We start from the raw sequence: 72,089 nt of genomic DNA, 5'->3' as shown, positions 1-72,089 counted from the left end.
ATTTTTAAAAAAGCCTCTGATGATCGCGCGGCTCAGCTGGGATCGTCAGAGGTTTTTAAAAGCATTTTTTTCTACAACCTCTTCAGCCGAAAAAATGCTTTTAAAAATGATTAAAAAAAAGCCTCTGATGATCGTGCGGCTCACTTGGGATCGTCAGAGGTTTTTAAAAGTATTTTTTTCTACAACCTCTTCAGCCGAAAAAAATGCTTTTAAAAATAATTAAAAAAAAGCCTCTGATGATTGCACGGCTCAGCTGGGATCGTCAGAGGTTTTTAAAAGCATTTTTTTCTACAACCTCTTCGGCCGAAGAGGTTGTAGGAAAAAAAAATGCTTTTAAAAGCCTCTGGCGATTCCAGCTGAGTTGCCTGATCCTCAGAGGCTTCTAAAAGCATTTTTTTTCCTGCAACCTCTTTGGCCGAAGAGGTTGTAAAAAAAATGCTTTTAAAAGTAAAAAAAAAAAAAAAAGTTGGCCACGCCCACCCAGTCAAATTACGCCCCCCCCACCAAGCCACGCCCGCAGAACCGGTAGTAACAAATTATAGATTTCACCCCTGAACCTAACCAATAAAAGCAAACACCTCAGAGCTTATTAAGTTTCCTCCTCCGATTAAACAGCTTTCCTAATTCTAATTCACGCTTGCCAACTTTTTAGAAGAAATGGGAGTGTGGAATCTCGGACAGCGCTGACACTGAGGCTGCGCCGTTTTTTGAAAATGTAGGTCAGGCCAGCAGCGGGAAATATTTTACCAGAGTTTTGAGCAGGCAGGAAAAAAAAAAAGAAAGAAAGAAAGGGAGAAACCATGAACCTACCACCCTGGGGGTTGTGTTTTTGATGGGATTGTCCTCGGCTGAACCGGCCTGTCCTAATGGAACATCCAGAACCCTGAAGCCAAAAATAACTAGAGGATCTCAGAATGGGAGGGAGGAAGTAAGGGAGAATGCACTGTGGCTCCCCTGTTTGCAACCTTCATTCTCTTGCAGAGCCCAAAATCTGTGGCTTTCTCTCCTCTGTTTTACACACACACACACATACTCCATATTCAGCCAAGAGGAGGGTTTTTTTGGGATAGTGTGAGTCACTGGTGAGAGCTGCAGCTGGAAAGGGGAAAAAAAGAAAAAGGGAGGAAGACGCATTGCACAGCGTGAGCCATTGAAGAGAGCCATAGAAATAGGCTGGAGCAGAAGATCAGCAGGCTGTGTCGCTGAGTGAAACGAATACGTAGTCATTGCTATGGAACAAGGGTGACCCCCCGCTCCCTCCCCCAAAGCATTAGATTAAATTGACCCCATGCTGAGAATCGTGAAGGTTTTGCTTCCCCAATAATTCCACTGGGGCAATGGAACAAGTGGTGAAACTCGATTTACACCTTTATGATTCCACCTGAGGTTCTGGAGAAGGTTTTGCTGAACCACCGGGTGATTTCAGACCTGACTGACTGGAGGGAATGTTTGGCTCAATGGATACTAATCACAAGTAGTTCTCGACTTACGACCAGAGGTGGGTTTCAGCACATTCTGACCAGTTCTGGAGAACCAGTAGCGGAAATTTTGAGTAGTTCAGAGAACGGTAGTAAAAAATTATGACTGGCCTCACCCCCATCTATTCTCTGCCTTCCAAGTCCCAGCTGATCGGGAGGAAAAGGGGATTTTGCAGTAACCTTCCCCTGGATTGGGGAGGGAATGGAGATTTTACAGTATCCTTCCCCTGGAGTGGGGTGGGAATGGAGATTTTGCAGTAACCTTCCCCTGGATTGGGGAGGGAATGGAGATTTTACAGTATCCTTCCCCTGGAGTGGGGTGGGAATGGAGATTTCACAGTATCCTTCCCCTGGAGTGGGGTGGGAATGGAGATTTCACAGTATCCTTCCCCTGGATTGGGGAGGGAATGGAGATTTTACAGCCGTGATGGCGAACCTATGGCACACGTGCCACAGGTGGTATGCGGAGCCATATCTGTGAGCACACGAGCGTTGCCCTAGCTCAGCACGGTGGCCAGCTGATTTTCAGGCCTTTCGGGCCCACCGGAAGTCAGGAAACAGGCCATTTACGGCCTCCGGAGAGCCTCCGGGGAGGTGGGGAAGGCCGTTTTTGCCCTCTCCAGGCTCCAAGAAAGCCTCTTGAGTCTGGGGAGGGTGAAAAACAGGCCTACCCAGCCCACCGGTAACCTTTTTGCCATTATGTGCCAAAAGCGGGGGGAGTGCGGAGGGATTGTGTGTGCATGCACGGGGGGGTGGGGCGGCATTGAATTATGGGTGTGGGCACGCTCACACGCAAACTCCCCGTGCTCCCCGTGCCCGCTTTTGGCATGCGACGGCAAAAAGGTTAGCCATCACTGTTTTACAGTATCCTTCCCCTGGAGTAGGTTGGGAATGGAGATTTTACGGTATCCTTCCCATGCCACGCCCACCAAGCCACACCCATCAAGCCATGCCACACCCACCAAGCCACATCCACAGAACCGTTAGTAAAAAATTTTTGAAACCCACCACTGTTTACGACCATAAATTGAGCCTGACAATTGGCCATAAGTCGTGATGGCTATCATGTGGGTCATCACGATAGCCAATTTCAAGGTAGTGAAATTGACTGGACTCAATTTCACTGTCTTGTTTTGTGGTGGTTATTAAGGAAATGTGACAGTCCTAAAGAAAAGACCTCAGTTGTTAAGTAAATATTGCAATTGTTAAGTGAATAACCCAGTCGTTAAGCAAACACAATGCATTTATTTTTTGTACCAGAACTGAAAGTAAATACAGGTTTGCAGAGGGAAAAAATATGTCACAAATTGTGACTCCTACAACAACCACTCCCCTTTCCTTCTATTTATTCCCCAGCCACGTGTGCTTTGCTTCCCGAGTTGACTCCTTGTCCTCCATTGTTCACCTCTCCTAACTGCTTTGTGCATACGTGCATCTGGAACAGGCCCCAGCTGTTCTTCCTCCTCACTCATATCAGCCTCCAAAGGCAGCTGCCTCTCCGATAGCTGGAAAATGTCACACGGCCCTGGCTCTATCTCTGCGTCCGACGCAGAGCATCCATCAGAGCCTTCCCCAGACTCCAGAACTGGCCCAAGTTCCTCCCCAACCTCCCCATCACCCAATTCTGCTTCTGAAGTGCCTGGTGGGCCACAACAGGCACTTCAGAAAGCCATAAATGTGGGCCAGTTGTCAAGGGTCCAAAATATAATCGAGTGATTGCAAGGTGGAGGACCATGGACATTGGAACATGGGAGCCGAATTATAAGTAGCTTTCGAAGGGTCCATTGTCACTTCAGACAGTAACTAAGCAGCCGGATATAAATCAAGGATTAGATGTACAATTTAGAACGTCAATGTATGTACAGCACAAAATTATTTGACTTTTTCATCCAGCGTTGTGTATAAAAAAAAACCCTTTTTTATTTTTTATAAAGATATCAAATCAATGCATGAACAGTGTGGCCCCTGAGTGTCATACATTCTAATTCAAATAAAACTAATTAGGTTAATCATAATCGTTACATTCAATCTGCTTATATATTTCTAATAATAATATACACTTGTATTAAGTTATAATCTATCGTTATTCAATTATTCCACATTTTCTCTTGTTATTACTTTCATTTTATGATATAAAAGTGTATACACTAATATTCCCCCTTCTCTTATTTCTATCACTTATTTTAGCTTTTAATCATATCGTCCTTTATTAAGAAACTTTTTCTTTCTTTCCTATCTAATCATGTCACCTACCTAAAAAAAGAAAAAAAAAAGAAGGAAAGAGAGAGAGAGAGAGAGAGAGAGAGAGAGAAGGAAAAGCAATTCAGAATAACATCAAAAAGGAGAAATCATCTATCCATCATCTCTTGCCCGCTTCAATACTTTAATTGCTATGCTTTAAAAAAAAAGATAGGAAAAAGGAAAAGCAAATCAAAACAACAACAACAACAAAATCATCTATCCATCATCTCTTGCCCGCTTCAATACTTTGATTGCTATGGTTTCTTTCTTGATGCAGTCTTTCATAAGAACATTCCACCCAAGCTTTAAGTTACTCCTCTATTGGTTTGTAACACAGTCTGAACACTGCCATAAAATATTATGGCACATAAAACACTACGCCTGAGTGGCGTAGGAGGCTAATGCCTCCTAAAGCAGCATTTAACATCCAGCTGCCTGCAATTACTGCGAGTTCAATTCTCACCAGGCTCAAGGTCGACTCAGCCTTCCATCCTTTCTAAGGTGGGTAAATGGAGGACCCAGTTTGTGGGGGCAATAAGCTGACTTTGTATAAAATATACAAAAGTATGATGGCTATTGCTTAACGCACTGTAAGCCGCCCTGAGTCTCCGGAGAAGGGCGGCATATAAATCAAATAAAAAAAAAATATATCATTTTAAAAAAGAAATTTCAAGAACGTTTCTGAACTGCTTGTCAGGAAGTTCCACTGAAGGCATCAGGATGTTCTGGCAGGCAACAGCCAACCAACAAAAACATCGGTCAACCAATAGAAACATTGCACCCTTCTGTCCCCCAAAATACATACATGCAGTACTTCAAAAAAAAAAAAAAAAAAAAAAAGGAAGTGGATTTCTGCTGTGTAGATGTAGTTGATTTGCGTCATGGCTGTCTGGAGTCTTTCATGTGACCTGCAGGGCTGATCCCAGGAGAGCCTTCAATCCTGCCAGATGGTCTGTGGTATGTGTTACAACACAACCTTGGGATTAACCAGAAAAATGAAGGGCAGTGGCTAAAGCTATTTGTGATAGGGAACATTTTGATCCATCCTCGTTTATAGAAAAACGTCTTGGAGCTTGTATGACACCCAAGAAGGCTGCTTCAGGCCAAAAAGAAATCTGATTTGGAGCAAATGCCCTTATCTGGTATCAAATGTAGAACATAGAACATTGTTGGGGGCAATATGCTGTCTCTGTAAACCGGTCTTGTGAACCGGTCCGAACCGGGGGCAAACCACCACTGGTGCAGACTCGGGAGGGGAACTTTTGATACTCCACTGCCCTTGGACAATGAACCATTGGTGGCAAATGACTTTCAAGTTGGTTTCAGATCCACTTCGTTGTCATGTCACAACAAGTTAGCTTGCTCATCAGAACTTGTGGGGTGTTTTGTTGAAAAGAAGGTAGAATCTATCTACCTAGGCAGGGATGGGTTATACTTACCTTTACTACCGGTTTGCAGTGGGGCCGCGCGCAAGCGCAGAAGCTTCTGCACATGCGCAGAAGCGTTTTGATGACATTGGGGTCAGTGGGTGGAGCCTCCCGCCAGTTTTACTACCAGTTCTATAGAACCGGTGCGAACCAGGGGCAACCTACCACTGTACCTAGAGATTATTGGATTCAGATCCTGTCCTAGCTGTGGATTATGAGACTTGAATTTGGAAGAGCACCAGCATGGAGAAGACTGAAGCTGAATATTTTCCTGCTTCAGATACATTTCAGAAATGAATCTTTGCAACAGAAGCGATACAGCAAGCAACCTATATCTCTTTTGAACTTAATTTCACTTTCTTTCTCTTTATTCTCTGAAGTTTAGAGTGACATCTAGTGTTTGTAGCACAAAATAATTATCTTTGACCTGTATGCTGAAATGTTAGCTGAAGTCTACTGTAGTGGCCAAAATTGTGGAAGCCTTTTGGGAAAAGTATATTTTCTAAAACTAGGTAATAACACCACTTTTTTTTCCCGGAGTAGTACCATAAAATTATATATCAATGGAAAGATAATTTAATCAAGAATGTAATGCAATAACTTTTATGAAGGATTTGCTATTAGAATAGCAGTTACACTATAAAGAAGAAAAGTGAAACACAGAAAAAACGATATATACAAAAATTATCACCATGTCAGTTAATACTTAGTTGGGTAACCTTTAGCATGAATGACGGCCTTATAACGTCTTCCTATGGAGTGAATCAAGTTTTTTCTTCTGCTGCTGTTCTAATGTGAAACCAAGATTGAATGATGGCTTCTATTAACTGGGTTTTATTGCTGGGTCGCTTCTGACTAACAAGTTTCTTTAGTCGGCTCCATAGATTTTCAATTGGGTGAAGGTCTGGGCTATTCCCAGGCCATTCCAGCAGTGGAATAGGATTATCTTGAAACTAAAAAAAAGAAAAAGAAAAAAAAAGTGGTGTTATTAGTTATCAAACCTCAAAAATACACTTTCCCCAAAAGGTTTCCACAGTTTTGGCCACTACTGTATCATACTGGGAATTTTTAAATGGAATTTTTGGATAGTCTCCCTTGTTCTCTTTGTTTTAAAAACAACACAGCGCAACTAGACAATTTTGATGAGAGCGACTACCTTGGGCCAGTCGCTTTCTCTCTTAGCCCAGCCTACCCCACAGTGTTGTTGCGAAGAAAATAGGAGGAGAAAGAGATGTTGGATATGTTTGCCACCTTGGTTTATTTGTAAAGGTGAGATACCAATAAATAAATAAGGTAAATAACGAAATAAATTTATGCCAAATTACTTGGAAATAGCAGGGAATGGAGCTGAAAACAAGGATAAAAGAATAAAAGAATTTTAAAAACGCACCTTAAAAAGAAAATATGGAAAGTCACATAAATTGCAATCTGCTGGATATCAAAAAGGTGCTAGAAGATCCCAAAATACCTGACAAAATATTCCGGGCAGTTTCCAAATAGCAAATTTTAGAGCTACAAAATTCAGAGTCCCATAAAATCCTTTGAGGCAATCTTGATTCTATCAAGTTAGATTTGGCCATTCTAGAACTATTTATGCAGTCTTTCAGACAGAAAGCTTTAATGAAATCACATCCTACATCTCATATAAAAATTAATATTTAGATTCCAAAACGGGCCCAGTAAAAAAAAGTAATTTCTAATCGAGTTATGAGATTTTTTTGCATATACTACGTTTGATGACATAACAAAGTTGGAATAATGCAAAAACCCTTTTGATGTGATTTGATCCCACAATACATTGTTAACTGAAGTAACAATGCCTTTCTTTCAATGGGCCCCAACTGAAGTTGGGTTTTTCATGTTGATTAGAAGTTAACACTTAGTGAATTCTTTTTATTGGAGTCTTATTACTGAAATGTATTGGCTGTGAAATTCTGGGAGTTGAAGTTCAAACATATGAGTCAACAGTGTGCAGCAACAGCCAAAAAAGCCAATGCAATCCTAAGTGGGGGATTCAACAGAGGGATTCAATCAAGATCAAGGGAGGCAGGGGTGAAATCCAGCAGGTTCTGACAGGTTCTGGAGAACCGGTAGCAGAAATTTTGAGCAGTTCATAGAACCGGCAAACGCCACCTCTGGCTGGCCCCAGAGTGGGGTGAGAATGGAGATTTTGCAATATCCTTCCCCCAGGAGTGGGGTGGGAATGGAGATTTTGCAGTATCCTTCTCCTGGAGTAGGGTGGGAATGGAGATTTTGCAGTATCCTTCCCCTGGAGTGGGGTGGGAATGGAGATTTTGAAGTATCCTTCCCCTGGAGCGGGGTGGGAATGGAGATTTTGCAGTATCCTTTCCCTGGAGTGGGGTGGGAATGGAGATTTTGCAGTATCCTTCCCCTCCCACTCTATAAAGCCTTAGTAAGACCACACCTAGAATCCTGCATCCAGTTTTGGTCACCACACTATAAAAACTATGTTGAGACTCTAGAAAGAGTGCAGAGAAGAGCAACCAAGATGATTAAGGGACTGGAGGCTAAAACATATGAAGAACCATTGCTGGAATTGGGTCTGTCTAGTGAAGAGAAGGACCAGGGGAGACATGATAGCATGTCCCCAATATTTGAGGGGCTGCCAAAGAGAGGGGGGGATCAAGTTATTTTCCAAAGCACCTGAAGGCCAGACAAGGAATGATGGTTGGAAACTGATCAAGGAGAGATTCAACCTGGAAATAAGGAGAAATTTCCTGACAATCAACCAGTGGAACAGAAGTTGCTTCAGAAGTTGTGGGAGCTTCATCATTGGAAGCTTTCAAGAAGAGACTGGACTGCCATCTGTCAAAAATGGTATAGGATCTCCTGCTTGGGCGGGGTTGGACTAGATGACCTACAAGGTCCCTCCCAACTCTGTTAATCTGTAATACATCTTAGAGTTGCCAAGGTTGAGAAACACTGCATTAGGGTACTTTATGCCAAAAGGGTGAGATAAATATAACAAATAACCTAGTCCAGTCCATAATCCTCATGCTAAGCACATACAAAATATGTTTCAATCACACTACTGTGGTATTTCTGATTATTTATTTATTTATTTTATTTATTTTATCAGATTTCTATACCGCCCTTCTCCTTTCGGACTCAGGGCGGTGAACAGCCAAAGTAAAACATTTGAACACAAAAGTTAAAATAGATTTAAAATAATTAAATAAGTTTGGCCCATAATTTAAAACATTTCAATTTAAAAACAATTTCAAATTTTAAAAACCCACCATAAAATCAGGACAGCCCGGCTAACTGAAAGAAATAGGTTTTAAGGGCCCGACGAAAAGTCCGGAGGTCTGGGATCACTCGTATCTCTGGGGGTAGATTGTTCCAGAGGGTAGGTGCCACCACAGAGAAGGCTCTCCCCCTGGGGGTCACCAGTCGACATTGTGTGGCCGACGGCACCCTGAGGAGGCCCTCTCTGTGGGAGCGAACTGGCCGGTGGGAGGCAATTGGTGGCAGAAGATGGTCCCGTAAATTCCCCGGCCCTAAGCCATGGAGCGCTTTAAAGGTGATCACCAACACCTTGAAGCGCACCCAGAAGTCCACCGGAAGCCAATGCAGCTCGCGCAGGAGAGGAGTCACATGGGAGCGCCCAGTCGCTCCCATAATCCCCCCAGATTATAATCTGCAGACATCCCTAGATATGAGTTCTTGCACTGCTTACCGGTATAACTCTGTTCCCTGTCAATTACCTTCCTTGCCATTCTTTCGGAAAGCTCTAAAAATCAAAAAGGGAAGAAAATGACCAGACTGGCAAATACAGGTAGTCCTTGACTTACAACAGTTCATTTAGTGACCACTCAAAGTTACAACACGATTAAAAAAAGTGACTTACGACTGTTTTTCATACTTATGACCGTCGCAGCATCATGTGATCAAAATTCAGATGCTGACTGAATGCAACTGACTCATATTTATGACAGTTGCAATGTCCCAGGGTCATGCGATCCTTTTTTTTTTTTGTGAATTTCTGACAAGCAAACTCCATGGGGAAGCCAGATTCGCTGAACTGTGTAACCCACTTAACAATTTCAGTGATTCACTTAACAACGATGGCAAGAAAGATAGAAAAAATGGGGCAAAACTCACTGAACAAACATTTCACTTAACAACAGAAATGTTGGGCTTAATTTGCGGTTGTAAGTCGAGGACTACCTGTAGCCATATGGTTATCTGGGGGAATTTTTTTGGAAGGAGGGGAGCTTGTCAATTTCCGAGAGAAGAAACACTCCTGACATGATGGGACTCGAACAGTGGTGGGATGCTGCCGGATTAACAACCGGTTCGATGAGCACGTGCTTTGTGCGCACATGCGCCTAAGGCGCTTACAACGCAGCGCTGAAAATGGAGTATTTAGAAGCTCAGCTGCTTACCTTCCAAGTCAGCAACGGTAAGTAGAACAGCGAGGGGGCAGGGAAATCAGCTGTGCCACGCGATTGAGATGAGCTACAAAGCAGGAAATAAAGGACAGGATAGAATGGAGGTGGGTAGGCGGGGCCAACTGATCGTCAGCGCTACCAGTTCGCCCGAATCGGTCCGAACCGGCTGAATACCACCTCTGGGCTCGAGTGAAATTGGACAGTGAACACAATTGTCATAGTGTCATTTGATCACTAGGGGGCTCTTCTGTTCCGAGAACACCACTGAGGAAAATTGAAATCCTCAGTGAGGTTTCCACAAGGAGGACATTAGGAATCCATAAACTATAGGGTGGACTGCCCTCCCTTCCTCAACCTTTAGAAGTCTGTAGAATCATGGAAGGGAAGGGACCTCGGAGTCTTCTAGTCCAACTCCCTGCCCAAGGTAGGAAACCTTATTCCATCCAGGATGAATGGATCTCAATGAGATCTCACAACATTGGGAAGTAAGGCATTCGACTGCTTAATAGTTCTCACTATCAGGTAATTTCTCTTTATTTTCAGATTAGATCTCTCTTGAATGAGCCCATTGATTTTTCTCCTGCCCTCAGTGCTTTGGAGAATAAGTCGACCCCCTCTTCTCGGTCGCAGCCCCTCAAGCAGGGATGAAATCCAGCAGGTTCGGACAGGTTCTGGAAAACCAGTAGCGGAAATTTTGAATAGTTCAGAGAACTGGCAAATACCATCTCTGGCTGGCCCCAGAGTGGGGTGGGAATGGAGATTTTGCAATATCCTTCCCCCAGGAGTGGGGAGGGAATGGAGATTTTACAGTATCCTTCCCCCAGGAGTGAGGTGGGAATGGAGATTTTGCAATATCTTTTCCCCAGGAGTGGGGTGGGAATGGGGATTTTGCAATATCCTTCCCACAGGAGTGGGGAGGGAATGGGGATTTTGCAATATCCTTCCTCCAGGAGTGGGGATTTTGCAATATCCTTCCCCCAGGAGTGAGGTGGGAATGGAGATTTTGCAATATCTTTTCCCCAGGAGTGGGGAGGGAATGGGGATTTTGCAATATCCTTCCCCCAGGAGTGGGGAGGGAATGGGGATTTTGCAATATCCTTCCCCCAGGAGTGAGGTGGGAATGGAGATTTTGCAATATCTTTTCCCCAGGAGTGGGGTGGGAATGGGGATTTTGCAATATCCTTCCCCCAGGAGTGGGGTGGGAATGGAGATTTTACAGTATCCTTCCCCCAGGAGTGAGGTGGGAATGGAGATTTTGCAATATCTTTTCCCCAGGAGTGGGGAGGGAATGGGGATTTTGCAATATCCTTCCCCCAGGAGTGGGGAGGGAATGGGGATTTTGCAATATCCTTCCCCCAGGAGTGAGGTGGGAATGGAGATTTTGCAATATCTTTTCCCCAGGAGTGGGGTGGGAATGGGGATTTTGCAATATCCTTCCCCCAGGAGTGGGGAGGGAATGGAGATTTTACAGTATCCTTCCCCCAGGAGTGAGGTGGGAATGGAGATTTTGCAATATCTTTTCCCCAGGAGTGGGGCGGGAATGGGGATTTTGCAATATCCTTCCCCCAGGAGTGGGGTGGGAATGGAGATTTTGCAATATCCTTCCCCCAGGAGTGGGGAGGGAATGGAGATTTTACAGTATCCTTCCCTCAGGAGTGAGGTGGGAATGGAGATTTTGGAATATCCTTCCCCCAGGAGTGGGGAGGGAATGGGGATTTTACAATATCCTTCCTCCAGGAGTGGGGAGAGAATGGAGATTTTACAGTATCCTTCCCCCAGGAGTGGGGAGGGAATGGGGATTTTGCAATATCCTTCCCCTGCCACACCCATCAAGCTACACCACGCCCACCAAGCCACGCCCACAGAACCGGTAGTAAAAAAATTTGGATTTCACCACTGCCCTCAAGTACTGGAAGACAGTTACAGTTACAGGTAGTCCTTGACTTACAACACTTCCTTTGGTGACCGTTCTAAGTTACAAAGGCACTGAAAAAAAATGTAACTTATGACCATTTTTTCACACTGATGACCGTTACAGCCTCCCCATGGTCACGAGATTTACATTCGGATGCTTTACAACTGGTTCACATTATGACGATTGGGAGGCGCGATCGCCTTTTGTGACCTTCTGACAAGCCAAGTCAATGGGGAAGCCAGATTCACTTAACAACCGTGTTACTCATTTAACAACTGTGATTCACTTAACAAACATGGCAAGAAAAGTTGTAAAATGGGGCAAACTCACTTAACCAATTTGGAAACAGAAATAGAATAGAATAACAGAGTTGGAAGGGACCTTGGAGGTCTTCTAGTCCAACCCCCTGCTTAGGCAGGAAACCCTACACCACTTCAGACAAATGGTTATCCAACATCTTCTTAAAAACTTCCAGTATTGGAGCATTCACAACTTCTGGAGGAAAGTTGTTCCACTGATTAATTGTTCTAACTGTCAGGAAATTTCTCCTTAGTTCTAAGTTGCTTCTCTCCTTGATTAGTTTCCACCCATTGCTTCTTGCCCTGCCCTCAGGTGCTTTGGAGAATAGCTTGACTCCTCTTCTTTGTGGCAGCCCCTGAGATATTGGAACACTGCTATCATGTCTCCCCTAGTCCTTCTTTTCATTAAACTAGACATACCCAGTTCCTGCAACCGTTCTTCATATGTTTTAGCCTCCAGTCCCCTCATCATCTTTGTTGCTCTTCTCTGCACTCTTTCTAGAATCTCCACATCTTTTTTACATTGTGGTGACCAAAACTGAATGCAATATTCCAAGTGTGGCCTTACCAAGGCATGATAAAGTGATATTAACAACTTCTCCCTTAGCAACATAAAGTTTGGGCTCCATTGTAGTAATAAGTTGAGGACTACTTGTATTATGTCACCCACAGCCTTCTCTTCATTAGGCTAGCTAGACATATTTAGTCCCCTTAAATATTCATCATATAGTTTAGTCTCCAGACCCCTTATCTTTTTTGTTTCTCTTCTTTGCGCTCCTTCTTTGCATTTTGTCGGCACTGTTTTGCTCCAAACTGCCTTATCTTCCCCCCTCCCCAATGTCTTTTACCACCAGCCTCCAGATTCAATCCTCTGGATTTGTGGCATAGGTCAGCACAGAAAGTAGACTTCACTCTTCTTTATGTTTCTTTGAAACTGGCTCAGCCAAAAGCCCAAATGATGATCACACAAGGATAAAGTAAGAGAAAGAGACTGCAGGAACCGGGCAGGCTTAGACTTGGGAAAGACAAGGAAGGGTGGACTGGATAGCTCTCTTCCAGGACCCAAAGAGATGTCCAGTAGAAGGTCAAGGCAAGCTCTGTTTTCTCTTTCCAGAATAAAGGAAGGACTAAACCAGTGGTGGGTTCCTCCCGGTTCGGTCCGGTTCGGCCGAGCCGGTAGCGGTGATGATATGACGTCACCGAACCGGTTCTCCCCCCCGCCCTCCCACGTTATTCTTACCTTTTATTTGGTCCCACCCCCAATCTATTGCTGCCTCCTGAGTCCCAGCTGATGACTAGAGGGAAAAAAACTGTTTAAACTCTTGCCGCGGGGCTTCAAAGGGCCGTCCTACAGCTGATCAGTGTTAAAAGCAAACAAATGAGTCGGGTAGTAAGTGCGAGGACCTTCCAGAAATGACTCTGACCAGCTAGCCACGCCCACCTAGTCACATGACCTCCAAGCCACACCCACAAAATAAGCCACGCCCACAGAACCGGTAGTAAAAAAATTTAGAACCCACCCCTGGACTAAACTGATAGTCACTAGTTTCAAAACGATAGCCGAGACCAAATGTGGAGCTTTTCCCCCTTTTTATATGCATGCAATATATGCAAAAGTGGTTAAAAGGTGGCAGGACTTTGCCTGGTTGTGTATTGCATTGGAGCCAGTGACTGTTAGAATGGGTTCACATTAAGATTCAGGGTCCAATGTCAGATGGCTGAAGGAGAAATGTGGTTTTCCTGACATTTAGGGGACCGTGTGTCCCCATATTTCCATCCTCAGAAAAGCAGGTGAACCCAGCAGGTAAGAAGGAGAGAACGAGTCCTGCGATCCTTCTCACCGGACTTCTTTTCATCAAAACAAAAACATGCCTCAAGGAATTTAAAACCTGCTGTTTTTCTTCAGTTCATACACACCACTAGCAAACTGGTTTTTCCTGATCATATTTTCACGGTGGGTGAGGAAGGGTGGTGCTGATAGAAACATCAAGCTTGCCCTGAAAGACCCATCTCTGCTCAACCGATGGAGATGATCGAGAAACGTAAGGGAGAAGAGGTTTCTGGGTGTGCGGGCAGAGTCAAGTCAAGGAATAGTAGCCGCGGTGGCGCAGTGGTTAGAATGCAGTATTGCAGGCTAATTCTTCTGACTGCCAGCAGTTCGATTCTCACAGGCTGAAGGTTGACTCAGCCTTCCATCCTTCCAAGGTTGGTAAAATGAGGACACAGATGGTTGGGGTGGTGGTGGGCAGGGGCAAGATGCTGACTCTGTAAACCACTTAGAGAGACCTGTAAGGCACTGCGAAGCAGTATATTTTATCTATTTATTTATTTATTTGTCAAACATGTACAAGGTAGCAAGTATACATATGAACATAAACATAAACAAAGGAAGTAAATATAAATAAATGGGGACAGTAAGACAGGGATGGTAGGCACGCTGGTGCGCTTATGCACGCGCCCACTTTAGGGACCTCTTAAGAAGGGAGTGAGGTCCATGGTAAACAGTTTAAGGTTGAAGCTGTGGGGGTTTGAGGCTGTAACAACAGAATCGGGTAGAGCATTCCAGGCGTTGACCACTCTGTTGCTGAAATCGTATTTCCTGCAATCTTTTATTTATTTATTTTTATTAATCATATTTCTATGCCGCCCACTCTCCGAGGACTCTGGGCGGCTTACAACAATCGACAGTATACTAATAGCATATTGCCCCCAACAATCTGGGTCCTCATTTTACCCACCTTGGAAGGATGGAAGGCTGAGTCAACCTTGAGCCGGTGAGATTTGATCTGCTGATCTGCTGAACTAGCAGTCAGCTGAAGTAGCTGCAGTACAGCACTCTAACCACTGCGCCACCTCGGCTCATAACCTGCATCTAAAACGAGTTTGCAATCGAGTTTGGAGCGGTTTACCTTGAGTTTGTATTGATTGTTTGCCCGTGTACTATTGTACATAAGTCTAAGTGCTATTCAGTGGTGGGTTTTACATTAGGTTACTACTGGCTCACCGCAAGTGCGCACGCTCGCTTTGTGCACATACGCCCCTGGATCGTGCACGCTCCTGCCTCCCACACATGCACCTGGCCTCAAAAATGTGCCTAAATAGTTACTTCTTTAAATTTCCAATGTTTTTTTTCCTCTACAATAGTTGCATGCCACTGTAGCAAATTGCTCTAAAAGGTATTCCCCTTAAATTTTTTGTGGGGTCCAAGTTCAGCTGTAAATCTTTTCTTACCCAGATGACACACCATTCAGCATTTCTCTACTCCTGCACAAACTTATGGTTCTGGCTGTTCCCTGGCTTCATGGCAGCCATTTTGACTGCCGCTGCTCCTAGTCTTCGGATGAGGGGGTTTTCCGAGTCAGGGAGGAGAGATGCGGCTCCCCTAGACCTTCAAGGTGGTCCCCCTTTGCTTCACCACCCCTCCAAGGTGGCTATGGCTTCTAGTGAAGCCCCCGACAGGGAGAGCTTGGAACGGACCCGCAGAGGTCGCAGATCTTGCACCGAAAGCGCTGGAGGTTCAAACGGCCAGGTGGGCAGGCCCACCCATGATTTCCGCTAATGGTTCAGGTGAACCGGTCCGAACCGGCTGAATACCACCTCTGGTGCTATTGCTATTAGAGCATTTTGTTTTGTTCAGCATGCTGACTGTGGAATTCTGGGTGTTGAAGTCCACACATCTTAAAGTTTCTCTAGCACAACTTCATAGGGTTTATCATCCATATGAAGCTGCTGGGTGAATTGGAATTAAGTGTACTCCATGATCCGATAACACCATTTCTCCTTGCAAATTCAAATAGGTCGCACTATAGATATGCTGAGGCTGAGCCGGGCTTCAGAAATGGGCTACAGGTAGGGCTTGACTTATGACCAGTCACTTAGTGAGCATTTAAGTTGTGACGAACTTACCTTGTGGCTACTGGCAACCTGGATTTGAAATTCCAATGGTCACTGCTGGGTGCCCGAAGTTATGTGACCAAAGTTATGTGACCATTATCACATTCATGGCCTTTTGCAGTGTTATGTGATCACTTGACTCCCTTTTATGACACTTTTCTGAAATTTCTGGTTTTCAAGCAAACCGCACCAATAGCAAACCACCGACGTGTCCTTTTTGATCTGAAATAATCTAAATACCAAGTTGGATATTTGATCCAAACTGATTCAGACCTTTGAACTGAATCAGGACAGTTTCTTAAATCATTTCAAACATTCACATCATTCTGAATGATTTGAACGAAATTAAACTCAGGATTTGGGGATGGCAGAGAAGGAGAAGCCCAGGAGCTGGGAAGGAAGGTGAATTGAGGCTTCTTGCTTGTGGGGAAAGTGACTGTTCAGAAATGCCACAAGGTTATGGCACCTTTGATATACATCAACCTTGCTTGGGTTTCAGATTGCCAATAAAATAAAATAAAATAAAAATAAAAATTGACCTGTCTTCCAGAAACAGCTGGCATCATCATCCCCTCTTCAGGTCCAGAACTGGTTCAGAGTATCAGAACATCAAATAACAGAGTTGAAAGGGACTGTGGAGGTCTTCTTGTCCAACTCTGATTCAAGCAGGAGACCCTATATCATTCCAGACAAATGACTATCCAATGTTTTCTTAAATACCTCTACTGATGGAGCACTCATAGCTTCTGGAGGCCAGCCGCTCCACTGATGAATTGTTCTCACTGTCAGGAAATGTCTCCATAATTCTACGTTGGCTCTCTAATTGATGATCTTCTACCCATTACTTGTTGTCCTGCCTTCAGATGCTTTGGAGAATAGGTCGACCCCTTTCTCTGTGATAATCTCTCAAATATTGGACGACTACTATCGTGGTGCAGTGGTTAGAATGCAGTATTGTAGGCTAATTCAGTTCACTGTCAGGAGTTCGATCCTCACTGGCTCAAAGTTGACGCAACCTCCCATTCATCCAAGGTTGGTAAAACAAGAACCCAGATTGTTGGGGGCAATTGTCTGACTCTGTACACCGCTTAGAAAGAGCTGTAAACCGGGGTGGGATTCAACCGGTTCGGACTGGTTGCTAATTTCACATCTGGTTCGCTGAACTAGTAATTGCCCTGCCCAACCCACCCCTCCCAGGAGTCTCCATGCGGCCCATTTTGGATGCCAGGTAAGTGCAGTGCCCGCGCGGAGGCTCTGGGAGGGCAAAAAATGGGCCTCCCAGAACAACCGGAAGTTCCAGAAGTCTGGAAATGGGTCCTTTTCCGGCCTCCGAAGGGCTTCCGGAGCCTGGGGATGGCGAAAAACAGGCCTCCCGGAAGTTCCAGAAGTCAGGAACAGAATACCTTCCTTTTATTCAGAGAAGGCAAAGAAGATTTGTCTTAATGAGGAGAAGATGATGGCTTTTGTCTGGTTTTCAGACTAAGAATATCCTCCTCGGCAAAAATCCCAAATTAAAATAAACTTTTTAAAAGGTTAAGGAAAATCACAGCATAGTTCAAGTTAATTTGATGGCTCCTTATCAAATTCCTTCCCAGCCTAAACCAAGTGCTCAGTTCCAGTCTTAAGTTCTGCCCACAGCTAAGCTGAACATTTCAGGTCATTGTGGGACCACCTTAACTTTTTCCGTCTGTCTGCGGAGATCATTTACTTTCTATCTGTCTACCAAGAAAAGATGGGGGATAATCTTGGTGGTTCAATGAATGAAAAAGAACGCAATCCAGAATGGCAAGTGCCGATCAAATATCTGATTTTATTCAATATCCTACAGGCAGGGGTGGGTGGGCTTCAAAAATTGTAGCAAGGGATTTTCTGCCCGGTTGTTGGGTGGGCGTGACCATGTTGGGTGTGGCCTAGTCGGCCTCCTGCACCATGGTGGGGGAGGCGTTTTTGCCCTCCTCAGGCTCCGGAGGCTTTCCTTGAGCATCCGGGAGGGCAAAAAACGGCCTCCCCAGGCTCCGGAGGCCCTCTGGAGGCCGGAAACAGGCCCGTTTCTGGCCTTCCTGAACTTCCGATAGGCCCGTTTTTCACCCTCTCAGAGCCTCTGCGTGCACCCTGCACTTACCTGAATCCAAAACAGGCCATGTGGGGACTCCTGAGAGGGGCAGAGAGGGGTGGGAGGGGCCAGCCAGGAGTGGGTTTTGGGGGTTCTCTGAACTGCACAGAATCTTAGCTAGAGGTTCTCCCAAACCGCTGAGAACCCCCAGCAGCCCCACCCCTGCCTACAGGAGATATTGCCATTGTATCAGCTCGGCAGAACAGATCTCATAAACACGCCGCTTTTTCTCTTTTTGATAGGGCTGACAGTTCAAGTTAAATATTAGCTGTTCTGAGTTTTTGTCTGGATAGGAATGTGTATAAATTAAGTAAATCAAATAAATAGATTCCTTCTGGAATCTATACCGCATGTTCTTGGAAGGAGAACAGGAGAATGGAAGATCTGTCTCAGAATAAGTCTTTAGAGTCCACTTCTTATATTTTTCCAGCTTTCCTCCCCTTAATCTTACACCGCGAGAATATTTCGTTCCTCTCCAGCTGTAAAGCACAATGCATAGAGAAGAGGAGATTTACCCTAAAAAAAGCAAGAGGGAGATTTACATAAAGTTCAAAATTTAACAGACAACCCCATGCAGATTTATCTTGGTCTATGTTTGAATTCAGTGGACTTTTATCCTATACCGGTAGTATAGGATAAATCTTGTTGGGCTCAACCACAACTGAGCCCAAAATTTCTGTCGCTAAGCGAGACAGTGGTTAAGTGAATTTTGCCTCCTTTTACGACCTTTCTTGCCATGGTTGTGAAGTCAATCACTGCAGTTGTGAAGTTTGTCCCACGGCTGTTTAGCGAATCTGGCTTCCACGTTGGCTTTGCTTGCCAGAAGGTCACAAAAGGAAATCACGCGACTTTTGCAACCGTCATAAATAGGAGCCAGTTGCCGAGCGTTTGAATTTTGATCACGTGACCATGGGGATGCTGTAATGGTCGTAAGTGTGAAAAACGGTCGTAAGTCAATTTTATTCAGTGCCGTTTATTCGCTAAAGGAACCGTTGTAAATCAAGGACTACCTTATTAAGTTCATTTAGGATTGTACACCTCAAATCGGTGGGTTGCCCCCGGTTCGGACCGGTTCGCAAGAACCGGTAGTAAAACCGGCAGGAGGCCCCGCCCACTGCCCCGGATGTCGTCATCGGCGATCTGTGCATACGCAGAAGCGATCCTGTTGCGAACTGGTAGTAAAGGTAAGTAGAACCCACCCCTGCCTCAAATGTCTTTTGGAAGTAAGCAGGATGCATTTGTTTTAAATTAAAGCAATAAGCCTCCTAAATGCAAAGCAGTGAGCTAAATCCAAACATAAGCCTCGTAACAACTTTTCTATGCACAAAACCCGGAAGACTAGATGACGGAAAATGATGCCAAAGAAGCTGATTCAGCAACTCTTTTCTTTCCCTAAACATGTCGCTCTAGCGGTGAAGGAGGTGGCCCGGACAAGAGGTCCCCACCCCCGGCATCATCAGAATACTAGAGCTCTTTTGCACAATGCCTCCAAAATGTTTTGCTTGTGCAACTGGCTTTCTTTTCAGCTGCTTCCAGACAATCAAGAGGAGAGTGAAATAATAATAATAATAATTAAAAAAAAATAGATCGCCTTCCAGAGCTCTAAAAACAGCAGTTCCTGGAATAATCAAGAAAAGGATAAGATAAATGGCTATCGCTGTTTTTGCTGTGTGCATTGGGCCGGTAAACAGCAAAACGACACAACTCAAAACGGTGCTGTTGGTTGGAAAGATGTCTAGATTTTAAGAGGGTTCCCCCCCCCCCCCCATTCTCACCCCTGCATATTCAGGCCTCATTCAATGGTGTGCTCACTGCCTGACACAGATCGGGGTCCTCACCACAACAGCTGCATTTGTCACTGTAGGCAATGGTGTGTACTGTGCGTATTGGGGAAGAATAAGGACATACGTGAGCACAAAAGCAGGCAGGAGTTCAGGGCATTTGGGTTATATGAGGTATCTGTGTATGTGTGTGTGAAACTGACTACAAGCTGACAAAGAAGGATTAACACCATTTTTTGATTGGCTGAAAATATGAGTAGGAAACCTACCCAAGAAAGCTCTGGTTTCAGTGAGTTGGAAGCTAGGTGGGACAGGAGTTCCAGAAAATTGGGGAGAAGGGGGGGAAGAGTGCCCAAAAGCCTGGCAGAGCTCCAGCCTGGCAAATGGCAATGACAGCATTTTTTTTTTTGCATTTGGGGCTGAGCTGCAGCTGGGCTGGATGAAGAGGGTGGCATCGTGGGAAGAAGATGGTGAGGCTACCAGGGGTGGAACCAGGAGGATCCAGGGAGGGGAGTCAAGAGGGCAGTTGTGATGGTACGTTCAGAGCCCGGACTGGGGGTGAAATCTACTTAGTGTGTGTGCTCTGCGTGTGTGCGTCACATGCGATTTTGGACCCTCTGTGATCAAAAACAGGTTACTTCCTGGTTTTAACTATTTTTGGTTTTAACTATTTTTTTTAACTATTTATTAAAACTATGGTTTTAATTATGTCTGGGCGGGTGGGCAGAGGCTCACGCTGCCGCCACTACCAGTTCTCCGAAACACACACCGCTGCCGCTACCGGTTTGCCCGAACTGGTGCGAACCAGTAGCATTTCACCCCTGCCCGGACCCTTTTTTTTATATACATCATGACTGCCATCTTTTTTTTTTTTTGAAATAATTTTGTTATTTTTAAACAAAACATAAAAACACCCATCATCCATTCCAATTACAAGTAGTGTGTCAGTCGGTTACAAATCTTTTGTGCTTCATCTCATGTTCATCGTTACGAATTCTCTAATTTCTCGTATTTATTTATTTATTATTTATTTATTTATTGGTTCAATTGATATGCCGCCCTTCTCCGGAGATTCAGGGTGGCTTACAATGCGTTAAGCAATAGCCTTCATACTTTTGTATATACCTACTTAGTAGGGCTTTCGGGTTTATCAATCTAACATATATCTTCATATCATTATTCTCATGACTGCCATCTTGATATTTTGGGCTTCTCCCTGGACCAAGGGTTGGCAATCTTAAACACTCAAAGAGCCATTTGGACCGATTTCCCACAGAAAAGAAAACGCCGGGAGCCACAAAACTCTTTGGACATCTAAAATGAAGATAGCACTGCATATATCGTTTTTTACCTTTATGCTATGTGTAAAAGAACTATATAGTGTGTTGCATTTATGAAATCAATGAATTGCTACTGAGAAAACAAATTTTTATTGCTGCATGCAACAAAAACATTTTGAACTGCCCCCCCTCACCCCCCCCAAAAAAGATGGGTCAAAAACCTCAATAAATTGCATGCCGGCAGATTTCTCACATTGGCAGTCGTGATGCATATTTTGAGTGACAGGGAGCCGCAGCAGAGAGATGAAAGAGCCCCATGAGGCTCTAGGGCCACAGGTTGCAGACCCCTACCCTGGACTGCTCCTTTCTTTAAAACACACACACACACACACACACACACACACACACACACACATCAAATCATACAAAATATCTTCAGAATCTGCCATGATGTGTGTCAGGGAATTGCGCAGCAGGTGTCCAAGTGAAGTCATTGACGCGAACTTGTAGTTGTATGTAAATAAACATATTTCACATCTCTATTTACAGCAAACACGATAGTCAGGAACACAGGAAGGTCATGAGGTAAATCACAAAACAGCATTCAGAGCATACAGAAGAGGGAAAAAAAATGGAAAATGAGAAAATCATGCAGAACCTAGTACTCTTCAGACAATCGACTACAATTATGTGTTTTGCGCCATCGGTCTGTAGAGATTCCCTGTCATCCAGGTCATGGTTGTCCAAAAGATGCTTTTTTCAGGAGGCAACTGGACTTTCTGTTTTTTTTTTCTTTTGAAGACGTTTCGCTTCTCATCCTAGAAGCTTCTTCAGCTCTGACAGGAGAATAGGGAATGGAAGGATTTATATTCCTTGCAGACAGCTGGTCATTTGCATCCTTTTAGAGCAGGGGTCTCCAACCTTGGCAACTTTAAGCCTGGAGGACTTCAACTCCCAGAATTCCCCAGCCAGCTTTGCTTGGAATTCTGGGAGTTGAAGTCCTCCAGGCTTAAAATTGCCAAGGTTGGAGACTCCTGTTTTAGAGGGTTGTTGAAGCACCTGGAGGTTTATCTGTGTCCTCAGGGTCGCCTGAGTAATGCTCCTGGTTCCTGTGGTCTGCAATTTTGTATAGCTATTATATAGCACCTTTGGGACAATCATGATCTGGATGGCTGAGAATCTTTACAGACTTTTAGCTATACAATTTGGGATGAACAGCCTTGGAATGGTGTGGGAGTAGGAATGGATTCCCAGAGGGAAAAAAATTGCAGACTACAGGAACCAGGAGTACCACTTAAGTGATCCTGAGGACACAGATAAACTGGGCACAGATAAACACAGGGTCCTTGAAGCACTTGGAGGTTTATCTATGTCCTCAGGGTCACCTGTGCTTCTACGACCCTCTAAAAAGATGCAAATGACCAGCTGTCTGCAAGGAATATAAATCCTTCCATTCCCCACTATGCTGTCGGAGGTGAAGAAGCTTCTTGGATGAGAAGCGAAACGTCTTCAAAAGAAAAAAAAACAAGTAAGTCCAATTGCCTCCTGTAAAAAGCACCTTAGGGTTCTGCCCCATTGTACAATTTTATTGTTCCAGCTACTAAATTTAATACAGATAGAATCTTGAAATACAACAGTTCGTTTAGGGACAGTTCAACGGCACTGAAAAAAGTGACCTACGACCGTTTTTCACACTTATGACGGTTGCAACGTCCCCATGGTCACATGAACAGAATCCAGTTGCTTAGCAAGTGGTTCGTCTTTATGACAGTTAGAGTGTCCCAGGGTCATGTGATCATTTTTAATTGCTTTTAATTGCTTTTAAATTGGTTTTATAATTGGGGTGTTTTAAATCTGGCCAAAGTATTTAATGTATTTTAAATGGTTTTTAACGTTTGTATTATGTATATTTTTACTTTCTGGCTGTTCACCGCCCTGAGTCCTTCGACAGTAGGGCGGTATATAAATTTAATTATAAATAAATAAATAAATAAATAAATAAATAAATAAATAAATAAATAAATAATAAATAAATCAGCTCTTCAAGACCTTCTGACAAGCAAAGTCAATGGAGAATCCAGATTCACTTAACAATCGTGCCTCCCACTTAACAAATGCAAGAATTCACTTAACAATCGTGTTACTCGCTTAACAAATACAAGGATTCACTTAACAAGTGAACTCACTTAACAAGTGTTAAGTGTGAGCAAACTCACTTAACAAGTGTTTCACTTAGCAGCATAAATTTTGGGCTCAATTGTGGTCGTAACGCGAGGGCCACCTGTATCTTAATAATGTCAATTTTGTTGCTCTGGATGGAACAGCTTTCTCAAAGCAACACTAATAGCTCCAGGAAGTCCTTTTAATTAATCAGCAAATAAAAAATATACCAGCAGTCTTCTGCAATGGTCTTCTTTAAGCAAAAATCTAGCTTTTGAGTCCTACCACTCACCCCTCCCATTCTGTCATCTGCACCTCCATAACTGTCTGGTTTGGCTCTGCAACCCAACAAGGCAGACACAGACTTCAGAGGATAATTAGAACTGCAGAAAAAACAATGGCTACCAACCTGCCTTCCATTGAGGACCTGTATACTGCAGGAGTCAAAAAGAGGGCTGTGAAAATATCTACAGACCCCTCGCATCCTGGACATAAACTGTTTCAACTCCTGGGTTTTTTTCTTGAAGAAAAAAATTCAATTTTCTCCTCAATTGTTTTTACTGGGTATAGTTAAGGGCTTTTCAGTGGGTGAAACAAAATTGATATTGTATATGGTGACAGCAGCTAGGTTACTGATTGGTCAATATTGGAAAAGGGATGATATGCCTACAATTCAAGAATGGACTTTGAAGATGGCCAGTTTTGCAGAAATGGCGAAGATATCAGCATACTTAAAAGACCGGACTCAAGAGACTTATGCATGGGAGTGGAAGAAATGGATAGATTATGTGCAGAATAAATACCAAACTAGGAAGTACCAGATAGTTTTTAGCTAAATGTTGTGTAGAAATGTATAGTTTATAGGGGGGCAAAATAGCTTATTGTTATGTAGAAACGTATAGTGCACAGGGGGGAGAATAGAGGGGTGGTAAAGTATGATATAATATAATGTGGATGGATTTCACCTTGGGGAAGTCACGGGAAGAGGGGAGGGCTTGGGGGGGGGTTAGGGAGGGATGGGGGGGGAATTGTTTCAACTCCTACCATCAAAACGACGCTATAGAGCACTGCACACCAGAACAACTAGACACAAGGACAGTTTTTTCCTGAACGCCAACACTCTGCTAAACAAATAATTCCCTCAACACTGTCAAACTATTCACTAAGTCTACATTACTATTATTATTCTCTTCCTTACTAGTATCTATCTCTTCCCACTTATTACTATAACCATGTCACTTACAGTATGTCTCTCAATTTATATTGTTTTTATCTGTTTCCTGGTACGATTTGTTAGCTTATTAGTAATCTTGACTATCACTAAGTGTTGTATCTTTTTATTCTTGGTGAATGTATTTTATTCTCCTTATGTACACTGAGAGCATATACACCTAAGGCAAATTCCTTGTGTGTCCAATCACACTTGGCCAATAAAGAATTCTATTTCTATTTCTATTTCTATTTCTATTTCTATTTCTATTTCTATTTCTATTTCTATTTCTATTTCTATTTCTATTTCTATTTCTATTTCTATTTCTATTTCTCTTCTCTTCTCTTCTCTTCTCTTCTCTTCTCTTCTCTTCTCTTCTATTTTACAGGCATTCTCTGATTTTTGGGCACTAACAGGCTTTAATCTTTCAGGATAAGTAACTTCTAAGCCTACTGGTGTTTTCGTTTCAGATCTCAAAAAAGAAAACCCCGTGTCCTTTTCATGGATGTGTGCCTGCTGCCAAAAAGGCATTGCTTTCAGGCCATCTCATCACTTGAGAACCTCAAGAATTGAATTTGGAGAAATGGTGCCAGAAAATAACAACCCCTCCCTGCCAGAAGAGGTCCAAGTTGGAGAACAGGAGAAAAACAACTGCCAAATTATCCCGCCTGGATGTAATTTAAACCTTCTGCGATCCTTGTTTACCAGCAAACTGGGGCAGGGAAGGACTTACGAATCTCATTGTACTGTGGCAAGATTAGCCCTGCCGTTAAAAATTCAGTTGTCCCAGCACAGAGCAATTTCTTTCTCCCAGTTTGTTTTTAAAGGTATAGTAGCTGAATCTTGCGATCCTCAAGGAAGGGAAAACAAAAACTCTAACGAACTTCCTGAAATTGTTCTAAAAACAAGAGATTTGCAAGGGAAAAGCTCAAATTAGGACCGCCCAAAAAGTCACTTCTGAATTACAACCTGGTATTTAGTTATCTATTAGATTCATTTTATTAATAATATTAATAGCAGTAATAGAATAACAGAGCAACAGAGTTGGAAGGGACCTTGGAGGTCTTGTAGTCCAACCCTCTGCTATACCATTTCAGGCAAATGGTTGTCCAATCTCTTCTTAAAAACTTCCAGTGTTGGAGCATTTACAACTTCTGGAGACAAGTCTTTCCACTGATTAATTGTTCTGTCAGGAAATTTCTCCTTAGTTCTAGGTTGGTTCTCTCCTTAATTAGTTTCCACTGTTGCTTCTTGCCCTGCCTTCAGGTGCTTTGGAGAATAGCTTGACTGCCTCTTCTTTATAGCAGCCCTTTAGATTTTGGAACACTGCTATCATGTCACCCCTAGTCCAGGGGTGAAATCCAGCAAGTTCTGACAGGTTCTGGAGAACTGGTAGCGGAAATTTTGAGTAGTTTGGAGAACCGGCAAATACCACCTCTGGCTGGCCCCAGAGTGGGGTGGGAATGGGGATTTTGCAATATCCTTCCCCTGCCACGCCCACCAAGCCACGCCCACCGAACCACACCATGCCCCACCAAGTCACGCCCACAGAACCGGTAGTAAAAAAATTGGATTTCACCACTGCCCTAGTCCTTCTTTTCATTCAATAGTTGCTTTGATGCAACCCTAAAACAGCTGGTGCATCTCTTGAACATCTCTTGGTCTTGATAAAAATCAACATCAGTCACTTGCAAAAGGCAGCTCTCCTTGGAACAGCATATATTTTGTGAGCCCTACCTTTAACACCATTGAACAACATCTGCCTGTCTCAGAACTTTGGGAAGGACTCAATAGGGGGATAAAAATGCCATATCCAGTATAAACATCTGGCTGACTGTGGGCCAATCATAATATGACCAGCAATAAAGTGGATGAACTCGGTTACAGGAACAGTGGGTAAACTGTTGGAAGATCTGAAAGTCCAGGCTGCGGAGAGATACCATGTTTCTCCGAAAATAAGACCCTGTCTTATATTTTTTGAACCCCGAAATAGGTGCTTGGCTTTATTTTCAGGGAGGTCTTATTATTTTGGGGCAGGTGGAGCAAGATGGGGCTCCTCTTGCCATCTTACCTGATTTCCAGCTCTGTGTTTAAATATGTTCGGGGAGGGCTTATTTTCGGGGGGAGGCTTATTTTAGCGCATGCTCTCAAAAGGGATACTTCAGAATAGACATCTCCAGAGGTGGCATTCAGCAGGTTCTGATCAGTTCTGGAGAACCGGTAGCGGAAACTTTGAGTACCATATATTTCGGAGTATAAGATGCACCTTTTTCCCCCCAAAAAAGAGGGTGAAAAAATGGGTGCGTCTTATACTCCAAATGTAGCCCTGTCCAGCTTCTCAAACGGAGGTTTCAGAGGCTGAAAAAAGCATCAGAAATGAAGCTTCAGAAAAGAAGCCCCCAAACAGAGCTTCAAAGGCTTTTTTTCTGAAGCTCTGTTTCGGAGGCTTTCAGAAGCAGAAAAAAAAAAAGTTTTTTCTGAAACGGAGTTTCAGAAGTTTCAGAGGCAGAAAAAAAAAAAAAAAAAAAGCAGGGCACAGAGCTCACAACCAAGGAACCTGTTGCTAAAATTCATCTCTGGGAACAGCTGATTGGGGGTATTCCGGGAGGCCGATCCACCTGCCAATCAGCTTTTTTCTTATTTTCTTCCCCAAAAACTAAGGTGCGTCTTATAGCCGGAGCATCTTATATGCCGAAAAATACGATAAATAGTGGTTTGTGCCCACCTGCGTGTGTTCCAACAGTTATGCAAATCCTACGGCCAGGTGGCTGTGGCTACGCCCTTGGACTAGCGGCGCCTGGACTGAAAAATGAGCAGTTTTTCCTTTCCAGCACCTCCTGGTTTGCTCTGCCCTGGGGAATAGATCCCACCTTTGGATGCCTGGCCCTGGAAACAAACCACTTTCCCCGCAGATCTCAGGGAGGCTAAACCCCCAATGCACCTTGGCTTTCAAACATCCTGGTATTTGAAGCCAGGTTTTTCCTACGTAACCAAGTAGTTCAGTGGAATCACATCCACTCGATTCTGGGCTTTTTTCCTCTCAGGTGAGAGACTTATATAGATCTATTTCTGGCTCGTTAGCCTTCCTCAGTAAGCCACACCCACATCTCCTGTATCCTCCCTGTAAAGGTACAGTATCTATTTTCTTACTTCTTTGTAGGATTTATGTGTGTTTTTCCTCTAGCCAGGTTTTTCCTACGTAACCAAGGTTTTTCTGCAGCCCTAGCTCAGTAGAATCACATCCACTCGATTCTTGGTTACGTAGGAAAAACCTGGCTAGAGGAAAAACACACATAAATCTTACGAAAAAGTAAGAAAATAGATACTATACCTTTACAGGGAGGATACAGGAGATGTGGGTGTGGCTTACTGAGTAAGGCTAAGGAGCCAGAAATAGATCTATATAAGTCTCTCACCTGCAGCCAGAACCATGTGTCTTTGATGTAGGACCATTACGACGGCACTGCAACCATTACAAACTTACGACCATTATGATGCCACTGCAAAAAAAAGAAAGAAAGAAAGAAAGACTTATGACTAATCCTTGCAATGATGACTGTTGCAGTGTTCCCATGATCAGGTGATCAGTATTAAGAGGCTTGGCAACTGGCAGGTATTTATGACAGTTGCACTATCCCGGCTCGTGTGATCACTATGTGGGAATTTTGGGCTCAACTGTGGTTGTAAATTGAGGACAGCCTGTAGTGTTTGTTTCCATTTGATGTTGTTGGCTCCCTCAAGTCCTGTCTTAGGGCAGACAGAGGAATCCACTAAACTGGGAACAAATCCATATTAATCCTAAGAGCTAGTCAGTTTGATTACTGGTTAATGTGGTGTAGTGTTAGACTAGAAAACGGGAGACTGATTTCTAGTCCTGCTTTAGGCATGAAAGCCAGTTGGGTGACTTTGGGCCACTCAACTCTCAGTGTTGTTGTTGAGAAAATAGGATTCAGGAGCTTATAGATGGACTGCAGCTGAGAAATTAAAAGACGCTTGCTCCTGGGGAGGAAAGCTATGGCAAATCTAGGCAGCATACTAAAAAGCAGAGACATCACCCTGCCAACAAAAGAGTGTATAGTCAAGGCTATGGTTTTCCCAGTTGCAATGTCTGGCTGTGAAAGTTGGACCATAAGGAAGGCTGAGCGCCAAAGAATTGAGGCCTTTGAACTCTGGTGCTGGAGAAGACTCCTGTGAGTCCCTTGGACTGCAAGGCGATCAAACCGGTCAGTCCTAGAGGAGATCAACCCTGACTGCTCTTTAGAAGGCCAGATCCTGAAGAGGAAACTCAAATACTTTGGCCACCTAATGAGAAGGAAGAAGCTCACTGGAGAAGAAGCTCACTGGAGAAGAGCCTAATGCTGGGAAAGATTGAGGGCAAAAGAAGAACGGGACGGCAGAGAATGAGGTGGCTGGATGGAGTCACTGAAGCAGTCAGCGTGAGATTAAATGGACTTTGGGGGGTGGTAGAGGACAGGAAGGCTTGGAGGAATGTTGTCCATGGGGTTGCGATGGGTCGGACATGACTTTGCAACTAACAACAACAAGATGCTATCTTGTGATGGACCAAATAAAGGTGGAATATAAAAATAAGAGTAACATCTGGGTAATGCCCACATCCCATCATGCCCCATAGTTTCCCTTGCTGAAACAATTGCTCCACCCGTATTCCCAGATTTTTGTACTACAAAACTTCAATTCTTTTCCCAAGCGGTGTGTTTCCACACACTACCAAGTGATGTGTTCAAATCAGAGGTGGGTTTCAGCAGGTTCTGACCAGTTCTGGAGAACCGGTAGCGGAAATTTTGAGTAGTTCGAAGAACCGTTAAATACCACCTCTGACTGGCCCCGCCCCCATCTATTCTCTGCCTTCCGAGTCCCAGCTGATTGGCAGGAAATGGGGATTTTGCAGTAACCTTCCCCTGGATTGGGAAGGAATGGAGATTTTACAGTATTGTTCCCCTGCCATGCCCACCAAGCCACGCCCACCATGCCATGCCATGCCCACCAAACCACACCCACAGAACTGGTAGTAAAAAAATTTCAAACCCACCACTGGTTCAAATCCTGCAACACCATGCCTCTTGTCAACGGGAGTGCTTTTAAAGACATACAACCCATTTTGCAGTATTTCCACCCCCCCCCTTCACCCACTTCTCGTCAACCAGGTGAGAAGGAAGTTGGGAGGCAGGAAATCCATCTTTGTTTATTTGCTTTGGAGAGGGTTATTTTTGCAATACATTCCTGTCCACGCGATCTGCTGTTGTGACACCGAACCTTTTGAGCTTATAAAAAAATAACAGGCGAGGTGAGAAGGTAAGGTGATCTCCCCTTCTTTGAAGTGTTTGTGGCATGTGTTTGGAATATAAACTTGGGATAAAAACTAATGGCGTCTTTTTTGTTTTTTACCTGTTTCTCCTGCAAACAGCACTGGGCAATTGTGTGTGGAATTTCATCTTGTTAAAAACCTGGAAGTCTTTTAATAAAGGGTGACAGGATTAAAAGCTAGAATAAGTGATAGAAATAAGGGGGAATATTAGTGTATACATTTTTATATAATAAAAGTAACAAGGGGAAAGATGGAACAATTGAATGATGATAGATTGCAACGTAATGTAAATGTGCATTATTATTAGAAAAATACCGGTTTCCTGAAAATAAGACATCCCCTGATAATAAGTCCAATCGGGCTTTTGAGCGCATGCAATAAAATAAGCCTCTCCCAAAAAATAAGCCCTCCCCGAAAATATTTAAATGCAGAGCTGGAAATCAAGTAAGACGGCAAGAGGAGCCCCATCTTGCTCCAAATGCCCCAAAATAATGAGACCTCCCCGAAAATAAGGCCAAATGCTTATTTATTGTCTTGCCCCAATGGGATTAGTCTGCCCCACTCTTTCTGGAAGAAGAGGCATGCTGTGTAGACCCAGTCAGTCAAGGCATTCCAGCTGGTGGGATCCAGAAGAGTTTTCTGCTGTGGCTCCTGCCCTTTGGAACATTGTGCCCTTCAAGGTGAGATCCATGCTCTTGATCTTCTAAGAGCCTTAAATCCTGACTCTGCCCGCAGCTCCGATGGGGGCGTTCGACCCTGGAGGTGGCTAGTGAACTTGAAGATCCCACCCCAACCTGTTGGTTCTCTGGTTTCTAACTTACCGTAGTTTTCAGAGTATAAGACACACTCCTCCCCATAAAAGAGGGTGAAAATTTGGGTGCGTCTTATACACTGGATGTAGCCCCGCCTACCCATTGGCCTCCACCCTTCGGCTGTTTTTGGCCTACGCATGTCGCATTTCCAGCCTCCTCACGCTGCAGCCTGGAACAGCTGATTGGCGGTATTCCAGGAAGCCGATCCACCCGCCAATCAGCTGCTTGTGCTGAATCAGCCTGCGATAACGTGCTGAAGCTGACCAGGCTGTTTGCTATTTGCTGCAAGGATGCTAGCCAGATGAATACCGATGGATGCTGGTAGGAAGAGGCAGATTTTTTCCCCCCGTTTTCCTCCTCAAAAACGAATGTGCGTCTTATACTCCGAAAAATATGGTACTTATGTTTCCATCTCTGCTTTTATATTGTAAGCCACATGGTGTTGCCTGACAGTGCGAGGTGGATGGCGTATAAATTTAATTAGGGATAATACAGAATACCGCAGAGGGGGGAAATATCCTCAATATTCACATTGCACAGGCTGTATTCCTAGTAAGTTGTTCAGGTAAGGCACAATTGGGTGGCATTTGCAGACTGAGCTTGCAGCACATCACTTCATTTTGGTACTGGACTTTGATGCAAGTCCCACGGTGGGGGCTCACTTTAAATAACCACCATGCAAGTAGAAATTGTTTTGTTCCATTTGTGATCCTAGCAATATTAAGAATTGTATCTTTCTGTATATAAGTAGTAGCAGCAGAGCCAGGAAACGAGGGTATTCCTGTCACTGGGTGTTCCAGAGTCCAGATTACAAGTGTTTCCAACCAGACAATTTTATCTTTTAATCTAGACTGTGACTGTTTGAGCAACAAGGGACTTCCCCTTCGAAGAGGTGACTGGTCTTATACAAATTACCCAACAAGGCAAGCAAATCTCTCAAGCTAGTTCTGATTATTTTCATCCCCAGGAACAGTGGATATGCAGAATGCCCATGAACCTTAAAGCCTTACCTGGCACCCAGAGGTCCGAACATACTCAATGGAATTATCCTTATGCTTCCTGTTTCTGATTTACTGGGCAGTTTTAAGAACAAAAGGTGTGATCTTGGGGAATCCGTAGTGAGCTCAACTCTCAAACTGGGCAGGTAATAGCAATAGCACTTTAGACTTTTATAACGCTTCAGTGCTTTCCAGCCCTCTCTAAGCGGTTTTACAGAGTCAGCCTATTGCCTCCAACAATCTGGATCCTCATTTGACCCACCTCGGAAGGATGGAAGACTGAGTCAAAAGTGTGAGCTCCATCAGGATCAAACACCTGACAGTGTGCAGAGTCAGCCTGCAATACTGCATTCTAACCACTGTGCCACCATGGCTCTTACAATTTATATATCTTATATTTATAGCAATAGCACTTACGACTTATACACTGCTTCACAGTGCTTTACAGCTCTCTCTAAGCCTATTGCCTCCAACAATCTGGCTCCTCATTTTACCCACCTCGGAAGGATGAGAATCGAACTGCTGAACTGTAGTCAGCAGAAATAGCCTGTAGTACTGCATTCTAACCACTGCGCCACCATGTGCTGGTGTGACCACATCCAATACTGACCGTACAGGGACTGTGTTAGCACTTTGCAAATGCATCCATTGTGATACAAGCAAGAAATGCAAAAAGAACATGATGTATTTTTGCTTTATAACGAACCCATTTGCTTTAAATCTCACTGGATACAATCGGCTTTCTTCCAGATCATTGAGAGTCTACCGTGTTTCCCTGAAAATAAGACCCTGTCTTATATTTTTTTGAACCCTGAAATAAACGCTTGGACTTATTGCCATGCGCTCAAAAGCCCGATTGGGCTTATTATCAGGGGATGTCTTATTTTGGGGGAAACAGGGTAGGACTTTATTTCAGCAACTTCTGGAACAGGCAAGATCAAAGAACGCAAAGGATGTTTCCAAATGGGACATCGGGTGTCAATCATTTTCTTCTCATCCCTGCAACAGCAATAACAAACTAGCTAAAGCGCGGCTTCCTGGACTGCAAGGCAGGGACTGGGTTTTAATTAAAATCTCATGGTGAGCTTTAATTTCATGGATCCTCTTATCTGCCTTCAGGAGAAGGGGGAAAAAAAGCACATTTTTTGAACAGGCTTGGATGGTTAAATAGCCACAGATCTCAGAGCCATTTGTCACCTTAAGATCTTTTCCCTCACATGGTTTTGCCGATGGAATGAACATGGTTCAGGCCTCCATATTCTGCCAGTGTCTGTCCAGAGACAGGCATGCAATATTTTATGTCAGGCCTTCTGAAGACTTCTAACCCCAGGGCCAGGGGTGAAATCCAGCAGGTTCTGACAGGTTCTGGAGAACCGGTAGCGGAAATTTTGAGGAGTTCGGAGAACCAACAAGTACCACCTCTGGCTGGTCCCAGAGTGGGGTTGGAATGGAGATTTTGCAATATCCTTCCCCCAGGAGTGGGGAGGAAATGGGGATTTTGTAGTATCCTTCCCCTGCCTCGCCCACCAAGCCACACCACACTACACCACGCCCACAGAACCGGTAGCAAAAAAAATCTGGATTTTACCACTGCCCAGGGCCCTCTTGAGAAAGTTAGAAAACCATCATTACAGGCTCCAACTGTAGGTAGAATACAGAACTGTTGCAATTAAAAAAAAAAAAAAGAAGTGGAAAGGAAACACAGGAACTGGAGAAATCATTGTTAGTTTATTTGAAAATAATCAGCCTCTTCAAAGGGCTGCCCTAAATGCAGGGGCTGGGATGACCTTGAGGGGGCAGCACAGAGCCACATGAACCCCAATTCTCTTCCTGCCCTCTAGCAGTCATCCAAATGTTTGCAAGTCCAAGTACGGTAAGTCCTTTAAAAATCCAGCTTTCTAATGGCCTTACCAGTCTCTGTACATGTCCTCAATTTACGACTGCTTGCTGAGCCCAGAATTACAGTCATTAAGTCATTGTGGTTATAAGTTTAAGCAAATCCATTTTACCCAAAGGGCTCCTTTTTCCCCAGAAACCGGAAGTAAACGTTGGAAACCAGCAAAATATGTTGACAGGCACATGATACTGCAAATGGTTACTTAATTCCCTTAGGTGGCCTTGGAAAGACAGTAAGGTGCCCATATCAGTTTATCAAGCTGGTCCATTGTATGGCGCTAATCTCCATTCCAAATGCAACGTATTTTGAATGAGTCATTGGGCACATTAGAAACACACTGGGCTTTTCGACATTTTCCTATTCACTTGAAGAATGTGTTAAGTTATAGTCCTCAACATATGACCAATTCAAAGTTATGGCTGATTTCCCCAGAACTTTTTAAGACCATGTTTTGAAGTTCTGATGGCTAGCTACCACCCCCAGCCCCCACATGTGAACGAATTTGGGGCATTTGGCCACTGGCCCACGTTTAGATCCATTCACAGCAGTCCCTGGTCACATGATTGAGAACAATTTTTGCCGGGGAAAAAAATTTGCATTTACTTCTGGTTTCTAGCAAAAAATGCCCATTGAGTTCAACGAGTTCACTTAATACCATAGCATTCGCTTCGCAATCACCACAGAGTTGTAAAATCAGGCGCAGTAATCCATTTACAGTGATCTACTTACCTACCAACATGACTTATGACTGTAATTCTGGGCTCAATTATAGTAATAAGTCAAGGACTATCTATATATTGTATTTCCCCAACGCTATATAGATTTTGATTTATGTGCCATCGCGTTGATGTAGAATCCTAGCAACTGCAGACAGAAGGATCCCTTGGCAACCTGATCCTTTAGATCTTCTAATGGTGCTTCCATCACTTCCATAATTGATACCATCCACTGCTGGTTGTTCATTTCTTCTTTCTTCCATTTCCAGCACCAAAGCATTCTCCAAAGAGCTAGATCTTTGCATTATGTGTCCAAAATAGGATAATTTGAGCCATTTGTGCCTCTAGTGGGAATTCTGAATTGATTGGTCCAGTGATCCATTGGCTGCCCACAATATTCTCCAACACCAATGTTCAAAAGCCACAATATCCTTCCTGTCCCTTCTTTAATGTCCAAGGTTTGCTTCCATAGAGTGCTATCAGGGAACACCATTCTCTACACTGTCCTGCTTGTTATACGGTACAGTTGTGGCCAAAATTTTGGAAAACTTTTGGGAAAAGTGTATTTTTGAGGTTTGGTGGCTAATAACACTTTTTTTTTGGAGTTTCAAGATAATCCTATTCCACTGCTGGAATGGCCTGGGAATAGCCCAGATCTTAACCCAAATGAAAATCTATGGAGCCGACTAAAAAAACTTGTTAGTCAGAAGCAACCCAGCAATAAAACCCAGTTAATAGAAGCCATCATTCAATCTTGGTTTCACATTATAACAGCTGCAGAACTAAAAGGCTTGGTTCATTCCATGGGAAGACGTCGTAAGGCCGTCATTCATGCTAAAGGTTACCCAACTAAGTATTAACTGACATGGTGATCATTTTTGTATATCTCATTTTTTTTCTATGGTGATCATTTTTGTATATCACATTTTTTTTCTACTTGTTTCGCTTTTCTTCTTTATATGGTAACTGCTATTCTAATAGCAAATCCTTCCTAAAAGTTATTGCATTCCATTCTTGATTAAATTATCTTTCCATTGATATATAATTTTATGGTACTACTCCAAAAAAAAAAAAAAAGGTGTTATTAGCTAGTTTTAGAAAATACACTTTTCCCAAAAGGTTTCCACAATTTTGGCCACTACTGTATGTAGAGACACGTCTTGATACCTGAATATATATATTTTTTCAAGGTCTACTTATTGCTCTGTCAAATGCTAGTTTGTGGTATTTCTTACCTGCTGGTTCCTTTAATGTTGATGGTTGATCCTGAAAGGAAAAAATCGTCCAACACTTGACACCACTAGAAATCGTAATCTAATGTAGCATTTGTCAAAAGACTAACAGAAGTCCAACAGATGAAACCCAAAAGCAAGTAAGTATGGGTGACCCCCACTCCCAAGTGATGCACATGTCTCTACTTAGGTGTAAAAGGAACACCTGGATCTACTACAAAAAGACATTCTGATGAGCTTCTTCCCCAGTGTATCCTCTCTGGGATCTGTTTCTACAGATTGAAACAAGGTATCCCCATTAAAGAAAGGAGGACTCTGTGGCAAGCAAAAATGTAACTGGGACTCTCTCCTTTCTTCCATCTGCTAGGACTGGATCCAGACATGCAAAGAGGGGGAAGGGAGGGCCAAGTGACATGTAGCTTCCTTCTGGCTTCCTTGTAGCGAGAAGATCTTAGGCACATCCTGGCTTAGAAGAAGGTTAGAAGCAAGTTAGAAACCATATTCCCTTGGCAGATTCCTTAATGACAGTTTAGGGCAGGGGTCTGCAACCTTAAACACTCAAAGAGCCATTTGGACCTGTTTCCCACAGAAAAGAAAACACTGGGAGCCACAAAACCTAGGTGGGTGTGGCCAACTCGACTCACTCACTTCCACCAGTCACATGACCCCCCCAATAGCCACGCCTACCCAGCTGGTCATTAGGGCAGAGAACTGGTTGTTAAAAAACACGGGGAACAACAAAACCCTTTTGACATCTCTCTCTTTCTCTCCCATCTCTCTTTCCCTCCCTCCTCTCTCTGTATCTCTCTCTCCCCCTCTCTCTGTATCTCTCTGTCTCTCCCCCCCCCTGCTTCTCCATCCCCCACCATTGCCCTTACCTTCTCAGGCCAGGCAAGGACTGACTGGGAGGGGAGGATGAGAGGCAGTGCCAGCCAGTGGTGGGATCACCCAACAGGGAGCCACAGCAGAGGGCCTAAAGAGCCGCATGCGGCTCCGGAGCCGCAGGTTGCTGACACCTGGTTTAGGGCAAGAGAGAGACTAGTTTTCTGGGTTCACCCCATGCTAAGCCACCAATCATAGCTTAAGAGAAACAAAACCCTTAAGACCAAAACAAAGAAGCTATACACAAATCTACCCTTTAGGCAGCATATAGGTTTCTCCGGCAACATACAAGCAATAGAACCCGTGCAAAATCAGCACCTGACTAGGTGGCTCAGCGGCTAAGACCCCGAGAGCTTGTCGATCAGAAAGGTTTGGCAGTTCGGCGGTTCGAATCCCTAGTAACACAGGTCCTCCTGCGTGACCGGGGGGGTCGGACTAGATGACCTCCAAGGTCCCTTTCCAGCTCTGTTACTGAACTGGAAACCGAAGCAGGAACCACGCAGAGACACAAGAGGCTCCTGCCTGGAAAAGGGCTGTTCTGCGGCCTTCCCAGGAGGGGTTGGACCAACCTGCCACCTGCGGGGGGGACAGGCAGACAGTTAACTAGGTCCACGGATGAAGAATCAGAGCCGGGAGAGCGGGGCCTCCTCCGTCTCACCCACCTGCTTTTGTCAACCGCAGCGCCGGGAAGACCGCTAGAAAACACCCCCCCCCCACCCCCCACACTTCCTTCGCTTTTCCTCCAAAAAAAATAACAGGCCTCTCGGGACCGCGGGCTGACCCACAGCGACCAGCCGAAGGCGACGGGAAGCCTTTTCCAAACTGGGCCCCCGCTAGGTTCAAACTCGGCCGGCCGGGCGAGAGAGGGCGGGCACCCGGGAGAAGAGGGCAGCCCTGAGCCGTCTCCGGCACCGGGGGCGCGCGCCCGCCTCTCCCGCGCAGCCTCCCGCGCCACCTTTAAAGCCTGTCTGGGGCGGGAGCGAGCGCCGAGCGTTGCGCCGGGGCGGCGCCCACTCCCCGGGCCAATGGCGCGCCTCCTCTATTTAAATAGACGAGCCGTGTCAATCATTCGCCTCTCCGTCAGCCTCCTTTCAATCGCCATATTGGGCAGGGGGGCCGGAGAAGGCGCCCTCCCTCCTTCTTTCCTCAGGGCTCCTTCCTAGCCGCGGGAGCGCCGGAGAAGCTTCTTCCGCCCGCCGCCCGGAGCAAAAAAAAACCAAAAAAAAAAAAAAAAAAAAAAAAGCAGGTCCTCCTCCTCTTCTTCCTCCTCCTCCTCCTCTCCGCCGGGGCTCGGGCGTCTGGCCGGCGCTTTATCTCTCGTCGTCTTCGGCGGCTCCCGTCGGGACCTGCGGAGAGCGCTCCGGCAGCAGCGGCCGCTCCTCAGTGGCCCCGCGCGGCTGGGATTATTTTTTTTTTTTGTGTGTTATTTTTTTTTTTTGTGTGTGTGTTTTTCGGAACCGCGCTCGGTGCGCCGTCGCCGGGCGTCCCCGACGCCGCCCGCCTCTCCCTCCTCCCCCGACCCCGGCTTATGCGAGGCTCCGGCCGGCAGAGTTGCTGCGCGCTGTCCGCCCGGGAAGCGCTTCCTCGCCTGGGTCCGGCGGAAAGGCCGCCCGCCGTCGCCGTCGCCGTCTTCTCCTCCTCCTCCTCCTCCTCGAGCGGGACGCCGAACCCCTCACCCGCCGCCGCCTTAGCGCCGTGGCCGGCTTCGCGGCGGGCCATGTCGAAAGTGCGTGTCTCGAATGGGAGCCCGACCCTGGAGCGGATGGAAGGCCGGCCGGCGGACGCCCCCAAACCTTCGGCTTGCCGCTGCCTCTTCGGCCCCGTCGACCGGCAGGAGCTGGCGCGCGAGTGGCAGGACCAGAGCCGCCACTTGGAAGAAACCAGCCGGAGGCGGTGGAACTTCGATTTTCGGCGCGGGCAGCCCCTGGAGGGCCGCTTCGAGTGGCAGGCGCTGGACAAGGCGGCGCTGCCCGATTTCTACAGCCGCCCTCCGCGGCTCGGCGGGGCCCGGCCCAAGGCTGACGGCCGAGAACGGCGCCTGGAGCTCAACGGAGACCGCTCGCCGCTCGGGGGGCTTCGCTTCTCTCAGGCACCGGCAGAGCAGGAGCCCGAACCGGAGCCCCAACAGCAGCAGGACGGGGCCGCGTTAACCCTGAGCTCCGGCCCGAGGAAACGACCTGCCGCGGATGGTAATAAACCTTCCTTGGCTCCCTTGGAAGGAGCTGCTTGGCCACACGAAGGCTCCGTTCAGGGAGAAAATATATATATATATATATATTATTTTATTTTATTTTCCCGGTTTTCTGATCCTTCTCCGGCCATCTGAAGGACGGATCGCCTTTTGCTCTTTTGATGCCCGAGCCCGGGCGTTGCTTGGAAGCGAATCCCTCGGTCAATTTGGGGCTTTTTTTGCCCCCCCCCATCCAAGCCCGGCGGGACTCGACCGGCGAGAGCTCTTTTTTCTTCCTCTCGGAGCAGCTGCCCTGGGATCGACCTTCCTGCAAGGAGCCAAACGGGGCCCCGTCGATTTCCCAGAGACTTTTCGCCCCGAGAAGCTTTGGGAAGGGGTGGTGGATGGAGGTGGAGATATTAACTGGGCTGTAGCTTTCACAAACCAGATCTTGATCTTTATTTTTGCCAGGTTTTTATTTATTTCTTTTGCAAGGTTTTATTTCTTTATATTTTATTTATTATTATTTTTTTTTTAACCAATAACTCGGCAAACGCATCCAACAATATTTTCCTCCTATTTTTCCCCACAACAACAACAACCCTGTGAGGAGGCCTGGCTTGGCTGTGGGGTCTTTTTAACTGACTGGTTTTTCTCTCAAAAATAGGCCTGGTGTAAGATATTCCTCATAAGAGGCTCCTCTTAACAATTCTGATATTCTTATCCTTAATCTGGAGGGCACTGTGTATATTTTATGCCAATGGCAGATGGTTCAAGAATTCCCTTCCAAAGTGATGCTATTTTCCTGCCCTTCTTTAGTGCGTAACTTGATTGCCGGTATCAATCTTTTTAATATCCTCCTTCCCCATTTTTTTCCCCCCTTCCTGAATCCTCCCTTCATAGATTCCTCTCCTCCAAGCAAAAGAGCCAACACAACTGAAGAAATTTCTGAAGATCCTTCTGAAGATCCACCCATGGCCAGCTCAGAGGAACAAACGCCCAAGAAGAAGACATCCAGTCCAAAGCGGTGTCAGACATAAATTGGTTGTTGCAGAGGTGAGTTTTCTTGTTTTAGAAGGAAATGCTTCATTATTTTGTATTACTTTTGTATCCATTCAGTTTGTTTGGCAAATTGGGTCGTGCAATATCATTGGCTGAGGTATGGAGTTTTGTGTGATCTTTATAAGCAAGCTGTCAAATTCAGGCTTACTCTACTGAGTAAAGAAGTGGCTTTTAGAAGAAAATGAGCGTTGATTCTACTATAGATGATAAGCTTGTGTTTGCTGACTTAAAAACTCTCCTTGAACACTATGGATTTTATTTCTGAATGCATTTCCCTAGGATATAATGCAGTATAGTTTTTAATAAAGTGGCAACATGGACTTATTTTTTTAAATTTTCTTTATTTTTTAATCTGTCTTTAAAAGAAATGAAAATACTAAAGTCCATGCACAAGAAAGGCTTTTAAAAATATTTTTTTCCTCTTAACTGCTGTGCATTGTAAACAACTGGTATGTCATTTGAAATGTCCAGCCTCTCTGTTCTACCTAGAGATATAAAGCTTTTGTGGAGCGCGGTGGAAATGAACAGCAAACAACATATTTGGACTATATTCTTAGTGGCAGTTAAGGGACTAGCTCAAAGGCGCGCAGAATCTGTTAATTAAGGACAGGCGTTCTGGATAGATTTTTACATAGCAGGAATGGTGTAAGAATATTGGCAGATCTGATTTCCAAATTAATAAAATTTGGAAATTAACTTTCAGTTTGGAAGTAGATATTCCGGATGCCGTTGGGATGAGGGAGGACACGTGTTCAACTTAACTACTACTAACTGTTTACTTGAACATTTGAAAGGGAAATGAAAGCTTTTGGGTGGACCAATCATAGGGGAGAGAGAGAGAGAGAGAGAGAAAGAGAGAGAGAGAGGGAGGGAGCACCAAGTGAGGTTGGTATCTGTCTCTTGAACACCTCCCAGAAAATAACAGGGTAGCACAAAATTTAGCCTTTTCTCACTACATCTAAGCAGTTTCCTATTTGTGGTTAATTCTGTCGGCTTTCAGTCTGAAATCTGGTTGGGGCAGATTAACCGAATCCCTCCTTAGTCAAGAAGTACATTATGAAATCTTCCTTGGTGGGGTTGTCTTGCTTTTGTCTGATGAGATTATAAAATCTCTTATGAAACAGAGAAAAAAACCAACAACAACCAAAAAGATTGGCTGTTGGCAGAATGCAGCATATTTAGAAGTGCAGCAGGCTAGGTTTAGCTAATGCTAATTTTGGTTAGACTTGTGGCTCAAAATTGTTGAGTAAACTCAGTCATTTGGATTATTGTATTTTGTGTGTGTGTGAGTGTGTGTTTATTTGGGAAACAAACCAAGCCAGTTGTGTGTGTATGTAGTAATGAAAACGGTAGAATCTGCAGGTTTTCCGAAAAGCCTAAAAAAAATTCTGTTTAACTAGAAAACAGGATTCTATAAAAAGTTGGCATAATAGAAACCAGACTTGACTGACTGGTGGGGCTGATTCAAATGCGGCCTGTCAGTGGATGATTAGAGCCAGTTTGGTCTAGTGGTGAGAGCACCAGGCCTAGAAACCGGGAGATTACAAGTTCTAGTCCTGCTTTAGGCATGAAAACTGGCTGGGTGACTTTGGGTCAATCTACTCTGTCTCAGTCCAACCCACCTCACAAGGGTGTTGTAAGGAAAATAAGGATATAATGTACATAAATAATAAATTTAAAAAGTGTAACCGTAGACCCACAAAATGTTTTGACAGCAGGTTTTATTTATTTTGTATATTTGCATATATATATATATATATATATATATATATATATATATATATATATATATATATATATATGATGTTAAAATGGCCATGGTGGGATGAAATCTCTATTCATCGCTTTCAGGCCTGTCAGAAATTTTATGTTGTTTCTTCTGTGACTTATGGTAGACTGGGATAGCACTATTTCGGCCTTTTTAGACCTCTTCAGCCAGACACACCCATATTTTGTGACTCCTCCCTGTAAAGGTCAAATATTTATTTCTTTTGATTCATAGGTATAAATGTGCGATATTTTTGCAATCAGAGTTTTTTTCCTATGTTGAAAGATGTTAAAATGGCCATGGTGGGATGAAATCTCTATTCATCGATGAATAGAGATTTCATCCCACCATGGCCATTTTAACATCTTTCAACATAGGAAAAAAACCCTGATTGCAAAAATATCGCATATATATATATATATATATATATATATTGCTGATAAAGAAATAAAGGGAGACTAGTATAGATCTATATGGTTTGTCATGAATGCGACTGCTTGAGGGCTCCTGGATTGGAGCTGAATGGCGAAAGGGATGCAGTGTGCTCCCTCCCACATGCTGGGGTAGACCAGGTGTCTCAATAGAAATACACACATATATGCTTGTGAACTGCCTAGAGTTACTTAGATGAGCCGGATGTTGCAGAAATTTGATAAATAAAAATAAAATATCGAACTTAGAGACTGCCTATCTCACTCCCACAATAATGCTCTAAAAACAACAAAGCAAAGGAATTGGATCCCTCGGCAATTGATACCTTTTTTCTTCCTTCATTTCAGAATTAAGAATATTTGTTTCCTTGTATTCGGAGGAGGCAAATGAAGCCAAGAAGATCCAGCGCTCGCATTCATATATGCACCTGTACATGTATGAATAAATGAATGAAAGAAAGAAAACATATCACTGATTCTCCATCGGATGGGGGAATTCCTTAAAGCACTGAAAAGAAACAACCAACAATGAAATAACACTAAACCAGGCTGTCTTAAAAGAGCCTGCCTCTTAAAGCAATGGATGTAGCATTCTGCAATTAGGTTTTCCTCATTTGCTTCTTTGTACTACCTGTGTAAATAGTTTTTACATTATGTAGCACATAAACCTTTCTCCCCTCTTTGGGTGGCGGGGAGAAGAGTTTTGGGAGGGATTTTGTTTTGTTTTGTGAAGGGGTGGAGCTAATAAAAGGTGATGGGTTTAAAATCTGCTTCCAAACCCTAGAAAGAAGCAGATATGTTTATTAAAGGAACATTGTCCCCCTTTTTTTTGTGTGTGTGTGTGTGAGAAAGTCCAAGGTAATAAAAGAAATTGGCATTTAATCATAGTTTTCCAGCAGGTTAATGAATCAGCTGGTGAAATTTATGTGTCAAGGACACAATCTGGGAAATGTTTGCCTGTGATGACCTCGCTGGAAGAGAGAGGAGTTTTGGGGAAGTACCCAATTTCTAAGGTGGTGTGAGATGCTTTGAGATCACACAGGGCAAAGTTTTGTGTAGGAGGTCCAGTTCTCTCTCTGGAACTGTAAAAGAGGAACTCTTTTAAGGGGCATTTTCTCATAGGGTTTTTTGTTTTTTTGGGGGCCTCCTTATTTTTTAAAAGTCCTGCCCAACAACATACACAGCATAGAGGAGAAATTAATAAATTCTTGACTTCCAAACTCTTATTTGCTCACTTTTCTGGCCCTTCATTAAGTGGGTAAATGAAAAGGAAACAGTATTTTTTTTTTTTTACATTTTCTGGGTGGGGTTTTTGTTTTTTGAAAAAAAAAAGTTTTGAAATGTACCTGTGTACATAAATGTAAAAACACTGAGAAATTATACTAACTTATTTATGTTAAAAAAGATTTTTTTTTAATCTAGAAGATATTTTCCCAGAAAAGCCAAAGTGGCGCGTGGTTTTTGTGCATTTGTAAATGCTCTATTTGGTAGGGGATTTTTTGTTGTTGTTAGCCTCTGCGGGGAGTTTGTTTTGTTAATTAATATGGCTGTGCTTAAATGATTGCAGACTGAGCCACTTCAATTTTTTTTCTTTTGTAATACGCAAAAAAAAAAAACCCAGTTGCCATGTGATACTGTTTTACATCAAGCAATCAATAAAGAGAACTGCCATCTATAAACAAATAAATTATCTTGTGTGTGTTTTATAAAACCTGGGAACTATTTGACAGATACAGATGAACAGAGTTGGAAGGGACCTTGTAGGTCATCTAGTCCAACCCCCCGTCCAGACAGGAGACCCTGCCTACACCGTTTCTGACAGATGGCAGTCCAGTCTCTTCTTGAAAGCCTCCAGTGATGAAGCTCCCACAACTTCTGAAGGCAACTTCTGTTCCATTGGTTTGATTGTTCTCACCGCTGGAAAATTTCTCCTTAATTTGTTTTCCAAATAAAGGTAGTCCTTGATTTTTGACCACAATTGGAGCCCAAATTTTCCACGGCTAAGCAACAAAGTTGAGATTTTGACCTATTTTACAACATTTTTTTTTGCCACAGTGGCAAGAATCGCTGCAACTAAATTTAAATAACATGGTTGCTATTAAGTCAGTGTTTCTCAACCTTGGAAGCTTGAAGATGGGTGGACTTTAACTCCCAGAATCCTCCAGCCAGCAGCGCTGGCTGGGGGATTCTGGGAGTTGAAGTCCACCCATCTTCAAGCTTCCAAGGTTGAAAAACACTGTATTAAGTGATTCTAGCTTCCCCATTGACTTTGCTTGTCAAAAGGTCGCAAAAGGGGATTGCCTGACCCCTGGGACACTGCGTCATAAATACGAGTCAGTTGCCGGGCCTCTGAATTATGATCATATGACCATGGAGATATTGCAGGGTTTAAACAAAACTCTAGATGTGAACTTCCTTGCTTCCTTGCTATATATTCCTTCCTTCCTTCCTTGCCAGTTTGATGTAGTGGTTTTGAGGCACCAGGCTAGAAACCAGGAGACAGAATTGTAGTCCCACCTTAGGCCCAAAATCCGGCTGGGTGACTTCGGGCCACTCACTTTCTCTCAGCCCAACCCATCTCACAGAGTTGTTGTTGTGGGGAAAATAGGAGGAAGGAGGAGCATTAGGTCTATTTGCCACCTAGATTTGTTTCCAAAAACAACAAAGGGATAGAAATAAATACTGAAAATCCACGTTCTGAGGAGAAACGGTCTTGCTTTCCTCCTCATGTCCTCGTAACTAAATTTGGGGTGGTAGTAGTTGTGTGAATAAACTCATAATTCATTACAGAGATCTAACAATATTCTGGAAAGTCGGATCAGAAAGAAACCACAAGGTTCTTCAAAGGGGCTAATAGCTGCCGATACAAATGAAAAACGGTCATAAGTCACTTTTTTCCCGTTGTAACTTTGAACAGTCACTAAACGAACTGTTGTAGGTCGAGGACTACCTGTATGGCCTCTGTAAGGAGCGTAAGGGCTGCTCCTTGCGTGCAGAAATGAAGTAGGTAATAAAGCACTGTCGTCATTGTTGACTGACATTGGCAGCTCATGCAAAATTGGGACATTGTTAATGCAATAGTGGCGACCCAGCCTGAGGGATCTCCAAAACCAGGCGCCATTCTGATGTGCTGGATTTCAAATTCCATAATGCACAGCCACAGTCGGTATGCCCAGGCTAATGAAGACTTGTAGAATACAAAGAGGTGCAGTGGTGGGTTTAAATTTTTTTTACTACTGGTTCTGTGGGCGTGGCTTGGTGGGTGTGGCATGGCTTGGTGGGCGTGGCTCGGTGGGTGTGGCAGAAGGATACTGTAAAATCTCCATTCCCACCCCACTCCAAGGGAAGGAAACTGTAAAATCTCCATTCCCACCCCTCTCCAGGGGAAGGATACTGCAAAATCCCCATTTCCTCCTGATCAGCTGGGACTCAGGAGGCAGAGAATAGATGGGGGCGGGGCCAGTTAGAGGTGGTATGTACCTGTTCTCCAAACTACTCAAAATTTCCGCTACCGGTTCTCCAGAACTAGTCAGAACCTGCTGTAACCCACCTCTGAAGAGGTGTCTAACCAATTCCATGGGAAGTTTGGTGCCTAACCAACAAGCAAATAAGTTAACTCCTTGTTAACCTTTTTGGTGTGGGGCCGGAGTGGGAAGAGAGATTTTACAGAGATGTTGTAAATTAAAAACAAAACAGATTTTGTAGTAGTAATAGCAGCTAGTCCCCAAATGATGACCATTAGGGGGTTGTATTAAAAAAAACCACTGAGGACTGCACCTTTAAAAGTTGTTGAAATTGTATCAGCTACTAGCTCCTTCAAAGTACCTTCTGGTTTCTTTCTGATCCGACTATCCAGAATATTGTTAAATGCATTCTGAGTTTATTCACACAACCTCCCGCCCCCCCCCCCCCTCAAATTTAGTTATAAGGACATTAGGAGGAAAGCAAGACCATTTCTCCTCAGAATGTAGATTTTCAGTATTTATTTCTATCCCCGCCTTTATTGTTTTTACAAACAATGCAAGTAGCAAATAGACTTAATACTCCTCCTTCCTCCTATTTTCCCAACAACAACCTTGGTAGGGTGGGCTGAGAGAATGTGACTGGCCTGAAGTCACCCAGCCGGCTTTTGGGCCTAAGGTGGAACTTGAATTCACACTCTCCTGGTTTCTAGCTTCAAAACCACTACATCAAACTGGGTCTCAATACAGCAAGGAACATTCACATCTAGGAGTTTTCTTTTAAACCTAAAAATCAGGATTTAGGGAGTTAAAAGCACAGAAACTGCCCTAGTATATAAAAAAAGAAAAAAAAAACGAGGCAACTGTTAGCAGTTCATTTCCAAATAAGTTGCCCAGAATGCGTATCTTTGGCTGAACATCAGTACTGTTATTTTGTGCCTGCTGAAGTTGCAATTTATAAAGATGACCCACTTCTGAAATAATTCCACAGCCTGCGGCACCCCCAAAATGTCAAATTTGCCCACAAAAGCAAGGAGGATCAAGAAGAGAAATGTGGAGAGAAGGAGCATTTTTGCACCTGTAGGTAATACGCAGTCTTGCTGGGCCTTCCCTCCCCCCTGCTACTTCAGAGAGAGAGAGAAAGAGAGAGAGAGAAAGAGAGAGAGAAAGAAAGAAAGAAACTTCCTGTTTTGGAAATAACAAAGCCTAACAAAAACAAGAAGCAAAGCTACTCTTATCTTTTTGTTTTGTTTTTTTGAACCCTAAATGAAGGAAACAGCACCTCCTGCTTTGTAAAAAAAAAAAAAAATGCTGCAGGAGAGAGGAGAGAAACTGAGAAGGACAAATAACTCGACACTGAGTCAAAAGTCAAGTTTAAAAAGAGAAATTATATCGGCTCCCTTCTCGATGGCTCCTTGCCTGCCAATAACCACAACGTGCAACCTTCACATTGTTCTGCAACCTCAACTGGACCTCAGTAACAGTTAACAGAGTTGGAAGGGATCTTCGAGGTCATCTAGTCTGACCCCCTGCTCACCCAGGAGACCTGTACAAGGGATCCGAACCGCCCAACCTTTTTGATCAACAAGCTCAGTGTCTTAACCACCAAGCCAACTACTCAGGCCTCTTATCAGAAAGATTTGGGGGGGGGACCCTTGTAAGGCTAAGCCTACACTGAGTCTTTCACTCAGATTAAAAATGCCACTGCGAAGATATCCTTTTATTGAAAAATCAACTCTGCCTCCCTTGCAATGTTGTTGTTGTTGTTGTTGTTATTATTATTATTATGGTTAATCTTTGGTGAGATTCACATCCTTTGAGGCTGGTTAATAGCTCAGCAGCTCGAGTCCTAACCAAGGACCTAGGAACTGTTAAGGTATCGTCGGAGGATGTAAGCTGTTCCGAGTAAGGTAGTTTTTTGTAGAGTCAAAATGTTCAAGTCTGGTAAATTGAGAATTTCTAAATAGCGGGGTAGCCCTTTGGGTATTGCTTCAAGGGCTCCAATTACAATCGGGACAACACACGATTTCTTTTTCCACAGTCGCTCAACTTCAATTTGCAAGTCCCGGTACTTTGTGATTTTTTCTTGCTGCTTATCTTCAATCCGTGCATCACCAGGTATTGCAATGTCAACGAACCATACTTTTTTCTTTTCAACTATTGTTATGTCAGGTGTGTTGTGGACCTGTCAGTCTGAATCCTAAAGTCCCACAAGATCTTGAGTTTCTCATTCTCTAAAACTTTCTCAACCTGATGTTCCCAGTGGTTTTTGCTGTACTCAAATCCAAACTTCTGGCACAATTTCCAGTGAATGATCTTAGCAACACGATCATGGCGTTGTAGGTAGTCAGTTTGTGAAATTTCGCTGCACCCACTGATCAGGTGGTCAACTGTCTCATTTTTCTCATTACAGAAGCAGCATTTGCTGTTGATGGTAACATGTTGAATTTTTGCCTTCATACAGTTTGTGGCTAGGGCTTGTTCTTGAGCTGCCAAAATAAAGCTTTCTGTTTCTTTTTTCAGTACTCCTGATCTTAACCAGTTCCAAGTTAGTTTCTGGTCAGCTTTGCCTTCAATACTTCTCAAGTATTTATTATTTATTCATTTTTGTTGTTATTGTTGTTGTTTGTGGCTAGGGCTTGTGTTGTTGTTGTTATATTATTATTATTATTATTATTATTATTATTATTATTATTATTATTATTATTATTATTATTATTATTATTATTATTATTAATTTTAGGGCCCAGCTAAGCCAAGTTGCCTTTTCTCATTTCTCCAAACCCTTTGCTGGTTTTTCTCCCACCCCAAAGGGGAAAACGGGGAAGAAACACGTTTGGCTTGGCTCAACAGGTTGAAATCTTGAAAAGAAAAGAAAAAAAAAGAAAAAAAAAAGGCAGCCCTTCAAAACTCCTCTTTTGAAGCCTTGCAAGGAGGCAGCCCAGCCGCAGAGCGGATCTGCAAGTGATGTAATCGTGGACTTTTGCTTCAGTTTACCAGGGGGCGGGAGGGGGGGGGAGGTGTTTGAGCGCGAGCGTGTGCGCGCACACGCGTACTTTGCACAGGCGCGGATACACCTTTAATGGTTGCGTTATGTAAAATGCAAAAAAAAAAAAAAAAAAAAAAAAACCACGCTTGGAAAGGTTTCACCGAGCAAGGTTGGCTTTCCGACACACTTCAAGTCATGGCATTCCACACACCCCTCTCTCGAAAGGCTGGAATGGTTCAGTCCACCCCAGCCTGCCCCTCCCTGTCGGAGCTCCTCTGTTATTCACCTGCGCGCGCGCGCGCGTGTGTGTGTGTGTGCGCGCGCGCGGGCCTTGGAGAGACGTTTCTCTTGCTTCTGGCCACCAAATGGGAACAGCATCCATCCAGATCAGAATTCCCTGAGTTGAGAGAATTTCCCCCTTGAGGAATTTGGGGAAAAATAAAACAAAAACCCCAAAGGATCATATGCCCAAATCTTGCCACAGGGTGAAGAAACAATGATCTTGGAGTCAGCACAATAAGTTCGCAAAGCATCCTTGAAATCTCTTCCCGGGTTTTATTCCTACATGGGTGAAAGGTACTTTTTTTTTTTTTTTTAATTTTGATTTATATGCCGCTCTTCTCCGGAGACTCAGGGCGGCTTACAATGTGCTAAGCAATAGCCTTCATCCTTCTTGTATATATTTATACAAAGTCAGCGTATTGCCCCCACAAACTGGGTCCTCAATTTACCTACCTTAGAAAGGATGGAAGGCTGAGTCAACCTTGAGCCTTGGCGAGATTCGAACCTGCAGTAATTGCAGGCAGCTGGTCTTAATAACAGGGTGCTTTAGACCACTGTACTACCAAGGCTCCTGTTACTTGTAACAGTAACAAGAGTTGGAAGCAGGGGTGAAATCCAGCAGGTTTTGACAGGTTCTGGAGAACCGGTAGCGGAAATTTTGAGGAGTTCGGAGAACCGGCAAATACCACCTCTGGCTGGCCCCAGAGTGGGGTGGGAATGGAGATTTTGCAATATCTTTCCCCCCAGGAGTGGGGAGGGAATGGAGATTTTGCAATACCCTTCCCCCCAGGAGTGGGGAGGGAATGGAGATTTTGCAGTATCCTTCCCCCGAGGAGTGGGGAGGGAATGGAGATTTTTCAGTATCCTTCCCCCCAGGAGTGGGGAGGGAATGGAGATTTTTCAGTATCCTTCTCCCCAGAAGTGGGGAGGGAATGGAGATTTTGCAGTACCCTTCCCCTGGAGTGGGGAGGGAATGGAGATTTTGCAGTATCCTTCCCCTGCCATGCCCACCAAGCCACACCCACAGAACCAATAGTAAAATAATTTGGATTTCACCATTAGTTGGAAGGGACTTGGAGGTCATCTAGTCCAACTCCCTGCTCATGCAGGAGACCTATCCTAGGGATTCGAACTGCCGACCTTCCTGATCGACGAGGATGAATAAATTCATGAGACGTATCCTTCAGGAACAGCCATAGAACAAGCCTCTCTATGGAGTTGCAAACGTTTTCAATTTCCATTTCTGCAAAAGTGGAGACGCCTTGTTGAGATCCTTTAACCGTGATGGCGAACCTATGGCACGCATGCCGGAAGTGGCACACAGAGCCATTTTTTCTGGGCATGCGAGCTGTTGCCCAACTCACCAGCAGCTGCGCATGCACGTGTGCTCCAGCTGGTGTTCGGGCCTCCGGTGTGCACGCGTGCAATTCAGGGGATCCAGCTGGTCTTCGGATCTCTCCTGCGCATGTGCGTGCATGTACGTGAGAGTACCGCTGCGCGGCGCATGCATGCACAGATGGTGTCCGCATGTGTGCATTGCACGCCTGAAAAGCACATGCATGCACAGATGGTGTGATTGCCCACGCAGCGCACGGGGGAGCTGTGCAAGAGATGTGTGCATGCGCAGATGGTGCGGTTGTGCAGGCAGCGCATGGGGGGAGGAGCTGCGCAATAGCATGGATTGCATGCGCGCACGCGAAGCAGATATCTGTTCAGCACTCGGTGAGTAAAAGATTCGCCACCACTGGCCTATAACTAAACCCCAGCTCCTGAGCTGCTTCTGGGCATCAAAAATAGCATCAAAAATTGCCACCAGCCTGAGATGGGAAACATGCAATGGTTGTGTTGGCCCAACAAAACAAGCCACGATTTACAGAATTGATTCAACTGTACACATTGGTCGCGGTCCTTATGACACGGAGAGATACGATCCGCAAGCAACTTATCCTGGGTGGTATTCACCAACAGAGGGAACCAGACTTAATACATTGCCCGAGTGCCCATGTTCAGGCCTACATTGTGGTGATTAGGGAAGCAGATTGCACCGACGTCTCCATCTCTTCTCCCTTGTTGTGTTGGTGGGCTGCCATCTAGCAACTTTGCTTTAAAGTGACTTGTGATCTTGCACTTGGTTGCTGTGGCCAGCTGGCACACCCTTTTGCTGATAAAATCACTCAGATCCAGTACAGTCTTGTCTCCACTTGGCAGAGTCTTGATGGCGACCAAGGTCTCGTTTTATTGCATTATAAATAAAATGGAATGGAATGGAATGGAATAGAATAGAATAGAATAGAATAGAATAGAATAGAATAGAATAGAATAGAATAGAATAGAACAGAACAGAACAGAACAGAACAGAACAGAACAGAACAGAACAGAACAGAACAGAATATAATTCTTTATTGGCCAAGTGTGATTGGACACAGAAGGAATTTGTCTTTGGTGCATATGCTCTCAGTGTACATAAAAGGTCAAGATACATTCGTCAAGAATCATAAGGTACAACACTTAATGATAGTCATAGGGTACAAATAAGAATAGAATAGAATAGAATAGAATAGAATAGAATAGAATAGAATAGAATAGAATAGAATAGAATAGAATAGACTTCTTTATTGGCCAAGTGTGATCGGACACGCAAGGAATTTTTCTTTGGTGCATATGCTCTCGATGTACATAAAAAGTCAAGACACATTCGTCAAGAATCATAAGGTACAACACTTAATGAGAGTTATGGGGTACAAATAAGCAATCGAATCATACTAGGAAACAATATAAATCGTAGGGATGCAAGCAACAAAGTCATGCAGTCATAAAGGGGAGGAGATGGATGGTGGAAACGATGAGAAGATTAATAGTAGTGCAGCCTAATGTGAATAGTTTGACAGTGTTGAGGGAATTATTTGTTTAGCAGAGTGATGCCGTTTGGGAAAAAACTGTCCTTGTGTCTAGAGCGTATGCACCAAAGAAAAATTCCTTGCGTGTCCGATCAGACTTGGCCAATAAAGAAGTCTATTCTATTCTATTCTATTCTATTCTATTCTATTCTATTCTATTCTATTCTATTCTATTCTATTCTATTCTATTCTATTCTATTCTATTCTACTCTACTCTACTCTACTCTACTCTACTCTACTCTACTCTACTCTACTCTATTCTATTCTATTCTTATTTGTACCCTATGACTATCATTAAGTGTTGTACCTTATGATTCTTGACGAATGTATCTTGACCTTTTATGTACACTGAGAGCATATGCGCCAAAGACAAAGTTTTAGTGTGCAGGGCTCTATAGCGTCGTTTTGAGGGTAGTTATCCGGGGCTCCTTTGGCCTGTGATTTTTTTTGAGAAAAACAATGGGACTATGTCTTGTTTTTCCTATTACTTGTTCTTTGGACCTCTGCCTGGCCTGGTTCTTGAGGGAGCACCTGGAGAAGGGGAGGAAGACTCGGCTCATTGTGGCTTTTTCTTGCTATGACTGTGGTTAAGCGGCTAGGTTGTCCTCAGGTGTCCCTAGGGCCTAGGCTATTATCCTGCCACTATTGTTTATTATACTTGTTCTGTTGGTTTTAATCCTCTGTTTGCTGCCTTAATGACGGCTTGGATTTGGTTGGACATCAGCATTATTTCATGGGAAAGTAATCAACCAGCAGCCTCAAAAATAGGTGTGGTGTGTGTCCCCTTCAGAAGAGGGGTTCAACGGTGTTGGATAACTATCCAACTAGGGGTGGGCTTAACATTTTTTAGCGAGGGGTTCTCTGCCTGGTTGCTGGGTGGGCGTGGCCATGTTGGGCATGGTGTAGTCGGATTCCTGCAGCTTGGGAGGGGGCCTTTTTGCCCTCCCCGGGCTCTGGAGGCTTTCTTCGAGCCTCCGGGAGAGCGAAAATGGCCTCCCCAGGCTCCGGAGGCACCTCCGGAGGCCAGAAACGGGCCTGTTTCCAGCCTTCCCAAAGTTCCTGTAGGCCCGGTTTTCGCCTCTGTGTGCCCCTGCACTTACCTGCATCCAAAACAGGCCACATGGGGACTCCTGGGAGGGGCGAGATGGGAGGGGCGGGGTCAACCAGGAGCGGGATTTGGGGGTTCTCCGAACTGCACTGAATCTTAGCTAGAGGTTCTCCCGAACCCCTGCAAACCCCCAGCAGCCCCACCCCTGCACCCAACCTCCCCTTTCAGCACCCAGAAGAAGTGGATAATTGGACCACTTTTAGTCTGGGTTCAGGACAGAACGGGCCAGTCGCTCTCCTGAATGTACAATGTTTGCTTGTTTGTTATTTTATCGAGTTATACAGCCGCTCATCTTACAACTGTGACTCTGGGCGGTGCACACGGGATTAAAACCAACAAAACAAGCATAATAAACAATAGTGGGACAATAATAGCATTGGGGCACCCGAGGACAACCTATCTCGTATCGCATAACAGGCACGCATGCCAAGAAAAAGCCACAATGACAAGCTCACCCAACCTGCAGGTCCACGTCAGAGGGAACAGCCAGGTTTCCAAGGACTTATGAAATGCCATCAGCTTAAGGACATGTGTACCTTGGTGTGTGTGCGCGTGTCAGGTTCATGTGATGTGACCGAGAAAGACCGCTTCGTGGATCTTGGCAGATGGGATCTGGACCACCCTGCCGAATCACACAAGTGGAGAAAGCGGTTCTGCCAATAATTTGGCCCTGTGCCATCGATGAGTTTTATAGGAGACGACCACTGCCTTAAATTGCACCCAGCAGCTGCAGGTAACTAGAATAGCTTGTCGAACAATGGTGCAATATGAGGTACTGAGATGCACCCATAACTATCTCCGCTGTCAAATTCTGGACCCGTTGCAGCTTCTAGAGCAGTGGTGGTGAACTTTTTACTCGCCGAGTGCCAAACATGTACGTGCCTTGCACTCTTCGCACGCGCCTATACCATCCGCGTTAATGCGTGGCTCCTCCCCGTGCGCTGCCTGCACAACTGCAGCATCTGCGCGTGCGCACAGGTTTCATGTGCATGCCCATCCTGGGCGCGCAACCACATTACACATTTGCACAGTTTTTGCGCGCCCCCCCCCATGCACTGTGTGTGCAATTGCACAATCTGTGCATGCATGTGGTTTTCACGTGCGCAATGCACATACATGAACACTGCATGCACATGCTGCATACCAGTACTCTCGCACGCCTGCGCAAACGCACACGCATTCCCAGGAGACTTCCAAAAACCAGCTGGGGCCCCTGAATTGCGCACATGCGCACCAGAGGCCCGAACACCAGCTGGGGCATGCACGTATGAGCAGCTGCAAGTGAGTTGGGCGACAGCTCACGTGCCTGGAAAAATGGTTCTGCGTGCCACTTCTGGCACGCATGCCATAGGTTCGCCATCACGGTTCTAGAGGATCTTCAAAGACAGCTGTATGTAATTGGCACTTAGATGGAGACAGCATGTATCTCTTGTTCTTAGGTCCCCTAGCTAGAACCCTTTGATACCATCTCCTATCACATCTTAGTAGACCTGGAAGGGAAGATGAAGCTCCGAAGACATTGTTTTGCAATCGTTCCACTCCTCCCTGGTGGATGACTTCAGTCTATCATAGGTGCCACCTGATATTTGGGATGTTGCCCCCTACTCCTTAACACCCATGAGGCCAGGGGAAAGGTCAACCAAGTTTGGGGCATATACACTATTACCCCTACTCCCTAAGTCAGATTCTGTTGGGATTCCTGGTGTCTGGAGGTTGTCAGGATCTCAATGAAAGCACAGGATGAGGTTGGGCCCAAGTTTTTTTTTTTTTTTTTTAATTTGATTTATATGCCGCCCTTCTCCGAAGACTCAGGGCGGCTTACAATGTGCTCAGCAATAGCCTTCATCCTTTTGTATATTTATACAAAGTCAGCTTATTGCCCCCACAAACTGGGTCCTCATTTCACCTACCTTAGAAAGGATGGAAGGCTGAGTCAACCTTGAGCCTTGGCGAGATTCGAACCCTGCAGTAATTGCAGGCAGCTGGTCTTAATAACCAGCTTAATAACGGTGCCTTAAACCCCTGTACTACCAAGGCTCTTAAGTCAAGACGGAGTTACTGTTGGTATATCAAGGTTCTCTTTTGTCCCTCATATTGTCCTGTAGGAAGTTAGCACCCACCCCTCTCCTAGAAGAATGAAATATTTTAGGAAATATTAAAAAGGCAGAATATATTTCCTCGGATGAGAAATGGAGAAACGTGTTTTAAAGACAAAGCAGATTCCTGCCTCCCGCCACCTTTGTCAATGGGCCATTAAGGCCTCAGCCAAGCTCACTCATTCCCCCAACCTTGGTCAATGGACCATCATCTGCAACACAATAGGACCCATCTAGCAATAGAAACTCACCACATGGCACCTGGGAAGATGACATCAGCCAGCAAGGCTAGCTAAGACCCTCCACCCCCTGGGAGTCCGACAACCAATCAGGATACACTTCCTGTGCCCCAGGAAGTTCAAAGCTCAGAGAGGGCATAAAACCAAGGCACGTTCAGTATCTTGGGCCCCCGTTTTCTATTCAGGAACTCAAACCATGTGATCCTGTCCACCATTAAACCATCTTTCCAAGCAGTCTCCATGTTTCCAGTGTCTTTTTCCCCACTTGGAACTGAACCCAGATGGATATTTCTTCCAACAGTCCCTCAAAGGAGCAGGGTCATGACTTGAGGGGGAGGTTATCCTTCTGGACTCATAGCTCCTACTTGAATGGACCCAGACTGACTTAAGGGCAGTTTCTCCTGTTTTCTAACGGGGGGCGCTTCATGACGGAAGAGGATTTGCTTACAGTGAAATCTTGCCCCAAAGGTGCTTTTTCAAGAGGGAACTGGAGTCTGGACTTTTTGGTTTTTCTTGGAAGACGTTTTGCTTCTCATCCAAGAAGCTTCTTATTTATTTATTTATTATTTATTTATTAATTTTATTTCTATACCGCCCTTCTCCCGAAGGACTCAGGGCGGTGTACAGCCTGATTAAAAGCACAAAGACAGACGAAATTTAAAAATAATTACAATTATTAAATAATTGGCTCCATTATAAAACCCCCAAATTTAAAATCCCACATTTAAAACCAATTAAAATCTTTACATTGATAGCCTGGCCTGGCGGAACAACAAGGTTTTGAGGGCACAGCGAAATACACGGAGGTCGGAGATCTTACGCATTTCTGGGGGCAGTTCATTCCACAGGGCAGGGGAAGAACTCGAAGAAGTTGAAACTGAAGAAGCTTCTTGGATGAGAAGCGAAACGTCTTCCCAGAAAAACCAGAAAGTCCAGCTGCCTCTTGAAAAAACACCTTTGGGACAACCGTGACCGGGATGACTTGAGAATCTCCATAGACGGTGACATTTTTGCCTTCTACCACCTGATTAGACTACTGTGGTCTCTGCGTGGTGCTGCCCTTGAACACTTCTGGGAAACTGCAGCTAGTCCAGAACACAGCACGCCATGTGCTCCTTAGCTCTTGGCCTTGAGAGCACCTAACACCAATTCTGTGGATTCTGCACTGGTCGCCATGTGGGTTTTGGTTATGCAATTGAAGGTGCCGAAATTGACCTACAGGCAGTCAGTGACTTATGACCAGTGATGAAATGCAATTTTTTTTTTTACTATCGGTTCTGTGGGCGTGGCTTGGTGGGCATGGCAGGGGAAGGATACTGCACAATCTCCATTCCCTCCCTACTCCAGGGGAAGGATATTACAAAATCCCCATTCCCACCCCACTCCAGGGGAAGGATACTGCAAAATCCTCATTCCCACCCCACTCCAGGGGTGAGGATTCTGCAAAATCCCCATTCCCACCCCACTCCAGGGGAAGGATACTGCAAAATCCCCATTCCCACCCCACTCCTGGGAGGATATTGCAAAATCCCCATTCCCACCCCACTCCAGGGGTGAGGATACTGCAAAATCCCCATTCCCACCCCACTCCAGGGGAAGGATACTGCAAAATCCTCATTCCCACCCCACTCCTGGGAGAAGGATATTGCAAAATCCCCATTCCCACCCCACTCCAGGGGTGAGGATACTGCAAAATCCCCATTCCCACCCCACTCCAGGGGAAGGATACTGCAAAATCCCCATTCCCACCCCACTCCTGGGAGGATATTGCAAAATCTCCATTCCCACCCCACTCCAGGGGTGAGGATACTGCAAAATCCCCATTCCCATTTCACTTCAGGGGAAGGATACTGCAAAATCCCCATTCCCACCCCACTCCTGGGGGGAAGGATATTGCAAAATCTCCATTCCCACCCCACTCCGGGGCCAGCCAGAGGTGGTATTTGCCGGTTCTCCGAACTCCTCAAAATTTCCGCTACCGGTTCTCCAGAACCTGTCAGAACCTGCTGAATTTCACCCCTGATCTGAGGATGTCCTCCTTCTCTAAAAGCAGGGTCATTTTTATTTTTTAAACTTTTGTTGTTGTTATTATTTTCATTTCTAGGGTTTTGCGACATGATCCCTTAGTCATACCATGGATATTTTGCATTTTTGTTCTAATATACAACAGCAGCCAGCAAGCATTGTTAGGTTGTGCTTAAAAGAAGGGGGAATAAATCCACATTGCCAACCCCCCCCACCCAAATCCAGAGGAAATCCCAGCTCTCTTTTGGGCTGCAGCTTGGCCTACTCTGCACCATTTACTCCTCCTGCAGCTAAAAAAGTGGTGAAGGGAGGCTGCACCATCAAAACACAGGTAATCCTTGATTTATGACCACAATTCAGCCCCAAATTTCCATGGCTAAGCAAGGCCATTGTTCAGTGAGTTTTCCCCTCTTTTGCCACAGTTTATTTATTTATTATTTATTTATTAATTTTATTTCTATACCGCCCTTCTCCCGAAGGACTCAGGGGGGTGTACAGCCTAATTAAAAACACAAAGACAGACAATATTTAAAAATAATTAAAATTATTAAATAATAGGCCTAATTTATAAAACCCCGAATTTAAAAACCCAATTTAAAACCAATTAAAATCATTATATTGATAGCCCAGCCTGGCGGAACAACATGGTTTTGAGGGCACAGCGAAATACACGGAGATCAGAGATTTTGCGAATTTCTGTTGTTAACCGAACCATTGCGGCTAAGTGAATTATATGGTCGTTCCCCCATTGACTTTGCTTGTCAGAAGCCAGCTTTGGGGTGGTGGGAGGATAGTTTTCCAAACAGTTATCACATAACCCCTGGCACAATGCAATTGTCATAAATCATGGCAAGCAACCAAATTTGGATCATGTGAACATCATGGGGATGCCGCCACAGTCGTTAAGTGTGAACACCGGTCATAAAGTCCCTGTTTTCAGTGCCGTTGTAACTTCAAACAGTCACTAAATGAATGGTTGAGGATCTGGGACGCGGTGGCTCAGTGGCTAAGACGCTGAGCTTGCCGATCGAAAGGTTGGCAGTTCAGCAGTTCGAATCCCTAGTGCCGCGTAATGGGGTGAGCTCCCGTTACTTGCCTCAGCTTCTGCCAACCTAGCAGTTCGAAAGCAGGTAAAAAATGCAAGTCGAAAAATAGGGACCACCTTTGGTGGGAAGGTAACAGCGTTCCGTGTGCCTTTGGCATTGAGTCATGCCGGCCACATGACCACGGAGACGTCTTCGGACAGCGCTGGCTTTTCGGCTTTGAAACGGAGAGGAGCACCGCCCCCTAGAGTCAGGAACGACTAGCACATATGTGCGAGAGGAACCTTTACCTTTAAGTTGAGGACTAGTAAGTTGTGTGCTGGTTGGGGGATTCTGGGAGTTACCAAGTCGGCACGTCTTAAAATGTCCAAGTTGAGGAACTGCTCAACTCTGGGAAGTCGTCTCTGTAACAGCTGCTTTGATGACTGGATGTTGACAATAATTATGACATCTCGCAGCCTTTGATCCCAGAACATTTGTGTTTCCTTGGCTTTTTACATCCTGCTCATCAGCCCCGCCTTTCCTTCCACCCAGGATAATGAAAGGGAAGGATGCACAGTCTCCTTGGCGACAGGGACCTGGCAGGAGGTCAGAAAAGTCAAGATGGAAGCCTCAATTGCACCTCCCCTCCATGAGACCTTGTTCCTGGGAAGAAGGCCAGAATTCAATCAAGACTTCACCGTCCTCCTTGTTCTCACCATCTTCCTTCCGAAGGGATCAGAAGACGGAGGTCTTCCCTGAAAGTCCCAAAGGTGCTTTTTCAGGAGGCAGCTGGACTTTCTTGGATTTTCTTTTTTCTTTTTGAAGACGTTTCGCTTCTCATCCAAGGAGCTTCTTCAGTTCTGACACGATGGTGGGGAACGGAAGGATTTATATTCCTTGCAGACAGCTGGTCATTTGCATCCTTTGAGAGGGTCTTTGAAGCACAGGTGACCCTGAGGACACAGTTAAACCTCCAAGTGCTTCAAGGACCCTCTAAAACAGGGGTCTCCAACCTTGGCAAAACTGGCTGAGGAATTCTGGGAGCTGAAGTCCACAAAGCTGCCAAGGTTGGAGACCCCTGCTCTAAAAGGATGCAAATGACCAGCTGTCTGCAAGGAATATCAACCCTTCCATTCCCCACCATCCTGTCAGAACTGAAGAAGCTTCTTCGATGAGAAGTGAAACATCTTCAAAAAAGAAAAAGAAAAAAGTCCCGTTGCCTCTTGAAAAAGCACCTTTGGGACAATCCTGACCTGGAGAACGGAGAATCTCTACAGTTTCCCTTGAAACCATCCCAGACAGGTAAATCAACCGAGGTTTAAAAAACAACAACAATAGACCTACATTTAAAACCGGGTTTAAAACAGCAGCACCAAAGAAGTCAGCTCCAACTCAAGAGCAGTCGGGTGGGTCCTGGAGCCCAGCTCAGCTTCTTAACTGATTCAAGGTGCTGGTTATCACCTATAAAGCCCTACATGGTATAGGCCCGGGGTATCTGACGGACCATCTGCGGCCAGCCACAGCTCCCCATCGCCCGGTGCGTTCCCACAGGGAGGGCCTCCTTGGAGTGCCGTCGGCCAGGCAGTGTCGTCTGGCGACTCCTAGGGAACGGGCTTTCTCTGTGGGTGCACCTACCTTATGGAAGCAACTCCCCCTGGAGCTCCGGGTGGCCCCTGACTTGCTCTCTTTCCGCCGTGACCTTAAGACATGGTTATTTCGCCAGGCCGGATTGGACTGAAGGGGTTTTTTTAAGGGGAGTTTTAATGGTTTTTAACATTTAATATTGATTTTATCTGGGTTTTTTTTTTTGCTGTGAGCCGCCCTGAGTCCTTTCCGGAGAGAGGGAGGCATGTAAGATAGATAGATAGATAGATAATTGTGGATAGATAGATAGATAGATAGATGAGTGATAGATAGATAATTATAGATAGATAGATAATTATAGATAGATGAGTGAAGATAGATAATTATAGATAGATAGAGTGATAGATAGATAATTATAGATAGATGAGTGATAGATAGATAGATAATTATAGATAGATGAGTGATATAGATAGATAGATGAGTGATAGATAGATAGATAAGTGATTGATAGATAAGTGATAGATAGATAGATAAGTGATAGATAGATAGATGGATAGATGGATAGATAGATAGGGAGGATAGGCTGGGGTGGGGGGGGGCAAGCGAAGGTCCCAGGACGGACTCCTTGCAAAGGAACCAGGGGAGGAGAAGATCCAAGTCCGGCAGCCCCCCCCCCACCCAAAGGATGCCAGGTCCCAGGAACGGCCCCATCCATCCCGCCTGGGGCATTGTGGGGGGGGGATCACCTCTTCTCCCCCTTCCCGATCCGTTCCTCCAACAGGAGCCCCGAGTAGCGGGTTTCTCATCTCTACCCCCTCCCACCCCCCAACCAGGGAGAGAAAACCGCTTGTGAGACAACTGGCTGGAGGCGATGCCTTTGAGCCCGGAGCGCTTGGCCGGAGAGGAAGCTGTGCCACTGCCCTTTGTGTGTGTGCGTGTGTTCAGTGTGTATGTCCAGTGTGTGTGTTTGTGTGTATATGAGAAAACTAGCCAGAGGCGATGCCTTTGAGCCTGGAGCGCTTGGCAGGAGAAGAAGCTGTGCCACTGCCCTGTGTGTGTGTTTGTCCAGTGTGTATGTCCAGTGTATGTTTGTGTGTGTTTGTGTGTGTGTGTGTGTGTGAGAGAGAGAGAGAGAGACAACTAGCCAGAGGCGATGCCTTTGAGCCTGGAGCGCTTGGCAGGAGAGGAAGCCGTGCCACTGCCCTGTGTGTGTGTGTCCAGTGTGTATGTCCAGTGTATGTTTGTGTGTGTGTGTGTGTGTGTTTGTGTGTGAGACAATTGGCCGGAGGCCTTTGAGCCCGGAGCGTTTGGCCGGAGAGGAAGCCGTGCCACTGCCGTGTGTGTGTCCAGTGTGTATGTCCAGTGTGTGTTTGTGTTTGTGTGTGAGAGAAACAACTGGCTGGAGGCGATGCCTTTGAGCCCGGGGCGCTTGGCCGGAGAGGAAGCCCTTGCCACTGCCCTGTGTGTGTGTGTGTGTGTGTGTGTGTGTGTGCGTGCGTGCGTGTTGGGGGAGGGGGGACCGCCATCGGCTCTCGCTCCCGCTTTAAGGTGGCTCCGGATCTTCCGCGCCCCGCCCTGGTGGGGAAGCCGCAGCAGCCGAAGGGGGGGGTGGGGGGCGGGCTCCGACCGTCTCTCTTCTCTCCACCCCCCACCCCACCCCCACCGTCAACGCCTTGGCCGTGCGCTCATTGGCCGAGCCCTGCAGTTTGAATCTTGCCCCGCCCTCCCTGTGAGGGAGCCTGACACCCGCCTTTGGGGGGGGGTCTTTGGTGTGTGTGTGTGTGTGTGTGTGTCAGGCTAAGCGGCGGCTGGGGGCGGGGGGGGTGTTTCTGGGTCCCCGCTCCGGTCGGCTGCGCTTATGAAATAGGCTCCGTCGGTGAGCGGATCGGCCGCGCTTGCCGCCTTTGCGGTCGCGCTCCGAGTGTGAGCGCAGGTAGGAGCTCCGCTGCAGCTGGAGGGCGGTGCAAAAAAAAATAAAAATAAATCCAGGGCTTTAAAACTCTGGATTTTGCTAAAAATATTCCAGCAATATGAGCCTATTAGCAGTAATGACACATTTTTTTAAACGTACTATAAGTGGGATTCCACATCCCTGTCTCTTACTGAAATTGTGTGCTTGGGAGTAAGATTTCTGTAAGATCTCAGCAGGGCTTGGTTCTGTGCAAACTTGCCTAGGATCAGGAGAAAGAAAAAAGAAAAAGAAGGAAGGAAGGAAGGAAGGAAGGGAGAAAGAGAGAGAGATAGAAAGAGAGAGAAAGAGAAAGAAAGAAATTAGAGAAAAGAAAAAGAAAGGAAAGAGAAAAGAAAGAAGAAAGGAGGGGAGACAGACAAAAAGGATGGAAAGAAGAAGGACAGAAAGAAAAGGAAGGAAAGAAAAAGAGAAAGAAAGAAAAATGAAAGAAAAGAAAGAGAAAGAAAGGAAAGAGAAAAGAAAAGAAAGGGAGGACAGACAAAGGATGGAAAGAAGAAAGGGAGGACAGACAAAGAGGATGGAAAGAAAGAAATAAAAGGAAGGAAAGAAAGAAAGAAAAAAGAAAAGGAAAGAAAGGAAAAAGAAAAATGGGAGGGAGAAACAAAGGATGGAAAGAAGAAAGACTGGAAGGAAAGGAAGGAAAGAGAAGAGGGAGGGACGAAGAGGATGGAACGAAGAAAGAACAAGAAGGAAGGAAAGAAAAATGAAAGAGGGAGAGAGGAAAGAAAGAAAAAAGAGAAAGGAAGGAAAGAAAGAAAGAAGGGGGAGGGACGAAGATGGAAAGAAGAAAAGGAAAGAAAGAAATGAAAGAGGGAGAGAGAAAAGAAAGAAGAAAGGTGGGAGGGACAAAGGATGGAAAGAAGAAAGGAAGGAAAGAGAAAGAAAGAAGAAAAAAAGGGAGGGAGGGAGGGGAAAAGGAGAGAGAGGGTAAGGAAGGAAAGAAGGAAGACGAGGGAAAGGAAGAAAAGACGGCAGACAGAAAGAGAAAGGAAGGAAGACAGGAAGGAAAGAAGACAAGAAAAAAAGAAAGGGAAGATTTGCATCTCTCCCCAGATGCCTCTCTTCCAGTATTCCCTGGCAATTAACCTTCGCTCGCTCCGTGTGGGAGTTGCCCTCTGGCCAAGGGAGACTTTCCGAAGGGCAAGGAGTGGCATGGAAAGGATAGAGGGTTCCTCTCTGGGCCGTAATTAAAGAAGCCGCTTTGTCTGCTTTCCTTTTTTTCTCCCCCTGCCTGCCTTTGAAACGGCCTTCTTTAATCTCGCTCTGATCTATTTCTGGACGAAAACCATGGTCATGGCGCCCGCCCTGCAAAGCAGAAGGGAGAACCCGTTTCCTGCAGTTCAAGACTTGCAGCCTGAGCCTCGGGGCATCTCCTTTTGAATTCTGGACGGTGTCCTACTTACTTCTTACTTAAGGGCGTATCATCTCCACGTGGAGCCAAGGAAGCATCTGGAGGTTACTCCCGTTTAGAGGGAAACAAACATGGCTTAGTCCAGGATTGGGTAATTCATTTAACCCAAGGGACCACATGAGAAACTGGGATTGTTGTAGGGGGCCGGACCGATAGGCCTGTGAACATGTGTAGGCATGCATGCACCCACATCAGGGGTGGAGTGCTTTGAAGTCTGCTACCAGTTCTCTTTGCTTTGCGCGTGCATGCATGGTGTGTGCCAAACACACGCTTTGCGCGCATGCACACTGCAGGCGCTACCGCACCGCACTGAAAAAAGAGGATTTAAGAAGGCTTTCCGGAGTCTGCAAAGGGGGAAAACAGCTGCACCGCACAATTTAAATTCGCTAGAAAGCAGGGTTTCCTGCTTTCTAGCAAATACAAATCGTGCGGCACAGCTGATCGTTGCACAGCTGATCATTGGAAATGGCGGTTCGCCCGAACCGGTAGCATTTTTTCCCTACTGGTTCAGGTGAATTGTTCCAAACCGGTAGCATTTCACCCCTGACCCACATACTAAAATTGGGGGGTGGGGGGTGGGAATTGCCTTCAAAACCAAACCGAAAACGGCCTCCCCAGGCTCCGGAGGCCCTCTGGAGGCCGGAAATGGGCCCATTTCCGGCCTTCCCAAACTTCTGGTAGGCCCGTTTTTCGCCCTCCACATGCACTCTCCACTTACCTGCATTCAAAACAGGCTGCTTGGGGACTCCTGGGAAGGGTGGGGCGGGGTGAGCGGGGCCAGCCAGGAGTGGGATTTGGGGGTTCTCTGAACTGCACAGAATCTTAGCTAGAGGTTCTCCCGAATCCTTGCGAACACCCAGCAGCCCACCCCTGGATGGGTCCCATCAATTAGGGATGTACATCCGATGGGACCACAAAAAAGTGCCTTCTCAGTGGTGGCCCCCTTCTTTACGGAACATCATTCCCCCAAAGTATGGGTGGCCTCAATACTGTTGCTTTTTTTTTTTTTAAGGCCCTAAAAATGTGGTTTTATCAGCAGGCCTGAGGACCACAAATGGAGACGGAGTAGATCAAGTAACCAATTCGATTGTGTTGCAGCTGCCAAGGAAGTGGGGTGGGTTTTTTTATTATTATATAATGGACTTTTAAAAGTTTTCACCTGCCTGGAGTCACCCATGTGTGAGTTGGGCAGCTATATAGATTTGTTTAATAAATAAATAAAGACGTCTGAAATAAATCTCAGTTCTCCATGACTTTCTTCCTACAACCAGTCGGTCAGCCAGATGGAGGCCATTTCACACAATTTTATAATTTTTAAAATTTTAATTGTAAAGTTTTAACTTGTTAACGTTTCCATTCTTAATGACAGCCAGTCATTACAACCTTACAGCCACAACTGAGCCCCGAATTTCTGTTGCTAAGTGAGACAGTTGTTAAGCGTCTCTCATAGAATGAGCAGTCGTGTCCGCAAAACTTCCTTTCTTTTAAAAATTGATAGATACTTTTTTTTTTTTTAAAAAAAATCAAAATGCAAAAGGAAGGCATCCATGCAAAATGTCCATATTTTCCCAAAATACGGCAGGGTTCATCCCAACGTTGAGGTTTTGTAAGCTGGGCTTGCAAATCTAATTACAATTTTGCTAATCAGAAAAATTACAGCCGAGTGTCAAACTCTATTTCATTGAGGGTCGCATCAGGGTTGTGTTTGACCTCCTGTGTGTGTGTGTGTGTGTGTATGTGTGTGTCCAGGGTAGGCATGACGAGCTTGACTTCACTTGTGTTGGGGGGCACCTGTAGTGGCCAAGTGCTAAGGCAGGACTTCCCTCAGACCCTCCCATCCTCTCATAATCTTCCCTTCCCCTTCCTTCCTTCCTTCCTTCCTTCCTTCCTTCCTTCCTTCCTTCCTTCCTTCCTTCCTTCCTTCCTCCCTCCCTCCCTCCCTCCCTCCCTTCCTTCCTTCCTTCCTTCCCTCTTTATTCTCCTTTCTTCTTCCTTCCCCTCTTTCTTTCTTTTTCTTTGTCTTTCTTCTTTCCCTTTCTCCTTTCCTATCCCTTCTCGGATGCTCAAATGCAAAAGGGGAAACATTTCTCCTTTTGTTTTGTTTCGCTTTTAGTTTGTTTTGCTAGCCCTCTGCCAGCGAAAGCGGAGCTCGGGAGGGCCCCATTTTTGCTGGCAGAGGACTGTAGGAGGCCATTGCGGCCAAAAAAAGAGCCTGAGAGGGCTGCACACAGTCCTCCCGAGCTCCGTTTTCGCTGACAGAGGGACTGTGGGCCGGTGTCTTTGCTGTCTCCAGGGCGGCCCTGCGGGCCAGATCTAAGCATCCCGCAGGCTGGATCCGGCCTGTGGGCCTTGAGTTAGACACCCCTGAACTACAGTATAAAAACCACTTTGGGATTTGCCATGAATGTCTAGAAGAAGTTTCACTGTTCCGAACAGGGCTACACACAGAGTACTGTCAAAAAATTAAGATGGTGGCAGTGATGGTAGCGGAAATTTTAAGTAGTTTGGAGAACCGGTAAATACCACCTCTGGCTGGCCCCAGAGTGGGGTGGGAATGGAGATTTTGCAATATCCTTCCCCCAGGAGTGGGGAGGAAATGGGGATTTTGCAATATCCTTCCCCTGGAGTGGGGTGGGAATGGAGGTTTTGCAATATTCTTCCCCCAGGAGTGGGGAAGAAATGGGGATTTTGCAGTATCCTTCCCCTGCCACGCCCACCAAGCCACACCATGCCCACCAAGCCACGCCCACAGAACCGGTAGTAAAAAAATTTTAAATTTCACCACTGCTTTAGACATACTTCCTGCTAGAGAGAAGTTCCCTGAAGATGGGACTCCCAGCACCAGTCTGAAAATTCAGAAGACTAAAACTCTGGTCCTGGTAATTGACCTAGATTGGATCCTGCAACATTATCCTGGCCTGGGACACGTATATTCATCTTCATTCATCATAGTTATAGTCCTGGTGACCTATTGTGTCTTATGCTTGTTCGACAGCTTCATCTGTATTTTGAGTCCATGACTGTTTTGAAGGATTGTTGTTGTTGTTAGTTGCAAAGTCGTGTCCGACCCATCGTGACCCCATGGACAACGTTCCTCCAGGCCTTCCTGTCCTCTACCATCCTCTGGAGTCCATTTAAGATAACTGCTTCAGTGACTCCATCTAGCCACTTCATCCCCTTTTTCTTTTGCCCTCAGTTGTTCCCAGCATTAGGCTCTTCTCCAGTGAGACCTTCCTTCTCATTAGGTGGCCAAAGTATTTGAATTTCGTCTTCTGGATCTGGCCTTCTAAAGAGCAGTCAGGGTTGATCTCCTCTAGGACTGACATGTTTGATCGCCTTGCAGTCCAAGGGACTCGCGGGAGTCTTCTCCAGCACCAGAGTTCAAATCTTTGGCGCTCAGCCTTTCTTATGGTCCAACTTTCACAGCCATACATTGCAACTGGGAAAACCATAGCCTTGACTATAGGCACTTTTGTTGGCAGAGTGATGTCTCTGCTTTTTAATAAGCTATCTAGATTTGCCATAGCTTTCCTCCCCAGCATCTTTTAATTTCTTGGCTGCAGTCCCCATCTGCGGTGATCTTGGATCCCAGGAAAATAAAATCTGTCACTACCTCCATTTCTTCCCCATCTATTTGCCATGAATTGAGAGGGCCGGGTGCCATGATCTTAGTTTTCTTAATGATGAGTTTCAAGCCAGCTTTTGCACTCTCCTCCTTCACCCGCATCAAAAGGCTCTTTAGTTCCTCTTCACTTTCTTTCTTTTTTTTTTGATTTTTTTTTTTTTTTGAAATTTTGAAGGATAGGAATTATGAGCCATTTGCCCAAAGACAAAAAACTGTGATTATTCCCAGCCCTGGCCCTCACCCCTGGCCTCCCAAGATGTTCTCCACCCCTTCAGCTTACCTTTGTGCTTTGCTTCATCCTTGGACAGATGGGTATCCTTCCAAACCAAGCTTTGCATGGCGGCCACCCACTGCTTAATTTTCTAAGAATGCTTGTGAGGCATTTCGTGGGAAAATGACGTCAGAGTTGGAGCAGGCACCTGATTGGTGGCTGGGAGCATTTCTTTCCTTTGTCTTACATCACAGCAACTTTCTACTCGATCCAAAAAGTAAAACACAGGTAAGCCCTTGACTTACCACCAGTATTGAGCCCAAAATTTCCATTGTTAAGTGAGACGGTTGTTAAGTGAGTTCTGCCCCATTTTACAACCTTTCCTGCCACAGTTGTTAAGTAAATTACTGGTTGATAAGTTAGTAACATAGCAGTTTTAAGCAGGGGTGAAATCTACTTACCTTCCTTACCGGTTCGGAAGCGCACATGCCACGCATCATATGCCTGCACATACCTGTGCATGCACAAAACCTTCTGCGCATACTCAGAAGGTAAAAAAACATTACTTCCTGGTTAAAACCAGGACGTAATGACACCCAGGCAGCGATCGCTACCAGATCGCCAAACCACAGGGAAAAATCGCTACCGGATCAGGTGATCCGATCCAATCCGGGAGCATTTCATCCCTGGTTTTAAGTGAATCTGGCTTCCCCATTGCTTGTCAGAAGGTCGCAAAAGACATTAATAATAAAAGATAAGGAAGAAACAAGACTATTTTCCAATATGGGATATGTTTTATCAATGGTTAGACAAAAGGGGTAGAAATTAGAAGATGAAAGATTATTGATATGCATAAGTAAATGATGTAAGAATTTTATTATATACAAGCAAACTTTAGTATTATTGTTATTATTATTCTTATTACTAGTATCTTATTAATATCCTGTATAAGTAAATTGATCCAGACAATACACTGTTTAATAAGCATTTATTTATTTATTATTTATTTATTACATGTATTTATATACCGCCATTCTCCCGAAGGACTCAGGGTGGCGAACACAAGTTAAGAAACAGGTACAATAAAATCCCATTTTAAACCAAATAACTAATTAATAATAAATAATAAAACCCGGAATCAGCCTATTTGTTTGAACAGCCAAGTCTTCAGGTCCCGACGGAAGGAGCGGAGATCAGGAGCCGTCCGGAGCTCGGTAGGTAATTCATTCCAGAGGGTGGGAGCACCCACAGAGAACGCCCTACCCCTGGGCACAGCAAGACGACATTGGCTCACCGTCGGAACCCTGAGGAGAGCGGCCCTATGTGAGCGAACAGGACGGTGAGAGGCAGGCAGGAGAAGGTCCTGCAAATATCCCGGACCTAAGTCATGTAGGGCCTTATAGGTGAGGACTAGCACCTTGAATGTATTTACACCTTTATGTATAAAATACACCTTTAAGTATTTTAAAGAAGGAAAAAAAAAAGTCTAAATAAAATTTTTAAAAAAGAGGTCGCAAAAAGGGATCACATGACCGTTGGGCACCGCAACTGTCATAAATGTGAGTCAGTTGCCAAGCGTCTGAATTTTGGTCACAGATGCTGCGACAGTCAAAAGTGTGAAGAACACTTATAAGTCACTTTTTTTTTCAGTGTCATCATAACTTAGAAGGGTCACTAAACGAGCTGTCGTAAGTGGAGAACTACCTGCAAAAAGAAGCTTTAAAAAAAAAATCTACGTGCAGGCCACTTTGACCCACCAGCAGCCCCATAGCCTAGCTCCAAATCCCAACCATTTTATTTCAGTGATCCTGTGGGAAGACCAAAGCATTTTTACAGCTTCTATTGTTATTGCAGATTTGCTGAGCTATTTCTCAATAGATGCAATCTTCCCTTCTGCCTATTACCCCGACCTAGAGAAAAACAGCAAGGAGCTTAATTAGGCCATTAGCGCACTGGGAAAGGAAAACAACTGGAGCAAATAAATCTCAATGCATTTATAGCCGTGGAGATATGAATCGCCCCGATGGATTCCTACTTCCTTCAACTGAACTGGCAGATTCGGCTGGCAGAATACCAAACAGGTGGGCAGGCCTTGATGTTCTGCTCTTGAGAGTTGCACCGAGTGATACGGGGGCCTCTGTTGGGGGTGGCTGAGTTGTTATGTTAAAGCCAAGATGGGGGGAGGGGTGTCATAACCATACAATTGAAGCCACACCCCTTTTTATGCGTCTTGCAGCCGCCATCTTGATTTTCTGTACATTAAAAACAAAATAGAACACTGTTGTGGCTGCCATCTGTCTAAAAGTAATTATGAGCTGGAATAGACATGGCAACAGGTCAGCCATTGAGGACTGTTTGGAAACTGAAACAGTCTTTGTTTGTATGGGGCCATAAGAGACAGTTTGGAGTCTGGGCGTAGCTTAGACTTGTTGAACTGATTATAAGAGTTGGTTTGTCCTCTGTAATGGGTGCCTCTGTACAATATATTAGTCTCTGTATCTCTCTACTCTGTAATGACTTGCTTCTATGAATATTGCTTCTGTGTTCCTGATATTATATGCTGAATTCTGCTGTATGCAGTGGTGGGATTCAGCCAGTTTGCACCACTTCGGGAGAACCGATTGTTAACTTTCTGAGCAGTTTGGCAAACTGGTTGTTGGATGAAATCATTAGGGCAGAGAACCGGTTGTTAAATTACTTGAATCCCACCACTGGCTCTATGGTATTGTATATAAAGAAAGTTTCTTATGTAGATGAATCCTACAGAATTATTTAATTGTGTGTCCGATTGTGTGTGCTGCAACAAACTCTGACACCATCTTGAGCTGTTTTGCCATACATACCTTGTATGGATACCCTACCAGATCCAGATAATGCCCGACATCTGATTTTTATGTAACCCAGGAGAAATAAGAGAGGAAATTTCTTGGTTCCAATGCAACAACCTTTATGAAGCCCTGCTATTTCCCTGGAGCTGATCCATATTGTAAAAGATAAGGCATGCTGGAAAAGAAAGAAGAAAAAGGAGTTTTCCCTGTATCGACTGGCCTTCAAATGCTTATTGAAGGACTTTTGCATCCAGAATTCCTCAACCAGGATGGGTTCTCCTGGGAATTTTGGAGTCCGCATCTACAAAAGAGTAGGGTTATTTCCAACTTGGGAACTTGAAGATGTGTGGACTTCAATTCCCACAACTACTGGTGGGAAATTCGAGGAATTGAAGTCCACACAGTGTTGGAAAAACACTGACAATCGAAGGACCACCTCTGGTCTGGGAAGGCTGGATTGTAGAAAAGACTCTTGATGGGAAGGGTTTGAAGAAGAGAATTGGAGACACTGGATAATTCTGTTCTTAAAGCACCAGAAGATAAGACAAGTAACGATGGAAACTAGTCAAGGAGAGAAGCAACCTAGAACTAAGGAGAAATTTCCTAACAGTGAGAACAGTTAACCAGTGGAACGGAAGTTGTAGGTGCTCCATCACTTAAGGCTTTTAAGAAGAGGGTGGACAGAATAACAGATCTCTGCAGTGCTGGTTTTTTTGGGATGTGGAAGATGGCCCTTGATTGAGCGGATTGGAACTTTCTATTTTGGATTCTTTGGAAAATGGATTACGTATATGTTGAGTTATAAGGCAAGAGAACTATGGAATTGGGGCATGCAGAAGATCTGGTTGTTACCCTAACGTGGTGGTTGGAATTAATAATCTAGACAAAAGACATTGCAGAAGATACTATATGGAATATAAATATAAAGTCACTCGGGTGGTTTTTTATATACAGAAACTTTCATTATTGATGGGGGCAGATGGTAATTGAAGATACTGAATATACTGTTGGAAGCAGAACTTGATGTTACCCTAACACGGGCGATGGAATTAATAATCTAGTTGAAAGACATTGCAGAAGATATTATATGGATTACAAACTTAAAGTCATTTGAGGATTTTATTTATATATGGAAATATCTTTTAGTGGTGTGGGCAGAAGAACAAAGATATTAAAAATATTATGTATGATAGACCTGTAGGAAAGTGGGTGGAGATAGGTTAGGTTACTGATTGTTTAGCTTAGGAAAAGGGATGTTATGTTCAGATATTAATATATGTAAAAGATTTGAATTAAGAGATATATGTATGGGGGTGGAGGAAATGGGTAGATTATGAGTTGAATAAATGCCAAATTAGGATTTATTATATAATTTTACAGCTGAATGTTGCTCTGAAATGTATAGTATAGGGGGGATATAATAATAATGTTAGAAAGAAATGGTTAGCATATGGGGGGGTGGTGTAAAAGGATGGTAAAGCAAAGTATTATATAATGTGATATCAATTTGGATTTTATTTTGGAGAAGCCATGGGGGGAGGGGAGGGGGAGGGGGGGGTTAGGGAGGAGGGGGGGAAAAGGGGGAAAAATCTGTATTTGAAAAACTTTTTCAATAAAAAAAAAAAGAAGAAGAGGGTGGACAGCCACTTGTCTGGAATGGTAGAGAGTAGGGGTGTCAAACTGGATTTCATTGAGGGCCGCATCAGTGTTGTATTTGACCTGTGGGGGGCGCTTGGCCAGGGTGGACATGGCCAGTTCGATGTCACTTATAGAGTCTCCGTTTTTGGCCGCGACAGCCTGCAGCCCTCTGCCAGCAAAAACAGAGGTTGGGAAACACCACGTGAGGCCCACCTGGGCTCCATTTTTGCTGGCAGAGGCACCACTTGCCAGTCCTTCGTTGTTTCCAGGGAGGGCCTGCGGGCCAGATCTAAGCACCCAATGGGCCAGATCTGGCCCACGGGTTTTGAGTTTGACACCCCAGGTATAGAGGCTCCTGCTTGCGCAGGTGTTCTGCACCAGCTACGGGTCCCAAGAAGTGTAGCACACACATAGCTCCAAAAACTCCGTTTAATACAAACAGAACCCTTTCGAAATGCAGGCTTTAACCACAGATGTCCTTATCAGCCTGCTATGAATTACAGAGATTAAACAAAGTCCGACAAGGCTTGGCAATCAGCCCAGAAACCAAGTTGTAACAAAAAAACTCACTCTCAAAATGCTCTGCGTAGGACCACACGTTGTTTCCAGCAACGTTTGCCAGCTGTGTGCGAACTTAAATAGGCTAAGGGAGTGGCCAATTAGCCCCAAGCCTTGCTCTCAAGGAGACCTCCTCCTGAGTAGCCACTCCTGCCTTTTGGCAGCCCTGCGTGCTCGAGCATCGAGAAGAGGCTCCTCCACTTCACTCTCTTCACTTGAAGGAGCCTCTGGAGGTTCTGAAGGCCCAGGCTGAATCTCTGCCTCTGGCGTCACATCCTCTTCAGCCTCCTCGCTGTCCGACTCGAGCGCCGGCTGCACAGGCTGCTGATGTGACACCACACCAGCCTCCTCCTCGTCGGGATCAGCCACAATCTGCGCAGGCTGCTGGCGGGCCACAACAGCAGGGGGTTGGACTAGAAGACCTCCAAGGTCCCTTCCAACTCTGATATTCTGTTCCTCTGGAAAAGACGACTCAAAGCTGGTAAAGTAGGATTTTAAGTGTACCTATATGCATAGGCACTTCCTATTTCTTCCACTGGGTTGAGTAACTTTCAGACAAAGTTGCAGGCCCTGCTTTTCAATGAGGCGAGCTCTGGTGGGAATATATAACCTCAGTTTCTCCTTCTGCAAAAT

The 72,089-nt window shown here is 44.9% G+C and overlaps 1 protein-coding gene across 1 annotated transcript; it reads left to right on the top strand.

Moving 5' to 3' along the window:
* The first annotated feature begins 37,165 nt into the window (after positions 1 to 37,165).
* CDKN1B (cyclin dependent kinase inhibitor 1B) lies at positions 37,166 to 43,194 on the top strand. The gene is made up of 3 exons (XM_070947591.1): positions 37,166 to 38,265; positions 39,150 to 39,302; positions 41,856 to 43,194. The coding sequence occupies exons 1-2, from the start codon at positions 37,605 to 37,607 to the stop codon at positions 39,284 to 39,286; spliced, it is 798 nt and encodes a 265-aa protein (XP_070803692.1). The 5' UTR covers positions 37,166 to 37,604; the 3' UTR covers positions 39,287 to 39,302; positions 41,856 to 43,194.
* The last annotated feature ends 28,895 nt before the right edge of the window (positions 43,195 to 72,089 follow it).

The sequence above is a fragment of the Pituophis catenifer genome, unplaced genomic scaffold (genome assembly GCF_029215685.1).
Source record: "Pituophis catenifer annectens isolate HBS135680 unplaced genomic scaffold, rPitCat1.0.hap2 SCAF_7, whole genome shotgun sequence".
NCBI lineage: Eukaryota > Metazoa > Chordata > Lepidosauria > Squamata > Colubridae > Pituophis > Pituophis catenifer.
The sequence above is the reverse complement of the archived record's forward strand: the minus strand, read 5'-3'. Positions and strand labels throughout refer to the sequence as shown.

Coding starts and splice junctions, on each gene's coding strand:
- CDKN1B (XM_070947591.1), top strand. CDS start 37,605: ATGCGAGGCTCCGGCCGGCAGAGTTGCTGCGCGCTGTCCGCCCGGGAA. Junction 38,266..39,149: donor GAAACGACCTGCCGCGGATG/GTAATAAACCTT, acceptor CTCCCTTCATAG/ATTCCTCTCCTCCAAGCAAA.